Source organism: Melozone crissalis, unplaced genomic scaffold (genome assembly GCF_028551555.1).
Source record: "Melozone crissalis strain CALT ecotype California unplaced genomic scaffold, PUWL_Pcris_2 ptg000073l_1, whole genome shotgun sequence".
In the NCBI taxonomy this organism is placed as follows: domain Eukaryota; kingdom Metazoa; phylum Chordata; class Aves; order Passeriformes; family Passerellidae; genus Melozone; species Melozone crissalis.
In genome coordinates, this window is record NW_026535850.1 from 8,547,952 (window position 1) to 8,619,817 (window position 71,866).

The 71,866-nt window shown below is 48.5% G+C and overlaps 1 protein-coding gene and 1 pseudogene across 1 annotated transcript; both read right to left on the minus strand.

The window, feature by feature from the left end:
• Window positions 1-6,992: 6,992 nt before the first annotated feature.
• Window positions 6,993-8,267, minus strand: LOC128946064 (zinc finger protein 135-like; the record flags this gene model as incomplete). Its single annotated transcript, XM_054289992.1, has 2 exons — window positions 6,993-7,242; window positions 7,327-8,267. Coding segments are annotated over 2 exons (1,191 nt in total), but the record flags the coding sequence as incomplete, so codon positions are not given.
• Window positions 8,268-27,896: 19,629 nt separating this feature from the next.
• LOC128946056 (protein ecdysoneless homolog) lies at window positions 27,897-34,914 on the minus strand (annotated as a pseudogene).
• Between the last annotated feature and the right edge of the window lie 36,952 nt (window positions 34,915-71,866).

The window sequence follows — 71,866 nt, forward strand, 5'->3', positions numbered from 1 at the left end:
CTGTCAGACAATACTTGTTTCTTGACCCAGAGATGGGGCAACTGTCGCCATGAGGCCAGACGTGAAATACACACGTGATCAGGGTACGAGAAGAAAGAAGTCTTTTTTATTTGCGTGTTCTCCGGCTTATACACTCTTAACCAAGCGTGATCTTAAGTCCACCGCTGGCCTTGGCTCGCAGGTGGCCATCAAGCGAGTGTCCCAGGAGCGCATCTCGGAGTGGGCGCGGCTGGGGAGTGAGCGGGGCCAGCGGGAGGAGCTGGCGGGGCGTGCCGGGCAAGGCCCGGCAGGGCGGCAGCGAGGGCAGCAAGCGCAAGCGTGGAGTGAGCGGGGGCCGCGCAGCGCCCCGGGCCAGGTCATGGCGAGCCGCGGCGGGGCTGGGCAGGGGCTGCCCGAGGCGCAGCACAGCATTGGCCCCGCTGACGGCATCGCGGTCCCCCCGCAGCGCAAGGGCGCCCTTGTGCTCCTGGAGCCGGCGCTGCTGTGGAAGGTGTCGTGGCCTGGCTTCAGCGGCGTCGTGCGGCTCCTGGACTGGTTCGAGGTGCCCGAGGGCTTCGCGCTGCTCATGGAGCATCCGCAGCGCTGTCAGCACCTCTGGTACTTCCTGCACGAGCGGCGGTTCCTGACGGAGCCCGTGGCGCGGGGGCTGCTCCGCCAGGTGCTGGAGGCCGTGCGGTGCCGCAGCAGCCACGGTGTCCTGCTCTGCCACATCAAGGCCGAGAACGCCCTCGTCCACCTGGCCACAGGTGAGGCAAAGCTCATCGACTTTGGCTGCAGCACGATCCTCCAGGACACGTTCTACACCCAGATGTCAGGTGAGCCCAAAGCCGGGGCCCAGCAGGGCAGCAAAGTTCCCCCCTTGGCTGGCAGAGGGGGAAGAGGGAGGGAAGGAAGGAGGGAGGGAAGGAGGGGGAATCCTTCTTCAGCCAGCTGTAGCCAAGTTGCTTTTTGGCAGGGCAGTGGCTGGCTGTTGTGGAACGGGAGCTGGCTGGGGGGGAGGGAGCAGCATGGGCCTGATGAGCTGCGCCCATGTCCCATAGGAACACCGGAGTACAGCCCACCAGAGTGGATCCTCTTTGGCTGCTACCATGGCCAGCCAGCCACCATCTGGTCCCTGGGCATCCTGCTCTATGAGCTGGTCTGCAGGCACCTTCCATTCCACACCAATGAGGACATCATCAGGGTCCAGCTCTTCTTCCCACCACGGGTGTCTCAAGGTGGGGATGCACCTTCAAGGCATGAGGGGAAGAACGGGGTTGTGAGAGGCAGCTGGCACATAAGCATCCTACTCTTGCAGCTGGTGAGGAGGTGGATCTCCTGGGCTCAGCTGGAGGAGGTGGCACCTGCGCCTCTGTGCTGGTGTCCTCTGCAAGAGAGGATCAATAGGAAGCTTTTGGCTGTAGCTCTGAGCACTCCTGGTGGCCTGGGCATTGTGGAATGTGGGAGAGCATGGACAGGAGCCTTGTCCCGCTGAGCGGCGGTTTCTGGTTTCTCTCCGCAGAGTGCCAGCACCTCATCAGGTGATGTTTATGCATGGACCCCACAGACAGGCCATCACTGCAGGACCTTTTTGAGCATTCTTGGCTGCAGGAGCCCTGCCTGGCCCAGGAGACAGCAGAGATGCATCTCTGTGCACAGTAGGATCCAGGAGCCAGCATGTAGCAGCGGCACGCGTCTCGTGGCGCTGGAAGAAAACCCCAGAGCATTTCCTTGTGGCCGCAGCGCTGAGGAGAGAGCGCAGCCAAGGAGATGCTTCCGCTGGTCCCCGTGAGCTGTGGAGGGAGCGGATCCATGCTGCCCATCCCACTGGAGAAGTGGTGGCAGTGCAGTGAAGGTGCCACGGACTGGGACAGGGGAAACATCCCCCTGCAGCTCAATGGCATCGTGATGTCCCCGCAAGCCGAGGCACAGCTGGCATGTTCTTCTGGAGCACGACGTGGAGCTGGGAACACCATCCTGGAGCTGGCCGCTGGCAGGGCAGGGCTGATTGGCTTTGGCTGTGGCCCCTGCCTGGAGGACACGCTCTGCACCCCGATGGAATTAAGATGAGTCCCCAGCCAGCGCAGGGGTGGGGGGATGCTGGTGCTTCCAGGCACGGCAGGGCTCGGCCTGGCCACGTGCCGGAGGTTCCCCGCTCGGCAGCGCTGGGGAATATTAATTGTTCCGCCGGCCGCCGAGCTGCTTTTTGTGGAAGGGGAGCTGGCTCCTGGCCTTGCTGACAGCTTCTGCCAGCCAGCCTGGCACGGGCTGAGGTGGGGGCAGCCAGCCTGACAAAAGCATCCATCCATGTGGATGGGGGGCGGCAGAGGGGGACGGGTTCCAAAGCTGTGCCCCAGCTGGCCCGCTCTGCAGGCCCTTGAGGAAGGGCTGCGTTTATGGGCAGGAAAGGTGAGGATTTTCCCCACCCGTGGACAGGTTTAATTCTCCCATGGAGTGGTCAGACTCTCCACAGGCCCATGAAACAGTGGCAGGCTTTGTGCTTTTTCTTTTTTCCAGGTCTTGTTTTGAATTGGCATTCATGCAATTGTTCTTTGTTTTTCCCAGGAGGATTACACCTGGTGCCCGGACCAGACGGGGAAGCGCCTGCAGCATCCGTGGAGCGCGTCCAGTGCCAGTGCTACCCCAGGGGCCACGGTCTGCAGGGACAGCCCCTTCCAGAAGGACGAGGACCTGGTGCGGGATCGGCTCCTCTCCTGGCAGCAGCTCTCCAGAGGTGGGCATCCGGATCCACAGCTCGGCTGGCAGAAGGGCTCTGGGCAGGCGGCAGCGGGCACGCGGGCATGCCGCTCCTGCAGCTGCTGAGGAGGTTGCTGTGCTGTGATTAAGCAGAGGAGGTGGAACGTGGCCTGCCCCGCTGCCCTTCTCTAAAAACAGAGAATGGTTCGGGAGGTTTGGGCTCTGAGCACAGCCAGCAGCCTGGCCTGGGCACAGCCATGGCGGGACCGGGGGACAGGAGCCTGCTGCGACTGACCGTGGCTCTCTGGTTTCTCTCCGCAGGCTGCTAGCGCCTCATGCCATGGGAATGGCCCCACTTGGCCTGCCAGGCTGGGAGGGCTGGAGGGCGGCCGGCGTTCATTTGCTGTCAAAAATAAATTGGTTGTTTTGTCATTGTCATCATCGGAGCGTTTCATTCATCCTTTTCCAAGCTTTTGGCCTTCTGTGATAAATGAATGTCGTTCATGCTAAGAAAATTGTAATTATATCAATATTTTTGGAAAATAATTGGAAATGTAAATGTGATTAATATGAAGCAAATGGGCTTCTTTGTAGATGATACATGTGGGAAAAAGTATACAGGAGATTGGAATTGGCCTTGATGAACAAAAGTTAGGAAGACTCCCAAGTCAGAATTGGCATCAAGACAAAGTTAAGACAACTCCCAGGACAGGATCGGCTGTGACATGAATAAAGTTGGGACAATTCCAGACAGGGAGTCTAAAATAGTGCTCTTATCTATAAAATAATAAGGCTTACTTGGAACACAGTGCTTACTTACATAACACAGGACTTGGGGCACGTGCACAACCTGCCAGGTTATTCAGAGGACAGCGAGGAAGACTGCTGGCCTTCCTCCAAGAAGAGCACCAAAGAGCCATAAGCCCCCTTAGCCACAGCGGAAGCATGCACTGTGTGTGCTGTGGTGATGTAGATTTCAAGAATCGGAAATAGGAGGAGATTTACAGGAAAATATTGATGAATATGTATTAGCACACAGTATATAAGTTGCGTTGGGATCCTTTTGCCTTTTGCACGTGAGGCAGGGTGGGAAGCCCTCCCCATACCCTGATCGATGGGTTTTGCTTATGCTTTATCCAAACCACTGCCAAATTTCTTTTTGTAACTACTGGATGCTATTTGATCGTATCATTTTATCTCAATTAAAACTGCTGCTAAATTGTAAGTTTGTGGTTTATTAGACATATGGGACCACATATATAAGATCAGGAATATGACTTAATAGTTTACAAAACCAAAATGAATATTATTCAGCTAAATTAACAAGGAATAGAAAAGCATTCGAGACTTAATCACAAAGGACAAAGTAACAGAAATGATGATACTTGATTAAATGAATACGTTTTTACTTAATGAGTTAATAGCTCAGTCTCCTCTGGCTTTTGATCTCCTCCCCAGAAGGGGTGCAGTTCTTTGATCTCCTCTCCATGGGGGGCACAGTCCTTAGGGTTTGGTCTAGGCTTTGGCATGGGGTGTTGTGTTTTGGATGATGATGACTGCCAAAAACCCCCATAAAATCTCCCCTGGAACCCCCAAATTCACTCAAACTCCCTCAAACTTCCTCCCAACCACCTCAGGAAAAATTTTGGGTGGATTTTGGGGGGGGGTTGGGTACCTCATGCATGCCGAAATGGGCATAGGATTCAAAACCACTAAAAATTCTCCCCTAAAATTCCCCTAAAATCCCTCCAAATCTCCCCCAAACCCCCAGAGGATGGATTTGGAGGAAATTTTGGGTTAATTTTTGGTAATTTTGGGTCAATTCTGGGTGGATTTTGGGTGGTTTTGGTACCTCCCGGACACCAAATTTGGCGTAGGATTCAAACCCAGACAAAATCTCCCTCAAATCTCCTCAAAACCCTCCAAATTCTCCCCCAAAATGTGGAGGTTCCCAGGAGGGGGCACTGCTGATCCAGGGCATCAAGGCACTGCCTGCAATCGTCCATAACCGCCCCTAAGGAGCCTCCAGGGCTTTACCCTCCATGAGCTGCAGCAGACGTGTCAGGAAAGGTGACAAGAGCCCGTGGAATGGTCCTTGTTGCAGGCAGATTAGCCACTTGTAGCTCTTCAAAACTCCCTCCCATGAAAAACAAAAAAACTTAAACCGTTCCTAAATGTGAAAAACACGTTCACTCTCTTGTGAAAATGTAAAAAGTTTAATAAAGGACAATGGGAGACCAGGACCATGGAGCAAAGGTTATCACGGCCGGGTGCATCTTGGCACGGGGGATCCCCCTGAAATACCTTTCCCCTTACATCAGCCTGTTGCATATTCATAGACCCTCATGCACAGCAAACTTTACCCCCAAACTAGTTTACATGCTTCAAGAACGGTTTAGCACGGCTCTTCCTTGGATCTGCCTTTTTAGGGCATGCAGATTCCTTGGTTGTGGTTTTAGTCCATTCTTATCACGTCCAGTTTTTGGGCCTTGGTCCATTCTGCCTTGAGACGGGGAGTGCTGATAGTTGGCAGATCTGTACAGGTGTCCTCATCCTGTGTGCATTGGATGTTATCCCATCCAAGCAGGCAGTTTAACACAAGCAGCTATTTCACTAAGCTTAATTAATGACAGAAAACAAAACTATATCTTTACAACACAGTTACTTTAACATCACACATATAAAATCTATTTTAATATCTGTGAAAAGCCAATATTATAATACGTATCCATAAAAATAAACCTCTCGCTGAATGATGGTAGATGTCGGTCCCATGGCCCAGTCCCAGTACTGGGAATTTTGCTTCCCTTACTGGAAATTCCCCTCCTCGTAAGCTTTCTACCCCCATGTTTTTAAGGTCACTATCGTTATACACATATATTATAATATTGGCTTTTCAAAGATATTAAAATGTATTTTATATCTGTGTGTTAAAGTAACTGTTATTGTCTTGGTTTGAAAAGACAGGTGTCAGCTAAGGAAGGCAGGTTCCTCCCCTGGAATGGAAAATGTAAACTCCCTCCCTCTGAATTGCTGTAATTTTGAAATTAAGGGGCTCTCAAGCAAAGATATGGGAATAGGAATAACAGGTTTTATAAGGAAAAATTAAAAATACAAATGCTGTAGTACAAACAAACAAAACCACTGACAGAGTCAGAACACTACCTGACACCCTGTGGGTCAGGCTGTTGGCAGCAGTCCCAGTGAATGGTGGCTGCAGCCCTCCTGCAGTGCCAGGTGTGGTTCTGTTGGGGCAGGGATCCTGGAGAAGGGTGGAGTTTTCCTCTGAAGGTCCGGGCTGCTGCAGATGGGCCGGGGAATCTTCCGTCCTCTGGGAATCCAGTGGAGAAGACAGCTGCTCCTCTGGGAATGCAGTGGGAAAAGGCTGATCCTCTGGGAATCCAGTGGGAAAAGGCTGCTGTGGAATTCCAAACCTCAGATTCTATCCAGGTAGGAATGCTTGGCTCCTCCTCCTGGGCGGAGCATCACCTAATGGCAGGATGTCATTTTATCAGCCATGCAGGGACACTCAATGGCCCATTAACAGCAGATAATTAATAATTAATGGCCAGTCCATTATCAGAAGATATCTCCTGGAGGGAGGATTGGTTGTGGAAGAGATAAACTGCCCAATGAACAGAAGATAACTGCCCCACCTCTGACAGATGGCAAACAGAACACACACTTATCTTGCAATCCAGGACCTGTCCTCACTGGCTGCCCCCATTCTCCAGAGTTCATGGTATCCAGGGAGGCTGCAGCTGCTGATGTCAGGAACAAACAAGTTGGGTCTTGGTTTGAGAAAGCTCCAGAATCCATTTCTGACCCCCGACAGACAGGGCAAAGGCAGAGCCATGGGGTTTTTATAGGGTATCCCAGGGCTGGAGTTGGGGTTTGGGTCAAGGGAAGAGTTCTTAGCAACACAAGAAGGGTGAAATCAAATTCCTGCCTCTTAGACACAGAGGCACTCCACACAGAATGTGTCCCCAAGTCCTAAATTCCCCCTCAAACTCCTGATTAATGGAGGGACTTTGGACATCTTTGATCAATTTCATTCATTTAACACTGTTTGGCTGCTCTTAAGAGATGAAGATGAAGCAGAAGAAAATTCAGGACAAACGGAAAGGAGAAGCCATAGATGAGTGACCAGGGCTGTGCCCAAAGTGCCTCCTCCAGTGGGGGATGGAGCTGGAGCAGCACACGAAGCTCCTCCTCCCGCACTCGGGGCACTCGCAGGGCCTCCCTTACTGGTGGCTCCGCTGGTGCTTGTTCAAGTGAGAGCGCTGTGAGAAGCTCTTCCCACACTCCTCACACTCGTAGGGCCTCTCCCCAGTGTGAATGCGTTGGTGGGTGACGAGGGTGCAGTTGTGCTTGAATCCCTTCCCACAGTCGGGGCATTGGAAGGGCCTCTCCTCTCTGTGAATGCGATAGTGCCGGAGGAGACAGGAGCTGGTCTTAAACCTCTTCCTGCATTTATCACACTCGTAGGGCCTCTCCCCAGTGTGGATCTTTTGGTGGCGGATCAAGTAGGAATGCTGCCTGAAGCCCTTCCCACATTTCCCACACCTGTGTGACCGTTTTCCAGTGTGGATGTTCCAGTGCTGAATCAGGTTGGCGCTCTGTCTGAACCTCTTCCCACACTCCCCACACTCGTAGGGCCGTTCCCCAGTGTGGGTCCTCTGGTGCCTGATCAGGGTTGAGCTCCGACTGAAGCTCTTCCCACATTCCTCACACTCGTGGGGCCTCTCCCCAGTATGGATTTGTCGGTGCATGACAAGATGGGAGTTGTGCCTGAAGCCCTGCCCGCAGTCGGGGCAGCGGAAGGGCCTCTCCTCTGTGTGCGTGCGCTGGTGGAGATCAGAGCTGGACTTAAATCTCTTCCTGCATTGATCACACTCATAGGGCCGTTCCCCAGTGTGAGTCCTCTGATGCCGGATCAGCTCGGACCTCAAGCTAAAGCTCTTCTCACACTCCTCACACTCGTAGGGCCTTTCCCCAGTGTGGGTCCTCTGGTGCCTGATCAGGGTGGAGCGCCAGCTGAAGCTCTTCCCAGATTCCTCACACTCATAGGGCCTCTCCCCAGTGTGAACCACCTGGTGCCTCATCAGCTGGGATCTCAAGCTGAAGCGCTTCACACATTGCCCACACTCATAGGGCCTCTCCCCAGTGTGGATTACCTGGTGCCGGATCACGCTGGAGCTCCGGCTGAAGCTCTTCCCACATTCCTCACACTTATGGGGCCTCTCCCCAGTATGGATTTGTTGGTGCATGACAAGATGGGACTTGTGCCTGAATCCCTTCCCACAGTCGGGGCAGCGGAAGGGCGTCTCCTCTGTGTGCGTGCGCTGGTGCTGGAGGAGATGGGAGCTGGTCTTAAATCTTTTCCTGCATTGATCACACTTGTAGGGCCTCTCCACAGTGTGGGTCCTCTGGTGCTTCTTTAGGTCGGAGCTCCTCCAGAACCTCTTCCCACACTCCACACGTTTCTGGGGCTTCTCCCCATCATGGAGCTGCTCATGGAGCACCAGCTCCGAGCTCTGGCTCCATCTCCGGCCGCCTTCCCGGCCCAGGCTGGCTCTTTCCCCCTCAGATCCCCGCCAGCTGCGTTTGCAGCCCCTCCTTGTGCGGCATCTCCAGGGCTTTTCCTCCCTGTTGGCTTCCTGTGACGTGGAGCCGCTCAAAACGGCCTCTTCCACCAGGTTCTGCCGCGGGCATTTGTCCTCCCTGCTCTCCATGCTCAGATCCTGCTCTGGGGGAGGAAGGACAAGGACAGGATGGGATTTGCCTCCATGCCACAGGCAAGGGCAAGGAGATTCCCCCAGGGCTGTACTGCAGCCGGGGCCGTGCTGGGCTGGAGATGGAGCAGCACAGAGGGGAAAGGGGCACTGACTTCCTCCACACCTGCCTTAGTGTCCTGGGGCATCTTCCTCTTCCTCACAGCATCCCAGGGGTTGGGAATGGGAAATCCTGGTTTGGGGAAAACAAGGGATGAGCACATTGAGTTTGAAGGTCCCTCTGCACCAGTCCATCTCTACAAGTCACTGGCAATCTGGGTGGCATAAAAACCTCCCAAACACCAAGATTCAGCCCTGGAAAAGCCTCCCAGGAGTTCCCCATCCCTGGTCCCTCCTCTCTGGTGTTTGGGGGTTCCCCCTGTCCCAGCTGCTGGGGCCACGCTTGGATTGGGGGTGCCCCTTCTCCTCGGTCCCCGCCCTGCCCAGGCTGCTGGGAGACCCAGCGATCCGAAAAGCTCCCCCCTCTTGGCTCTCCCCATTTCGGGATGCCGGGGCTGTTTGGGCTCCCGGGCTCCCTTCTCCCCTCATTCTCTGCTCTGGGCTGCAGCGGCTCCAAGGAGTCCCCCCTGCCCCTCTCCAGGCTCTTGAGGCTCCCGCCAATGGCGGCGTTCCCCCCTCTCTGGGCTCCCCACTTTGGGCTCCTGGGGCACACAGGGCTCTGCTCCTCCAGGCTGCCTCTGCCGGCAGCTGCCACCGGCATCCCCCGATGTCCCCCCGAGGGGCCTTTTCCGCTCAGCCTTGGACTGCGTCATTCTCTAAACATCCCCCCAAAAAAACCCAACCCAGGGACCCCCCGGGATATCTGGGCTGAGCTCTCCCCCCCCCCCCACTCACTTGCGCGATGGTGGGGGGGGGCGATGAGCCCACAGGTGGGGGCTGCGAATTCAGGGAAGGAATGACCGCGTGGTTTTCTTCTTTCCTCGATGCTCCTTTGTCCCTCCTCTTCCTCCCTCTCCTCTTCCATCCCTCCTCCCCCCTAACCCCACCTCCTTCTCCCCCTCCATCCCTGCCCTTCCCTCCCTCCTCCTCCTCCCCCAGCAGCAGCCACACCCACGGTGCCCCGTTCCCGCAGCCCTCGCAGCCCGCGGCAGGAGCGGGGATGGAGCCGGGACAGGTCGGGATGGGCAGCGCGGGGCTCTCGGCTGCTCCCAGCCGCTGCGGACGGGGAAACCCGGCCTGGGCCAAAGGAGAGGCAAACTGGGCAAACTGGGGGCTGCACATCCAAACTGGGCCTTGCTGGGGACCCTGCCTGGCCACTGCCAGCCCTTGGGGCTCCTCTCGGCACATCCGCCGGGGGGAACGCACACAGGGCTGGGGCATCCCAGCAGTGGCAGCACTGCCAGGGACTGGACTGGACTGGGCTGCACTGGGGTAACTGGGAATGACTGTGAGCATGCTGAGGGACACTGGGATATACCAGGAGTGTCTGTTAACCATACTCAGGTGACTGGTACCACTCTGGGAACAGGTGGGACCATGCTGGGAACAACTGGGACCCCATGCTGGGCATACCTGGGAGCAAGAGGGAATGGCTGGGTGTACACTGGGGACAACTGGGCATGACTGGGACCATCTATGGAGTACCTGGGACTATACTGGGACAACTGGGATCACACTGGGAGGAACAGGGATTGACTGGAACCATGCTAGGGGCTTCTGGAATCCTACTGGGATAACAGGAGGAGGAGCTGGCCAATGCTGGGTGTGACTGGCATCATACTGGATCATACTGGCGGCCACTGGGACTGCACTGAGGGTGACTGGGAGTGGCTGTGAGCAACTGGCATCAGGCTGGAAGCAACTCAGGGCAGCTGGGAATGACTGGGAACATGCTGGGAGCAACTGGGATACACTGGGAGAGACTGAAACCACACTGGGGGTAAATGGCAGCAACTGGAGCCACACTGGATGATCATGGGAGCAGCTGTGCCCATGCTGGGATCCTACTGGGATCCTATGGAAAATGGCTGGGATCATACTGGGAGTGACTGGGAAGGTGCTGGTTCTGACTAGAACCATACTGGAAGTGACTGGGAGCAACTGGGCCCACACTGGGAGTGCCAGGGAGTCACTCTGAGCATGACTGCAATAACGCTGGGAGTATCTGGGACTGACTGGGGTCATACTGGGGGTGACTGTAACCATACTGGGAGTGACTGGGAGTGGCTGTGAGCAACTGGGATCATGCTGAAAGCAACTGGGGGGAACTGGGAGTGACTGGGAGCATGCTGGGGCTGACTGGGATATACTGGGGGAGACTGGGAGTCACTGGGATCATACTGGAGGCTCCTGGGGTAATCCTGGCATTGACAGGGAGCAACTGGGATCATAATGGGGGCCACTGGCATAATACTGGGAGTGACTGGGATCATCCAAGAAGCGAGTGGAACCATACTGGGAGTGACTACTGCTCCTGCTGGGGTCACCCTGGGAGCCACTGGAATCACACTTTGGGCAACTGCCAGAAACTGGGATCATCCTGGAGGCAACTGGGAGGAACTGGAAAAGACTGGGATCATTCTGATCTAACTAGAACTGTACTAGGCCAACTGGGATACGCTGGGACTGTCTGTGACCATACTGGGGGGACTGGAAGCACACTGGGAACAGCTGGGACCATGCTGGGGGCAACTGGGAGTGAGTTGGACCTCGGTGAGCGGGACTGGGACTATTCTAGGGACAACTGGGACCATCCTGGGAGGAACTGGGAACAAGTGGGACTGTACTGGAGGCAACTGGGATCATACTGGGATGACAGTGGTAGCAGCTGGGTCCATGCTGGGTGAGACTGGGATCACACTGAAGGTGCTTAGAATGATACTGGGATTGACTGGGGGTGGCTGTGAGCAACTGAAATCATGCTGGAAGCAACTGGGGGTAAGTGGGAGTGACTGGGAGCATGCTGGGAGGGACTGGTATATACTGGGGGAGACTGGGAACCATGAGGATCATACTGGAGGCTCCTGGAGTCATGCTGGCATTGACAGGGAGCAGCTGGGATCACACTGGAGGCCACTGGCATCAGACTGGGACTGACTGGAAGTGACTGGAGTTACACTGCAAGTGACTGGGATCATACTGGGACTGACTGGAATCATACTGGGAGTGACTACTGCTCCTGCTGGGGTCATCCTGGGAGCCACTGGGATCACACTTTGGGCAACTGCCAGAAACTGGGATCATCCTGGAGGCAACTGGGAGGAACTGGGATCATTCTGATCTAACTAGAACTGTACTAGGCCAACTGGGATATGCTGGGACTGTCTGTGACCATACTGGGGGGACTGGGAGCACACTGGGAACAGCTGGGACCATGCTGGGAGCAACTGGGAGTGAGTTGGACCTCGGTGAACGGGACTGGGACTATTCTAGGGACAACTGGAACCATGCTGGGAGGAACTGGGAACAAGTGGAAATACTCTGGCAGCAACTAGGATCATACTAGTTTGACAGTGGGAGCAGTTGGATCCATGCTGGGTGAGACTGGGATCACACTGAGGGTGACTGGAGTCATACAGGGATTGACTGGGAATGGCTGTGAGCAACTGGAATCATGCTGAAAGCAACTGAGGGGAACTGGGAGTGACTGGAAGCATGCTGGGGAGGACTGGGATATACTGGGAGAGACTGGGAATCACTGGGATTATATTGGAGGCTCCTGGGGTCATGCTGGCATTGACAGGGAGAAACTGGGATCATAATGGGGGCCACTGGCATCAGACTGGGAGTGAGTGGAGTTACACTGCAAGTGACTGGGATCATACTGGGAGTAATTGGGATCATACTGGGACTGACTGGGATCATACTGGAAGTGACTGGGATCATACTGGGAGTAGCTACAATCGGACTGGGATTGCAGGGGGTGTGATTGGTCCCTATCTGGGGGGTGCTGGGAGCTGCCAGGCGCATGCTGGGAGCCGACTGCGCAGCCACTGGGAGCAACTGGGAGCAGCTGGGAATGGCAGGATGCAGCTGCAGCAGCGGCAGCTCCCCGGTGGCCCCGTGCCGGTGCCACTCATGGTGCCGGCTCTGGCTGTGCCGAGATCCTGCTGGAAGGGGATCCCAGCCAGGGACCCCATGGACACCAACTGGGGGAACCCCGGGCCGGGCTCCGACAGCGCCACGGGCAGGGAACGCGGGGACAGGAGAACTGGGGGGACACCGAGATTTGGGGGCTGGGGGGGCACGGGGGAACCAAAGGGGGAACCAAAGGGAGAGCTGGGAGAGCAGGGAACGGGGTTTGGGGGTTCCAGGACTGAGAAAAGGGGAGGCTGCGGTGGGTAGAGGGGGCACGGGCTGGGCTAAGGGGGTTCCTGCATGCAGGAAAGGGAGCTCCAAGGAGCCCAGGTGTTCCCATTCCCAGCAAAAGGTGGGAAAACCCGGGATGGCCGGGAATAAGGGTCCCAGGTGTCCTCGGTGTGAAGGAAAGGAGGGGCTGGGGGCTGGGAAAGGCAGGAACTGGGGTCCAGGGGGTCTCTGCGGGAAGGAAAAGGGGGCTCTAGGGGCTGGGAGAGGCGAGATGGCCGGGAAGGGGGTGCGGGGTGGATCCCCTGCCCGGGAGTGGGGGTGCGGGGGTTGTTGGTGCCGGATCAGGGGGTGCAGGGTGGATCCCATGCCCGGGAATGGGGATGTGGGGGAATCCCGGTGCCCAGGAATGGGGGTTCAGGAACTCCCGGTGCTCCGGGATGGGCGATCAGAGAGTCCCGGTGCCGGGGGTCCCCCTCACCCCTCGCCGCACCTCTGGACCCCAGGAGCGCCCCCAGCCCCAGCGCTGGAGCCATCGCGCTGCTCCTCCTCACTCCCAGTGTGATCCCAGTACGGTCCCAGTAGAACTCAGTCACCCGCGAGCTGCTCCCAGGATGATCCCAGTACAGCCCAGTCACTCCCACTGCTGCCATCCCCCCCAGCCCTCGCCCCGTTCCGACCTGTCCTGGCTCCATCCCCGCTCCTCCCGCCGGCTTCGAGGGCTCCGGACCGGACGAGGAGGAGGAGAGAGGGGGGAAGAGGCGGAGCGGCAGCAGGAAGCGGCGGGAGCACAGGACGGCCGGAATCGTGCGGCTCCAGCGCTGCCTGAACTCTGGAACCCAAGAGCATCGCCCCCCATCCCGCAGGTGCCCGGGGAGGTTCCCCCCTGTCCCAGCTGCTGGAGATCACGCTTGGACTGGGGGTCCCCCGTCTACTCGGTGCCCGCCCTGCCCAGGCTGCTGGGAGACTCGGCGATCCGAAAAGCTCCCCGTTTTCCATCTCCCCATTTCGGGATGCCGGGGCTGTTCGGGCTCCCGGGCTCCCTTCTCCCCTCATTCTCTGCTCTGGGCTGCAGCGGCTCCAAGGAGTCCCCCCTGCCCCTCTCCAGGCTCTTGAGGCTCCCGCCAATGGCGGCGTTCCCCCCTCTCTGGGCTCCCCACTTTGGGCTCCTGAGGCACACAGGGCTCTGCTCCTCCAGGCTGCCTCTGCCGGCAGCCGCCACCGGCACCCCCCGATGTCCCCCCGAGGGGCCTTTTCTGCTCAGCCTTGGACTGCTTCATTCTCCAAACATCCCCGCAAAAACCCAATCCAGGCACCCCCCGGGATATCTGGGCTGAGCTCCCCCCCCCCCACTCATTTGCGCGATGGTGGGGGGGGGCGATGATCCCATAGGTGGGGGCTGCGAATTCAGGGAAGGAATGACCGCGTGGTTTTCTTCTTTCCTCGATGCTCCTTTGTCCCTCCTCTTCCTCCCTCTCCTCTTCCATCCCTCCTCCCCCCTAACCCCGCCTCCTCCTCCCCCTTCATCCCTGCCCTTCCCTCCCTCCTCCTCCTCCCCCAGCAGCAGCCACACCCTCGGTGCCCATTCCCGCAGCCCTCGCAGCCCGCGGCAGGAGCGGGGATGGAGCCGGGACAGGTCGGGATGGGCAGCGCGGGGCTCTCGGCTGCTCCCAGCCGCTGCGGACGGGGAAACCCGGCCTGGGCCAAAGGAGAGGCAAACTGGGCAAACTGGGGGCTGCACATCCAAACTGGGCCTTGCTGGGGACCCTGCCTGGCCACTGCCAGCCCTTGGGGCTCCTCTCGGCACATCCGCCGGGGGGAACGCACACAGGGCTGGGGGATTCCAGCAGTGGCAGCACTGCCAGGGACTGGACTGGACTGGGATCCTACTGGGAGTGACTGGGACTGTACTGGGTTTGTACTGACATCCTACTAGGATCGTACTGGGATTGTACTGGGTTTGTGTTGATATTATACTGGGAACATACTGGGAGTGGCTGGGATTGTACTGTGTTGGTACTGACATCGTACTTGGATCGTACTGCCATGCCAGGCCAGCATGTGATCGCACTGATGGACACTGGGATCATACTGGGATCATACTGGGAGTGAGCAGGAGCCTGCGGGGAGCAATTGAAACCATGTTAGCGGCAAATGGGATACACTTGGAGTGACTGGGATTATACTGAGGATGACTGGGAGTAGCTGTGAGCAAGTGGGGACATGATAGGAGCAACTGGGAGGAACTGGGAGTGACTGGCTGCATGCTGGGGGTGATTGGAAACTGCTGAACTTCAACTGGGATCATGCTGGAGGTGACTGGGATCATACTGGCAGTGAGTGCCACTACACTGAGGCTGACTGGGAGTGCTTGTAAACAAATGGGATCATACTGGAAGGAAGTGGAAAGATGCTGGAGGGAACTGGGGTACACTGGGAGATACTGGGAGTGACGGGAAGGAAAGTGAGGGTGAAAGAGAGCAACTGGAACCATGTGGAGCACAACTGGTTCATACTGGCAGGGACTGGGAGCACACTGGGCTCATCTTTGGATCATACTGGCAGGGACTGGACTAATACTGGGTGTGTCTGAGAATGACTGGGAACACACCCTGCACATCATCCCCCATACTGGGCCTGACTGGGAGCAACTGGGAGCATGCATGGAGCAAATGGCATCATACTGGGACTGACTGGGCTGATCTAGGAAGCAACTGGAACCATGCTGGATGCAGCTGGGACCATACTGGGAGAGACTGGAAGCAACTGGGATTATACTGGGACCACACTGGGAGAGCGGGCATGTGAATGGGATCAAACTGGAGCTTACTGGGATGATACAGGGGTTGAAAGGGAGCAACTGGGATCACACTTTGGGCTACTGGGAGCAACTGAGGGAAACTGGGATGATGCTGCAAGTAAACTGGAGGAACTGGGAAGGACTGGATGCATGCTGGAGGCAACTGGGATATTCTGGGCATGACTGGGGGATCATACTGGGAGAACTGACACCTTACTGGGACCACTGGCAGTGCCTGGAAATGACTACAGACATGCTGGGGGCAACTGGGATATACTGGGAGTGTCTGTCACCATCCTGGGGGGACTGGAACCACACTGGGAACAACTGGGACCATGCTGGGGAGAACGGGGCCCACACTGGGAGTAACTGGGAGTGAGTGGGTATAGTAGGAGTCCTAGTAAAATATATGTATTGTATAAGTGGCCGTGCCCCGATCCTAATTGTAAATGGGCCGCAGCTGTGATGTCCTTAATTGGGTGGCTGCTGTGGCTGATGAAGATAACTGGGATAAAAGGGAGTGGGTTGGCTGTGCAGGGAGAGTCTTGGAGGAGCCCTGACCAAGAAGCAGGAGCAACACTGCTGTGAAGAGCTGTGTGTGGGAAGAGCAGCCTGAAGGTATCGGACTCTAGAAATATAACAACAGCAATAGAAGATAGGACAGCTGAGAGCTGTGGCAGCCTGAGAGCTGGGACTCCAGAAATATAATAACAACAACTGGGACCATGCTGGGAGGGACTGGGATCATCTGGGGAGTAACTGGGACTAGAGCAGGGACAACTGGGTTCAACTGGGACCATACTGGGAGTGTCTGTAACCACACTGGAGTGATGGAAGCACACTGGGAACAGCTGGGCCCATGCTGGGAGCAACTGGGATCACACTGGGGGCACTGGCATCAGACTGGGAGTGACTGGGAGCAACTGAGATTAGACTGCAAGTGACTGGGATCATACTGGGATTACACTGGGTGTGAATGGAACCTAACTGGGGGGTTACTGGGAGCTACTGGGCCATGTTGGGAGGAAAATGTGACACACTGGGAGCAACTGGGATCGGCTGGAAGGTTCTGGAACCATGCTGAGAGGACTGAGACTACAATTGGGACAACTGGGATCATACTGGGAGCAACTGGGGCCACCCTTTGAGCAACAGATGGAAACTGGGATTGTGCTAGAGGAAACTGGGAGTAACTGGGAAAGACTGGGATCATTCTGAGGTATCTAAAACCTACTGGGAGTGTCTCTAACCATACTGGGGGGACTGGAACCACACTGGGAACAGCTGGGATCACACTGGGAGCAACTGGGACGATGCTGGGGGAAACTGAATCTACCCTGGAGGCAACTGGGCACAACTGGGACTCTGCTGGGAGGGACTGGGACTGTTATTGGGGCAACTGGGATCATAATGGGAGGAACTGGAAATATCTGGAATTATGCTGAGGGCAACTGGGATCACAGTGAGAGCAGCTGAGTCCATACTGGGTTACACTGGGACCGCATTGAGAGCGACTGGAATCGTACTGGGAGTGACTGAGAGTGGCTGGTTTTGTGGATTTTGGGGGGTTTGGATTTTGGGGGATTTTATTGGCATTTTAAGGGGGAGTTTTTCTGGGGGTGTTTGAGGGTTTATTGAAAATTTTTGTGGCTTTTTTTTAATTTTGGGGGTTTTACTGAGATTTTGCTGGGACTTTTTGGGATTCTCAATGATTCTGGGGGTTTTATTGGGATTTTTAGGAGATTTTGGGGTATTTTATTGGCATTGTGGAGCCATTTAGTGGGGTTCATTGGGGTTTTGGGGTTTTTCGGGATTTTTGGTGGGATTTGAGGGGTTTTGTGGGGTTTTTTGTGTGTTGCCAAGATTTCTTTGGATCTTGGGGGAGATTTTGTGGGACTTTTTATGGTTTTGGGGACATTTTTGGGGGATTTGAGGAGTTTAATCAGGATTTTTTTGATTATTGGGATTTCAAAGGATTTTGTGGGCTTTTATTGGAATTCTAGGGTGTTCTAATGAGATTCTGAGAGATTTAATTGGGATTTAGTGGGTTTTATTTGGACTTTCGGGGGCTTTAAGGAGATTTTGGTGCCTCTCAGGTCTTCCCCACACCAAGGGAATGCCCCAAAAGCCCCCCAAAATTCCATGAAAATCCCCAATAATTACAAGAAAACCCTCAAAAACCCCAGAGAATCTCTGAAAATCCCAGTGGAACTCACCAAGATTAAAAAATACTCCAAATAATTTCAATAAATCCTTTCTCAAGAAACCCCTCACAACCCCAATAAAATCCCCCAAAATACAAAAGCCCAAAAATCACGTAATTCTCGCCCAGTAATTGCATCCCAAAACCTCCAATAATTCCTTTGAAACTGACAATAAAATCCCCCAGAAGCCCAAAAAAGTCACCCCGAAATCCCCAAAACCCTCGCAAAATCCCCACAAATCCCCCCAGACCCAGTGGGCCTGTCCTGGATCAGGGGTGTGAGATGCAAAGCTGTGTTTCGTGTCAGGTACAAACAGGCAACGTGTGTACTTGCGAATGCGAAATGTGTGGACATCGACAATGGGATAGTTGTGAATTCTAATAATAACTGAGGAAAATAAAGCATGGAAAAAGGCCTTTGAGCCTACCTTTTGTTTGCAATTAACCCTGGTTGATTTAGGAGCATTGGAATTAAGGTGTTAAGGATGTTCCCTTTTGCTTGCATTTAATCCATAAAAAGCTCTGCAATAATAACCTTCTGAAGTATAATTTTAGAATATTACTTGTATCCTTGAAACTGTAGCTTTGGAATACATATAAAGGAAATATGCCTATCTCATGCCTTATTGAAGCAGAGAAAAACAGCTTGAGAAAGAAAGATGAACATCATCTCAAGGGTTTATGGTTTCGACCAAAGGGAAGCTGGACATCACTGTTATGAGATTTAGAGTCTCTGCAATTAAAAGGTGGACACACATCTGGGGAGCTGGACCCCACCAGATGGGATTAGTCTTTCTTTTTTCGGAAACTAGACCGTCACCATCTGGGGATACTCCTTTGAGATACATCCTGAGAAACTAAGATCACAATAATGTATAGAATCGTGATGTAATAATTTGGAATAAAAATTGCTGATGAGTAAAAAAATTGGAAATAGAAACTGCTGAAAAAGCTGATGAGTACCCCTATAAATACCTGTAACCATCAATTATCGCTGTGCAGTTGGAGGGAAAACTTCCCCCACTGTACCCGGCACTGTATTGCTCATACTTCACCATATTAAATAATAAATTGATTGCTGCTTTAATATTGGCCTAGTCAAGCTTCATATTCTTAACAGGGAGAAGGTGCAGTTTTAGGATTTGGTGTACTTCTCATTCCCTTCCTCCAATTTATTTGATAATAAATTCAAGTAAAATTAATGTCCCCATTCCAGGCTTGTTACACTTAAATGGGTGAGAGATCTCTGGCTGCCTTTCTTGAGAGCCCTGAGCCTTTCCTGCTGTGTTCTGTTGCTTGCCCAGGGGCAGGAGCAGAGGCTCCGAGCGCTTTTCCTGGCCCCGGGCACCTGGCCTGGCCCAGCACGGCCCAAGAATCCCTGCGAGAATTCACTGTTGAGAGCCCCAGAAGCGGCTTCCCCGGGGCTGCGCTTCTTCCCCAGCTCCAACAGAGTGGAGCCCTTTTTCTTAGCACCCTTTTTCGAGACAGGAACGTCGGTGTCCCGGCGGCGCGCTACTCGCTTTGCCGCCCCGCTCGCTGCTCCCCTACTGCTCGGCATCGCTGCCGCACGCTGAGGAGCCAAAACCCTCCCACAGCAAGAGCCCCGAGCTGCGGCGGCAGCAGCCCGAGTGCCCGCGGGGTGTGAGCGCAGAGCGGCACCAGCCCGAGTGCCCGCGGAGTGTGAGCGCAGAGCGGCAGCAGCCCGAGTGCCCGCGGAGTGTGAGCGCAGAGCGGCAGCAGCCCGAGTGCCCGCGGAGTCTGGCCGGGACGGGAGGGGCGGCGGGCGGAGCGCTCCGTTTCATTCCGCAGCGGTGGCGGCGCCCGGAGCCCGGCGAGGCGGCGGCGGCGGAGCCCGGAGGCGGCTCCAGACCAGGTGGGACTCGCGATCGGTGCTGCCCCAGCTCGGGGCTCGCGGTGGGGGGGTCCGCGGAGACGACCGCGGTGAGGGCCGGGGGGGACATGGGGGAAGCCGGCACAAGGAACTCGTGGGAATTGCTGGTACCGGCACCGGGCCAGGCTCACTCCAAAAATCCCTGCCGTAATTCACTCTTGAGAGCCCCAGAAGGGGCTTCCAAGGGGCTAAGGTTCTCGACCAGCTTCAACAGAGTGGGGCCCTTTTTCTTAGCAAGGCTTTTGCACCAGCCCGAGTGCCCGCGGGGTCTGAGCGCACAGCGGCACCAGCCCGAGTGCCCGCGGAGTGTGAGCGCAGAGCGGCACCAGCCCGAGTGCCCGCGGAGTGTGAGCGCACAGCGGCACCAGCCCGAGTGCCCGCGGAGTGTGAGCGCAGAGCGGCAGCAGCCCGAGTGCCCGCGGAGTCTGGCCGGGATGGGAGGGGCGGCGGGCGGAGCGCTCGTTTCCTTCAGCAGCGGTGGCGGCACCCGGAGCCCGGCGACGCGGCGGCGGAGCTCGGAGGCGGCTCCAGACCAGCTGCGACCCGCGGTGGTGCTGCCCCAGCTCCCGGAGGCTGCGCTTGTCTCCGCACCTGCTGCCGCACCTCTGGGCAGCGCCGACAGCGCAGCCACAGCTGCCACCGCCCTCCTGAACCCCCGCACGGCCGGCACCAGCAGCAACCTCTCATCGTGTTCCTTTCAGGGTACCATCAGCGCAGCTGGAAAGCTGTTCCCGAGGCCGAGCTCCCAAAGGATCTGCCAGCAGCACTCCTGATGTCTCCCAAGCAAGGTGCTGTTTGTTCTGGGCAGAGAGATGCTGCCTGTGCGCTGGAGAAGAGTGAATTCTGCTCCATTTGTGGAGTTGTGAATGGGCCCCAGCATCCCCAGGAGGGACCAGCAGCCGCGGTTCCACACTTGCCTGAGGCCCAAGAAGCCTCTTGGCATAAGGAGGAGGATGCCACTTGTGAGCATGCAGTGAGTGCAGATGTGGAGAATGGATTCTGCACCAAAAATGGGAGTGTGAGGGAGCCCCTGGCTCCCCAGGGAACACCAGCAACCAACAATGAACACAAAAGGAACCTCAGAAGATTCCTGGGTGAGTGCAGGGCCACCCCTGTGGCCTAAAGGCTGGGGACAGTGTCCCCTCCCAAGGCCAGGGCTGGCAGGTGTGTGGCTGTTTCCCGATGTCTGGAAGAGGCCTCGTGTTCTGCTGGGCCCCATCCGTGGCTGGAAGCAAGAGCCCCAGCTGCCCCCAAGGCTGTGCAGTTCTCCTGCTGCAGCCTGTCCCCACAGCTGTGTCCCTGCCTGTCCCCACAGCTGTGTGCCTGTCTGTGCCCACAGCTGTGTGCCTGCCTGTCCCCACAGCTGTGTCCCTGCCTGTGGCCAGGCTCTGGGCTCTCTGGCTGCCAGCTGAGGGAGGGCCACACTGGCTCAGGGCTCCCTGCTCTGCTCCCTGGCCATGGGCTGAGCAGATTGCAGGGCCGGCTCTGCTTCTGGCAGCCAGCAGCTCTTTCCTGCTCCAGGTGAATGGTTCAGGTGCCATCCCGTGGGCACAGTGGCGCTGATTCTGCTGCTCCTGGTGCTGGTGCTGGCTTTGGGGGCGGCCTTGGCTGTGCTGGCAGGTAAGGGAGGGGCAGCAGCCTGGGCCCAGCCCCGCGGGGCAGAGCGGGCTCCCTGCTCCCTGCACAGGGGAATCCTCAGACCTTCTCCTCTTCCCCCTGCAGCAGCACCACAGCTTCCAGTCACACCTGTGACTCTGCCGTCTCTTCTGGGCTGTCCCCATGGCTGGGTTGGGTACAAGGGGGTCTGCTACTACTTCTCACGGGATTTCAGCACGTGGGAGCAGGGTCAGGAACGGTGCTCCGAGCTCGGGGCCTCCCTGGCCATTGCCAAGGATGAGGAGGCCATGGTGAGTGAGGGGCTGCGGGCGCTGTGGGGTGGCTGAGGGCAGCCTGGGGGCGCTCCTGGGCCGGGCTCGGTGCTCGCAGGGCCGGGGCTGCAGCCCTGGGCCGGGGCCTTGCAGGGAAGGAGCCCCGGCGTGCGGGGGGAGCCCCGGGCACGTGTCCCCCCGAGGGGCCGGGGCAGCTCCCACTCCTCTCTCCTGGGCAGGATCTGCTCTCCCGCCTCTGTGGGAATTTCGGTTACTGGCTCGGGCTGCGCAGACGGGGCGAGCGCCTGCACTGGGGGGACGGCAGCAGCTACAGCTCCCGGTGAGTGCCGGGGAGCCGGGCAGGGCCTGGGGGCACAGGGGCACATGGGCTTCCCCTGGCAGCCAGCGCTGCCTCTGCTCCTCCCTGCAGGCTTCCTGTCCTCGGCAGTTCCCAGTGCGTGTACCTGGCTGACAAGAGATTGAGGAGTGACAACTGCTCCAATGAGCGGCCGTATCTCTGCAGCAAGGCCCAAGCTTCCCTTTAACAGGGGCTGCAGAAAGTGTCTTCTGCACACTGGGCAGTGCCAGCTTCACCTCTGAGCCCAGCACAGCGCTGTCCTTCCTCAGCTGCGCCCTGTGCCTTGCACTTCCTCTCAGGGTCACCTCAGTGCCTCTTCATCCCCAGTGCCAGCACTGGGCTGGGGCTGCAAAGGAAAAGTCTCTGCAATCCATCCTGCCACCGACGCTGCCTGCAGTGAGTGCATTGCCCTCATGACACAATAAGCTCCAATGGGAAATCCAAATCTTCCTGGCCTCTTGGAAATCATCACCAACTGGTCTGAATGTGGCACTTGTGAACTGTCTTTGGAAGAGGAGGAAGAACCGCTGACACATGCTGAGGAGGAATCCCACTATTGGCATCAGGCACCTGACTGTGGGGAATGGTCTGTCTGTCTGTCCAAGTTGACTATATGATGCTTTTAGCCCAAATCGTCTTCTTCTGTTTATGCTGAATAATAAGTTTTGCCTCTTTAAGACGTCTTCCAGAGAGTGAAGAGGGGAGAGAAGAAGCACGCATTTTGTTTTCAGACACTGCTCTCACTCCTCCACATTCCTGCTCCTGGACTGTGTTGTCTGCAGATGGACAGACAACAGGATCGAGCTCTCCTTGGCTTTTAGTTAGTTGAGCTAGCTGAGGCAAAGAAGTTCCCTGGACTCTGTTTTTTTTTCCTTTTCCCCTTTTTTCGGACCTGTTTGAACCTGCTCTGGACTGAACACCCAGAAGAGCACCAGCAGCTCACACCTGTGGCCTGCCGGGCTGGGCCTGGGGCACAACATTTCCAGCACCAGAGGGACTGATGGGAGACTCAGTGAGCTGAACTGCAACCTGGAGGAGGACTTTCTCAGTTTGTCATCTCTTTTGGAGCAGCAAGGGGTTTTATTGTTTAATAAATAGTTTTTTTCCACTTTTCTCCAAGGAGGTATTTTCTCCCAGATTGGTTGCAGGGAGGAGCCAAATGAATCTGCTTTCCTAGAGGAGCCCAAATTTGCCCTGAACCAGGACACTGTCACAAAGGATCTGACTGTCCTCCTGTGGGAGGAATCCCAGGCTGGAGCAGTGTAGGGGGATAGAATATAAGAAAATAAAGATGGTCCAGAAAGTAATCTTACCCCTAAGGAGTTGCAGATGGGGCAATTAGCAAATATTAGGAATAGGCCTGATTTTAACAGGCCACAGCTGTAACCAATGAGAAGAAGAGTGCTATGAAAGAGTGGGCTGGCAGGTTGGGAAGGGAACTGGAGTCAGTTGGCCACTTTGTGAAGAATGAAGAGTCAGTGCTCTGAGGAGCTACCCAGGAGAAAACACCAAGAAAGTGTGAAACATCTGCGATAAGGAGACAACAGTATGGAACCCCCGTGATGACAACAGAGCAAGACAGATTTGTCTCCCTGAGGGGGATGCAGTGACATGATGTGACTGTAACCCCCATCCCTCTGTGTCACTGTGTGGGGAGGAGAGAGGGAGGGAATTGTGGATAAAGTGAAGCCCAGGAAGGAGAGAACAGTGTGGAGAAGGTGCATTTTTAGGATTTGGCAGCCTACTCACTCTCTTGTTGTGATTTCTTTCATAATACATTCAATGGAAATTAATGGCCCCACGCCAGGCTTCCAATGCCCATGATGGGTGAGAGATCTCTGGCTGCCTCTCTTGAGAGCCCCGAGCCTTTCCTGCTGTGTTCTGTTGCCTGCCCAGGGGCAGCAGCAGAGGCTCAGAGTGCTTTTGCTGGCCCCGGGCACCTGGCCTGGCCCAGCCCAGCCCAAGAATCCCTGCCAGCATTCCCTGCACCATTACCCGGCCCCATGGCGGCTGCGGCTCCGCGGGCAGGCGGCTCCAGGAGTTCAGAGTGGGCAAAATGGGAGCGAGGGACAGGAGGCAGCTGGTGCCAGTGGGGGAAATGGCTTTCCTGGAGCTGGCAGAGAGAGGAGGAGCAGGGAGGAAGTGGCATCAAGTAAAGGGAAGAGAAAGAGGGACAAGGTGGTGGGCATGGCCATGGGGCAGGCAGGCATTTTGCTTTCCAGCTCTGTAGGAAGAAAGGAAGAGCTGTCAAATCTAGGAAAAGAAGGGAGCAGTAGCAGGTGGTGGAAATCTCTGACAACTGAGATTCATTTGATCTGCCTGAACTCCAAAAGCCAACAGTCTCCAAGCACCACCAGCGCTGTGATGTGCTTTGCCCTGCCCCTGCCCTGGCTGCAGCAGCCGCCTGTTGGGACGGGCCCTGTTCTCTCAAAGAGCTGCACCCAGGCACCATTGGGGCAGTGCTGGGTAAGAAGTGAGGAATGGCAAAGGGTGGGAAGTGTCAAAGGAATAAAATAGAATGGTATAAGAAAAAATGATAACAGAACTGCACCAGGAATGGCCACCCACCGCTGTCACCAAAAGAGCTGCACTGAGGGACGGCCACACATTTCCGTTCCCACACAGAAATGGTGGGACTTGCCTTCTCCTTAATAACCATCAGTGGCATTTCCAAGGCCAGCAGGTACACTCAGACATGTCCAGAATCATCATTACACTGGGAAAATGGGGTTGGCATCAGCTGTGACACACATCAGGAAGAGCACAGCAGCAGAAATAGGGATTTCCCAGCTCCCTCCCAGGGAGAACAGTATCAGCACAGGGACAGAAAATGCTGATAGAACATCCTTTCCCACTGCTCCCTGTGCTCAGCTGGAGGTAGCATCCTTTAGCTTGTGCTCTTCAGTGGGTTTACCCATGGAAATACTGCAGAGGTACGCAGAAGATTTACTAGCACATAAAAAGAAGCTGAAAACCCAGGAAGGATGACATTTGGGATAGGGACACAAGCAAATTCACACATCATATGACAGTTAAATATGGCTGCTGTGAGTATGCAGCATGGAGGACAGCTAGATGAAACTAGAAGAGATTCCAAAACTGTTTGGCCTTGCAACAGCAGCTAAGGTTAATAACCCTCTCCAATTGAAAAAATAAAGGAAATCTGCTCAGAACTCATTTGGATCACCATCCCTGCAGCCACTGGGTATCACGACTCCTTTTCCCCACCAAACTACAAAGGCTTTCCTGGAAATCTCTCATTTTCTGTTTCCTACCTGTAACAGTGCTCAAGGGACCTGTGTGATCTCTCTGAATGAACTGAGCTTTCCCTTCACAGCAGCTCTGCTCTTCACTGCCCAGCCTCGTGCCCTTGGCAATTTCCATCTGGCAGCATTGGCCTGCTGAAGGAGAGGCTCTGTTCCAAACATGCCCACTTTGCAGCAGTACCCCATGAGGGGATGTTCTCCTGCCTGGACTAATCCCTTTGCTTCTCAGCTCCAGCTGCAGCCCACAGACCTGGCACTTGTTCAGGAGCCTTTGCCATGGCACGGCCCCACCCAGCTGATTCCCAGCCTGGCAGCACAGTGGGCACACATTCCCAGCCCTGGCCGTTGTTTCCATCCCGCTGCAAGGAGCCCAGTTGTTCCCGAGTGTTCCTGCAGGAATCCAGGCCCAGGTGTCTGTGGGGTTTGCAGGGGCTCTCTTGGGGGTACCTGAGGGTGTCTGTGGGATTGGGGAGGGGGGCCTGAGCTCTGGGGGTGTCTCTGGGGCTCCTGCTCTTTTCCCCTCATATTTCCCATCCTTTTTCCTCTCATGTTTCGCACCCTTTTCTCCTCACCTTTCTAGAGCTTTCCTGCTTCCTAAATGCCACCTTTTCACCATTATGCCATCTCCATTTATTGACTCGTCCCACCTTTTCCTGCTGCCCTTTTTTTCCCCCCATTATTTGTGCTAATTCTTCCTACTTTTTCAGTCCTTTCTCCCCCCTTTTTTTGATGCCTTTTTTCCCCACTTTTTTGCCAATTTTTTCCCTCTCATTTTTTATACTGCCCTTTTTTGCCACCTTTTTCCGACCTTCATTTCCCACTATTTTCTGCAAAATTTTTTTCCACTATTTTTTGCTTGCTCTTCAGTGCCACCTTTTTTTTCCAGCCTTTTTTTTTGCCCTGCAATATCAATCCATCAAATTATGCAATCAGTGGGGATTTCTACCAACTTAAACTCTAAAAAATAAGGGATAATAAAGATTCCTTGTCATTTTAAACTTAGAGGATGAAAATTGAAAATTGTTTGCTCTCATTTCAAACCCATAAATCCCATCATAAAGGGTGTTCCCTGATCTATTTCAGCAAGAAAATGGGGATTCCCCATCCATTGATAGCCCTGAAATAACGGCCAAGGCAGGGTTCCTTTCCATTGATTCCCTCAACATTGCAGGTGAATGGGGATTCCCCCAGTTGAAGCACAGACTATAAGGGAAAATTAACCAGTTAAACAACTCCAGAATACACTTGGACAGAAATCCATTGAAAGGGAACCACACACCTCTTGTCTTCCCTAATTAATTCCATCAGGCTTCCTTCACTAAAAACACTCTCAGAATTAAAAGTGGAGATGCCTGGTGTGTTACCTCAAAGCAGTGGAAGAGGCAGCATGGAAATGCTTCTTCTTCCATGGCAAACTCTCCTGGGAGCACTCCCAGAGCCTTGCAGGGCTCCCCTGGGAAGCTGCTGAACAAATGGAAAGAGTTGGGATGAGCAGAGCCCCAGAGAAATCCCAGCCCCACTGATGGAAAAGTCAGATTATCCAAGCAGCAACAGCAGCTGGAGTGTTTGCAAAAGAGCAGCTTTGTTCTGAACCTCAGCTTAAAAGTTCTGCTCATGCACTAAGGGAGTCCTTCCATCTATTTGGACCTTTTCTATAGCACTGGCCACACAGCAGTTCAATGTGATCATGTTCTTCAACTCAATTATGTTTTTAAAGTATCTAAACTTGATCTAACTACTCGTCAGTAGAGAATTTTATGAATTTTCAGTGTAAATTACCTTCCCTGGTCAAACACCAACACTTCGCAAGGTTCAAGTACCTCTGTTTTCCACCACTAACTGCTTATTAGCCTTGTCTCAATTAAAAACCCTCTGTTAACCCCATTTTTCCACCACAGATTTGTCTGAGTCTCTCACCTCTCAGCAGTCCAAATTGCTTGAAATGTAGCAGAACCTTCTTCACACTTCCCAGCTCTTGCTGTCCATCTCTAATCCCTGTCCAACCTGCCAGTGCTCTCCCTGAACTGCTGACAAAGGAAATTACACAACAACAGTGGAGGACAACTCATTAATTGCTGAATGAAAATGAAATAAAGAGAAATTAAGAAGCTGATTTGGACCCTGCAGGACTGCACTGTTGCTGTCTGTGTATCAAGAATTTCTATGTATTTTATATCAAATTTAACTTGTTGAAAACCTAAGTTCTCATATTTAAAATAGATTTTTCATTCCACATGAAAGCAACATGCTGCATGCCTTCCAGCCACATTTTCACTGAAAAAACCCCAAACTGCTCAGCCTGGGCTCACATCATGCCAGCAGTAGCTGTATATCAACATTCAGCAATAATGGAATTCATTCAGAAAATGAACAATTACAAAAATACTTTCACTCCAAGAACTGATACTGCACTGAGGAAGTTATGCATACCTTCAAAAAATTCAGTAGTCAAGATGTATTTCTGTTTTGATTGAAATAAATTTAAAAAATACTGCTGGCCAATATTTACACATTTGGTCCAATTACTCTTCCTGCAATGTGGTATTTCCCCACCTGCCCCTGAAGGCAGCAGCATTTTCAGAACAAGAACTGCTCCCCAGATATTGACCCCACTCAGCAATGGATAAAAGGACGTTTTAGAAATGTGGCAAATTGGATCACTGAATGAAAAATGGGAGAGAGGTGTTGTAATAAAACAAAACCTCAATTGAGTCATGCATTCAACATCATTTCCCAGATTTCTGAAAATGTGCTAACATTAGGAAAATCTCATTTCCACCCAAGACAGTGTGCAAACAGAAGCTTCTGCAGGTAAATTCACTCTGCTGAAGTGACACAAAAATGAACAGAATGCTCCAAATTCAAACCTTTGGCCTCTTCTCCCACATCCTGCTCGTGTGTCTGTGCTCCATCTCCCCAGCAGCCATGTCTTGTGCCAAGGCTCTCCCTGCCTTGCTCAGCTGCCAGTGAGCTCTGTGCTCTCAGGTAAATTCACCCCCAGGCTCTGTAAATGTTCCAGCTGGGTCCTGCCAGGCCAGCCTGGGCACTGCGGGACTCGAGCAGCTTTGCCACCAGGTTCATATCCACAGCCAGGGCTGCCAGCTCAGCAGCCTCAGCTCCACAATCAGGGCCAGCACTCTCACATGGGGCTGCTCCAACAGAACTTGCCTGCAGACAGTACAAAGAGAAAGCTTTATCAAATTGCACGAGCAGATTTAAGGGGGGAAAAAAAAGGGCAAACCACAGGAGAAAAGAAACAGCAATTCTGCAGCCAAAAGAGTCCAGTACACTCCTGAGTCCTGACAGACAGGAATTCAGACACCAAATGCTCATGCCAGCTGAAAATCACCACTGTCCATTACCCAGATTAGGTTTCAAGAGAGGGACACAAAGTGTTGCTGAGCCCTGGCTCAGCTTCCTATGGGAGAAAACTACTACAGGACCTTACAAGTGAAGCTGCAGCTTCTTGCCCTACTACTAAAAACAGGGAAAAGATGGGGAAACAAAAACTAAGCCTTGGAAAAGATGGGCAAATTCCAAGCTTAGCTAAGTTTCAGTTTATAAAAAATGTATGATGGTGCAGGTCCAGCACATTTTGCTTGCACGTGGGAAGGTTCCAATCCCATTACTCAGAATGGCCACTTGCAGCACATTTCCTGCTTGGAAATTACTGCTGCAAATCAGAGCTCAAGGCACACTCACCCCTCTCTTGTGGCTGCTGAAACTTTTCCCAACGTTGCTCTGTGCCAGCTCACGCTCCATCTCCTTCATGTACGCCTTGACACTGCCCACGAGCTCCTCAGGAGACACCTTCTGCTCCTGCCTTCCATTCCCAGCATCCAGCTCTTCATCATCCTCAGCTGAGAAACCAAACTCCTCCTCTTCATCTAGATCATCACAATCCAGCTCCTCCGAGTCTGCCCCTGCACATGATGTTGTGTCAAAGTACAACAGCAAAGAAATCAGTGCTGGCATTTGTTTCAAAGAAAGAAGCAATCTCACCTAAAATTCTGTCCAGGGCTTTTGTAAAAGAATCCACATCAAAGGTAACATGGGATTCATCAGGTGACCTGAAATCTAAAATTATTTTTAAAGAAATGAAGCTTCTATGCTTGCCTAAGCCTGACACAGGCACAAGCCATATTGATTTCTCGCAAGCCAGGACTGAAGTTGGGACATTTGAATTTAAAAGGCCTCAGAAGTTTGAAGCCTGTGTGCATTAGACATCCAACAGTGAGTGGACGAATACTTGGCATAAAAAGAGAAAAATTGTGAAGACCACAAAATCCAACTGAAGGACAGAGAGCAGCTCAGCTTGCAGCACTTGAACCTGCACCAGTGCCAGAGTGGCACCAAGCTGATTTAAAGCAAGCACAGGTTCACTGCTCTGGCTTTGCTTCAGGCCCTGCTCAGCACAGCACCTTCAAACTCTGATTCTCTGCATCACAGAACCAAGCACAGGGCTGCAGCACAGTGCAACATTCCACACCAGAGCCAAACTTCAGGGGCTACTACCATGGCATTTCTGCTCCTTCCTGCATGGAGACTTTGGACACAAAAGCCTTCATGCTCTCAGCAACTGTTTCCAAGTCATAGTTTTGCTCCTCCTCATTTGGGGAAGGAAGGGACTCATTTCTTGTCCCCTTCAGCATCTGATCCAGAGCACCTGGTGTAATATCAGCCAGCTGTCATCTGAAAGAACACAGCACACATCCGTTACTCTGCACAAGCCTGCTGGCCCACAAGCCCAAACCAGCTGACTGACAGGGCTGCAACCATCCTGCAGCTCAGTTCTGCAGTTCAGCTCTTGTGCTGGTCCTGGGTCACACACAGCAAAGCCAGAGAGAGGCTGAGAAGAACTGAGTGCAGATTTCTCGTCACTACTTAAAAACTCTGCTTTGCAGAGCTCAAACTAAAGAGAGACCATTCTAGTCACTGAGAAGCCTTTGGCCACTCAGTGGAGGAAGAAAGCCTTACTCTAAACTGGGAGAGCCAACCCAGTGTTTAGTCTTAAGGAAGGCTGGATTTGCTCTCCCTTCACAGCTGTCAGCATTGCCCCTCTCCCCCCACAAATAATCATCTGTAATAGGAATAATTCCCCCATCCAGCTCACCATCCCCTGCAGGAAGACAAGCTTATTTCTCAAATTCCTTCACATCAATGGGGGTTATCTGTAGTAGTGTCAGGATTTCATCACCTGGGCTCACTTCATCACAGCTAGAAGTAATCAATTTACTGAAATGGATTCAATGGGATCACATGCTCTGCATTCAGGTTTTCACTTGAATTCTTCCATTTTCCTTCTGTGCAAGCACATCAAAAAGGGAAATGAATCTGGGGAAGTACCAGAGCACTACACAGAGCACTGGCCAAAACAGGACACAGTCAGTCCCTGCAATTCCCAGCTGATGGCTCCAAAGCCCATTGGTCATGGCTCCTTTCCTTCACATTCAATTTGCCTTGGTAAATATTAAGATTACCTGATCCCAAGCAGCACAGACTGGAAACTGAAGAAAATAACAGTCAAGATATTATGGACTGGCAAAGCCTCAGATATTTCTGCAGTGATTTATTTTTTGGATTTGATCATCCAGAGAAATCCACAGCCAGCTCCTTGAGAAAAGGAGACAGATTACCCTGTATTCATTATTCACTGGGACTGCTTTTCAATGAAACTTTTCTACACTTTCTACAGTCAACCATGCAAAAATTGCTTTGCAGTCACCACTTGGAATCCACTTGGAAGAGCTCAGCATTTCACAAAACCAAGATAAAAGAGTTACTCAAGCCAGAACTTCTCCCAGTGGAGCATTCCAGAGGAATTTGTACTTGTATGTCCTGGCCACAGCTCCCATGTTCAATGTGCAGTGGAGAAAAGGGTTCAGGTGTTTGTAACAAGCATTTCAAAGGTCACTTACAGGATTTGTAGGGTATATGACACTCATGAATTTCAAGTAGCTCTCACCTTTCTGGCACTGCAACAGATTGCTGGAAGTGATCTTCTGCCATGTGCAACAGTTCCAGGTACTTGGCTGATCCTTCCATTTCTCCCTATTGAATGCAAGTCACAGGCATGAACCCAAACAATTCTCCCTCCCCTTCCTCCTCACAGTCAGGCTTCCTAAGGGTAACTGTTGGTCACACAGAAATGCTGAGAGACCCAAAACCACTAAAACCTCTTGGCCATCTACACTTGGAACTCAATATAGCCAAGGGGCATTCCTCTATTTAAAGTATATTAAAGGATATTAACCTAAGAATCTCAATAAAGATGTCCAATTTTATAACCTTTAAACAAGTAGTCAATTTATGTCCCATTTATTAACATCAAAAAAGTAGTCAAAGGCATCTTAAAAAAAGAAACAAAAAAACCCACAGAACCTCACCAAAACCCCCAGAAGTGACAAAAACCACACACACATAAAAATTACACTTGCATGGGCCCAGATAGGTCGATGGTGTTATGTATGGATCTTGAAGAATATTGAATTCCAGAGGGGTGGAAATGAAATGTAAACCAGTGAAATCAGTTACACCTCACACAATCACATATGGGGGTTTTCTTCACTCAAGTGTATTTCTCCCCTTGCTTTAGATGAATTAATCAATCCCCACATCTTGCTTTTTCCTTTTTAATTTCCAAAATAAATTACTTTCAAAGGGGAACAACCTGCACGTGTCCCCTTTAAACACATTACTTCATTTCACACAGAGATAAGGGTTCAAGCTCCTCACACAAGTTCAAGGGTTAAAATGTATTTTCCCTGGAATGTTTAAAAGCCACAGACTCTGAAATACTCACAGACCTTGAAATAATCCTTCTCCTTCAAGCTCCTGAGGAATCTCTCCCACAGAGGACCGCTTAACACATTTCTCTTGGCATCAGGAGCCACTTTACTGCTCTTGGAGCACAACATTTCAAAGCCATGAGCCTGCAGATAAAAGATGCAACAACAAGAGGTTCTCAAGGTGTGACAGACTTTGCTCACATTTCTCTGGACAAGCAGGCAACCTCCAGACAAGGACCCATTCCCTGGGCATGCATGAACCAAGGCCAAAATGCCCCAGCAATCATTACCAGCTTCATGCCCAGCTCGCAGGCTCCGTACTGAGGATGAGCTGGGGCGGGCAGGGTGTATCCACTGCGTCTGTCTGGAACAAACTGCTGCTGCACCAGCTGTGCATATAAACACCGAGTGCAAGTCACCTGCAACAGCCAGAGCAGAAACAAACACTCCCTGCAGCGGGACTGGGCTGGGGACAGCCAGCAAACTCCCTCCAGGTCACCAGAGTGGGTTTGGAGGCACCCATATTACAGGCAGTGCCTGAGACTGCATTCAAAATATATCTTAGAAAGATTTTTCTGATAAATTGCTTTTCAGGCCTTACAAAGTTTGTTCCAAATTGAAATCCCCAAGCAAATATAAACTTTTGTCATTCTAAATACATTAGGAAAAATCCTTGATATTCTGGAAAATCCCTATTTGAACTGGCACAAGTTTCATCAAATACATCTTGTTTCCTTAACAACAATAATTGTTACATGTTTCTCTTCAACTGGAAAAGTGCTTCAGGAGAACCAGCATAGCCCAACTGCTTCAGAGCATCCCAGGCATTAAAAAGCAGCATTTCAGGTGCTACCTGCGACCTCTGCTGGTTCCTGATCCTAAGTAAAGCCCTGAATGCAACGTTCTCAACTCCCTCACTCAGTCTGTTCCCTCAAACAAAAGGAAAGTATGAGCCTGACACTCTAGGTACACACTTGCAATCTATTTTGGTCTTGTGTTCCAGCCCTTGTAAGACTCCTGGAGTAGGGGAAAAATAATTGAACAATTTTTTCCTAATGACCAAATTAATGATCTTCATTTTAATCCACTGCCATTAGCAGCCATCCATATCCAGGTGAAGGTGTCTGCTCATTATTTCACCTGAACAAGACAAAGCCTGTGTCCTTACAGAGACAGCAACACTCCAGCCCTGAGTATTCCCTACTCTGAGGGCAGCAAATCCTCTGGCCTAAACACTCCACAACACAGTAGAAATAAAATAATGCAAGTAGTACTAGCAGAGCTAGAAAGTTCAGGTGGATACAGGAGTGCTTATGAAGGGAGCAACAGTCAGGGACAGACAGCACTCTGGATTTTCAGAGGCAGTCAGACCACTTGCCTAGAAGTGCAAGAGAAAACTCCAGCTGCTACAGAAAAGGCCATTGGGTCCCCCTTGCCAACTGCACACAAGTTTTTCTTACCCTGTTTTTACTGTTCTCAGGATTCAGCCACTTTGGGAGAAAATCAGCTGCTTCTATCAAGAGAAACTCTCCATCGTTGTCATCAATTCTGGCCAAGGAGAAATTGGTTTCTTAGCAGGAAAAGCCTTGCAGAGCACAACAACACACTTCTCAATTCATGTCTGCTGGGGTTTTTTTAATATTCATAAACCCATAGAAAGGCTTAGGTTAGAAGGGATCTTAAAGATCAACACCTCCTTCCAACACCCTTGCCACAGCCAGGCACACCTTCCACTAGCCCAGGCTGCTCCAAGCCCCATCCAACCTGCCCTTGGACACTTCCAACGTGTCTGGGATGGGGAAACACCTCCAAGGATGGGCAATGCTAAGACAGGACCTTCAGAGCACAGGCACTGCCCCTTGGCACCCCTCCTACTAAAGCAGCTCAGCAGCACCCGCCTTACCTGGCTGCCAGCCCCGCGAACTCCCTGCTCATCTCCCGCAGCAGCTACACAATGAACCACTCATCCTCCACCTTATCCCCGAACACCGCGGTGCCGCCCAAGTGCGCCGGGATCTCGCCTGCACGGGGCACAGACAGGAGAGGCGGCTCAGCAACGCCGTGCCCAGCAACAGATTGTCCACACGGGCTGCGGAGTCTCCCTCACTGCGGATATCCCAGACCCTGCTGACACAATCTTGCGTCCTGTGCTCGGGGATGGCCCCGCTGCAGCAGGGAGGTGGCACCAGATGCCTCACTGGGTTAACCCGTGCTGTGACACCGAGTGTCGGGGAAGCCGCCGGGTCCCCCTCACACGCTCCCGGTTCGAGCCCGCCGGGTCCCCGTCACACGCCGTCGGTTACCGGCCGCCGGGTTGCCCTCATACGCCACAGTTCCCCCCTCAGACGCTCCTGGTTCCCGGCCGCCGAGTTCCCCTCACACCCCCGCCCCCGGGTGCTCCTCACACGGCCGAGTCGTCCCTCACACACTGCCGGTTCCCGGACGCCGGAGTCTCCTCAAAAGATCCCGGTTCTCGGCCGCCGGGTGCCCCTGACACTCTCTCAGTCCCCACTCACACTCTCCCGGTTCCCGGACTTCGGATCCCCCTCAGACGCTCCCGGTTTCCGGCCGCCGGATTACCCTCAAAAGATTCCGATTCCCGGCTGCCAGGTGTCCCTAACACTCTCCCGGTTCACCCTCACAAGCTCACGGTTCCCGGCCGCCGGATCCCCTTCAAACGATTTCCGCCCAGTTCTCCCTCAGAGACTCCTCGAGTCCGGCCGCCGGGTTCCCCCTCACACACCCTCGGTCTCCCCTCATGCTCTCCCGGTTCCCGGCCGCCGGGTCCCCCTCCCAGTCCCTCCGCACCTCTCGGCCCGCTCCCGGCTCACCGCGGCCCGGCACGTAGCGCAGGCGGAACGGCTGCCGCTGCCACACGCAGGCGGCCAGGAGCGGGGCCAAGCGCACCAGGGCCAGCTCAGCGCAGCGCCGCAGCAGCGCCTCGCCGCCCGGGCCCGCCGCCGTCGCCAACAGGCGGGAGCGCACCGCGTCCTCGGGCAGCGCCGGCCGCAGCAGCGCCTCCATCGCGCCGGGGCCCAGAGCGCTCCGCCCCCGGGGAGGAGCGGCGCGATGGCGACGGCGGGGCGGCGGCGCTGAGGGTGATATCGCGATACGCGCGGAAACCGCTGCAGCCGTGAGTGGCCGCCGCTGCCCCGGTGCCCGGCGCGGCCCCGAGCCCCAGCGCGGTCCCGGTCGCGATCCCCCCGATCCCGCTCCCGGGCCTGCCGCCCGCGCTGCCCCCAGCACCGAGCAGGGCCCCGTGACGGCCCGGTCACCCCCTGTCCCCGACGGGAGATGGTTCCCGGCATTCCCGGCATTCCTGAGCACCGGTCCCGGCCCGACACCGGTGGGACCGAACGCGATTAAATCCCTGCAACCGGCTCTTATCCCCTGACTCGAGAGTTGGGTCAGTTCTGACTTACTCGGCTCGTTTACTCTTGTTGTATTTAATTTTATTCAATGTAATTAATCTACAGGGATAACGGCGTCATCTCTGCTTTTAGGGAGGTGTACATCAATTCGCAGCATCTTAGGTTTAACTGATTTTGATCTAGCTGTCCTGTTGGTATAGAGTCAAATTGCCAAGGCCAAGAGACTTGAATATAGTATTGAGGCAGAAAACATCTGGGTTTGTTGCCAATTTTCCAACCATGTAGAGCCAGGGCCTGGCCAGAGCCCAGACCCTCATTGGGAGGGTCTCCCCCACATACCTTAAAAACAAATCTCTCAAGAATAGCAGCTATGAGATGCCCCAAACAAAGCAAACTGCTGGAGTGCTCCTGTGAGAATAATTGGGGCTGTGTGTGATTGCAACAGAGCAGGAGCAGCCTTGCCCTCAGCAGGTCACAGCCCTGTCCCATGAGGATGTGGCACAAAAGGGTCGGGAAAGACCACAGGACCTCAGCTCAGATGAGGCTTTTGACAGAGCCCAGAGATCTCATCCTGGAACTCTGGAAACACAGGAAAATCATGAGACAGCCCTGGGTCAAGGCACAGCAACCCTGCTGGAACAAGAGAAGGGACTAAAGGCTGAGTAGGCAGTGCAGGGAACAGCTGCAGACAGCCTGTTCAAAGAGATGCATCTGCAGCTGCAGAACAAAACAGAGAGATCCCAAAGTGACACCATGTCAAAGATACGTCAAAGTTCATGAAAAGCCAGCTATAAATAAGGTAATGATGTGTCGTAGGAAGGAGACCAGGACACCAGATGGTTCATCACAGGTCCAGTTTATTAAAGAAAGCATCAAACACTTATACAGCAAATAATAAGCTCATGAATATTCTATAAGCCAAGCAATCTATTGGTTAAACTATGCCATTAACTCATCCACATTCCTTTGGGCCTACGTTCTCTACTTCTCACACCTCGCTGTCCATTTCTTTATCATCCTCTGCTAGGCCCAAGGACACGTTATCTTTGCAGGTGCAAGATTTGGAATTAACCACTGTCTTGTACTTTTCCATTCTTTAGCCTGCTACTTTCTCAACAGACACCCTGCCTGCAAAAAGGCCTCTGCCCTACTTAGGACATCTCTACCAAATCAATTCGGCTGTGTCCTCTCTCCTCAAGCCACTCTTTGACAAAACTCTCCACAATGATGTCTTATGAATAATGCCTGTTATAAAAATGAGGGAATTCACATGATGGAACAAATATATCAGCAGTGACTGTCTCAGGAATTGGAGACAATATTCTTCCAGCATTCCTGTATCCATAGCAATGAAACACTGAACAGCTTACAATGGATAACAGCCACAATGTGGAACAACCACCCACTCTCCTGTGTTATCTGTGGGAGATAAACCAGAAGAGATCACAAACAATGGTCCTGCCAGGCAGTGCAGCACTGACACCTGTGCAATCTGTGAGAGGATCAAGGGTCCAACAAACTGTATCTTCTTCTATCCAAAGGCAGGTGTTTATCAGTGTTTCATCACAGCTGTTTCAGTGGGATCTGTCTTATCTCTAGAAGGAAATAACCACATCTTGCAATGTAAACAAACATATTTATCGAAATTAAGTTAGGACTTGTAATCACTTGCAGTGGAATTCAATGTCATCTCAGTAGACTTAGAGGTACACTTAAGACAACTTAAAGTTAACATCTTTAATACTCAATAAAAAATGATTTTAATAAAACTGGAATAGAACATGAAATGGCTTAAAGTGAAGAAGGTTGAAACTTGACCTCGTCTAAACTCAGCAACACTCAACCCTGACAGAAATCCACCTCGACATAAATGACTCTTAACAAAATTAACTCAACAGAGTAATAAAACATAACATCACTCAGATCTAACTTTGCTTAATCTTAGCAACACTAAAATCATATTCAGATAGAACAGAACTGAAGGAACAATCAATATCCTTCAAAGTTCGAGGTACTACAAAATGTAACTTATTCTGATGGTATTAATACCAAAAGACAATGAAAATGTGGACCAAGCATGTTTGAAATAACACCCTGATGGATTTACTGGAGGGATTAGAAAAGTCAAATACCTTGACCCTATGTAATTTAACATTGAGAAAAACTCATGGTAACTGCAATTTTTAAGGAACCAAAAATTTACTAAAAGCATTTAAAGTGCAATTCTACCAAAAGAAACAACAATGTAAAATTTGGCTACGTGTGGAACAAACTGGGAGCTTCTCGAGATTGTATTCAGTGTAATAGCATATGCTAAAAGTTATCAGCATTTGTGTTAAAGAAATTAGATTGTGTTATGCTGCACGTGATAATAATAACGAGGGACTGGATTTACCCCTTTGAATCTCTCCAGTAACAATTCTCAGAGAAATCAGAGTTCACGAAAAACACAAGATTAACTTCAAATAAGCATTTCAGCACATGTTTACGGCATTCTAGGACACGGAGCGTGAGGCTTCAGTAGCCAGGGGCACTCAGAGCCCTTCGGCAAATGCCGGGGGTTCGCCCCGCCGCAGGGTTGGGGAGCCACGGGGGGGCAGTGAGTTCGGCCGGGGCCAAGCGGAGGCGCCGGGCAAAGCCGAGCCCCGGGAGCGGGGAAAGCGCCGGCGGCAGCGAGGGAAAAGCCGAGCGGGGAAAGCCGAGCTTGGACCCGCCCGGGGCTCGGGGTGAGGCGGGGCAGCCCCGCGCCTGCCGCCACCGCAGGGGGTTTGCACTGCGCTCAGCCGGGCCAAAGGGACTCGGGTTCTGATCCCGAATCCGGGCTGGCAGCGACGGGAGGCGCCGGAACGGTGACGGAGCCGATCCCGGAGAAGGCAGCGGGGAGCGCCGGGGCGCGGCGGGGGAGCCGCCGATCCGCGATTGGCTGCGCTCCCGCCGCCGATTGCTCAGATCGGCCAAAATCCCTCCCACACTGACGCTGCCCGTGTAGCAGTGAGGGGGTACGAATCGCGCCCATTAGACTGGAGGCGCAGCGGCTGTCGCGCCCAGAGCCCGGCAAGGCTATAATAAAGCTGGGAGGCGGCTTCAGCACAGGTGCGACTCGCGGTCAGTTTTGCCTCAGCTCGGGTTTCTGGCGAGTTCCATGTGCCGGATTTCTCCGTGTGCCCAGGCAGGGAGCCGCAGCGGCCGTGCCGGCGCTCGGTGTGGCCGGGCTCCGAGGCGCCGGGGCAGGGAATCATGCGGGGCACAATGGTGAGCAGCCCGGGGCTGCTGCTTCTCGCCCCTCGGCAGGCGGACTCCGAGCCGCAGCTGCCCCGGGCCAGCAGCAGCCGGCAGCTCCCTGTCCAGGGGCGAGGCCGCCACGAGCCGGGCCGGCAGTGTCGCTCTCAGGAGCGCGGGCAGCGGCAGGAGCGGCTTGGAGTGCGGCCGTCCGGGGGCAGGGGCGGCGGGGAGGAGGCTGCGGACAACGGCATTGCGGGGAGCGGGGCCACGCCGAAAGGTGCCGAGGGACCTGCGGTGTCGGCCGGCGGGGGCTCGGGGGGCGGAGCTGGCGGCCCGGCCTCCCATTGTGCCCGCTCTGAACAGAGATTTTTGTTCTTGGAGGCACATAATTTTATTACTCTTCTCTCCGTTTCAACTTCTTAGAGGATTAGAGTGACTTTAATATTTGTTTGCTTTGCTGTGGAGTCTTTTGTTTGATATTAATTACAACTATATCTCTCCATACCTTTAAGTCTTAGAGAAAAAAGTCTTGTTTCCATAGTTTTACCAGAGGGTTTTAGCTTTAAGATTAAGGCATTTCTTTATTTCTCTTGTTTGGGATTTAATTTCTTCTTTACTGTCTCAGAAGCTGTACAGCTTTTAGTAGCTAAAACTTTTGCATCGCTTTTTTAAATACCTGCCGTGCAAAACCAAAACTGGTGGATGTCGTCGAGAATTGGAATACAGTTTATCTGCCTGAGCTGCAAAGGCGCGGTGGGAGGGGACGGCCGCTGTGAATGCTGTGCGAAAACCGCGCGCTAAGGAAAAGGGACCTGTGAAAAACGCCAATCACTTGTTTTTAAAAATTTTAAACGTTTAATAGTAATAAAATATTTAGGACAATATGAGACAATAAAAACAAAGAGTTACGGACGTCCGGGTACCTTTCTCTGGGCATCACGAGCCCAAAAAAGGACACCCGTTAACAAAGGATTAACCCTTAAGAACAGTAGCCCGTTGCATATTCATACACTTTATCCATTATGCATAAATTCCATTCAAACACAGGATTCTGTCTGGTCAGTGTCAGCTTCTTCCTTCTAATCCTAACAGCACCTCCGAGGCAGGAAGAAGCTCGTTTCTTCTGATAATAAGGCAATAAATTCTCTTTCTCTGAAAGATCTTGGTGTCCTGTGGCTGCTATCTCGCTGCAAGCCCTTCTTGTTAAACAAAGCACCTTACATGGCATAGTTTCTATTTTAACAGTTTTTATAGCCTAAAACTATATTGAACACAGTACTTAAGAGAATTAATACAGCATTACTTTCTAACACAACACAGATAATATTCATTTTAATATTTGCAAAAAGCCAATCATAAAATACATGCATTTTTCACAATTCTCACTCTTATTCTTTGTAAAACATTTGGCTTGAGAAGTATTTTTATCTACTTGCATCTTCTGGGCTATGCTGGCAAAATAAAACGGGATTACGCGAGTAAGAAATATAAAAACAGTTGTAACAAAAAATGAAAGATCCTAATTTCTTCTAATACATTACCCCACCAGCTAGATTTTAACATGGTTTTCTAATTTTTGGACTGGAATCTGGGTTATTATATGCTTATATATTTTTCTTCTTTGATTTCTTTTGCTTTTTCTAGAATGACTTTTTTGTGGTCATCAATTTTCAACAATCTGATATATTGAACTTTCCACAAACACCCCCTTCTTTGGCCAATAAATAGTCTAAAGCCAACCTATTCTGATACACCACAGTTTTTGTTTGGCTTTGCTGGCTTAATATTAACTCTAATGCTTGAGCAGCCTTATTTGCTATCATTTCTATAACTGCTTGGAGTCTTGTAATACGATTCAACAGATAATTTGGAGTCAATACAGAGTTAGATTGCTGTGCTGGTTTTACCTTTTCGTTTATTGTTTGTTTTTTTACCAAATCTTGAACCGTATCTTCAAGATTAAATGTAAAACAAATCCATCTCTCTCTTTTTGGACATTCAATTCTAAATCTATTACCACTTTTTCCTAAGTTTCTTGTAATCTAATAATTTACTCTGTTTTGCCTACAAGTTCTTAATTTGGATGGGTTATAACAGTGGCTGTTGACATAGGTGTGTGTAATAAAGGAGGAACTTTGGTTTCTTTCTATGTGATGCTTTCTGTAGCATTTTTGACACGATCTTTCTGGTATCCCGAAAGGGAAAAGACAACAAATGAGTGCCAGAGACAGGAATAACAGAGGTCCAGAACGGCTTATACTCCCACCTCCCATGCCTGTGAGGTTCCAACCCACAGCAGCTGTATTTGATCTTCTCGGTGGTGAAATACAGAGGCCAATCTGGTCTTGCCCTGTATTTTCTTGTCACTTTCTCTTAACTAATTTCCAGGCAAATTGTTTTTAACACTCTTTAACTGTGGTCTCCTACTGTTCTTCAGGTATCTCTCATTCAACAGGCACTAATAATTCCCATCCACAAAACTAAGTTATTACTATAACACTTTTTGCAATAAGAGCATAAATTTTGTGAACTACAATACTAATTACTCTCACAATTTAAGCATTTACCTATAACCCAGCTAGCATGTCCAGTATTGGAATGAATCAAATAAAGTTTACTAATGGAAATGGCAATTCCCCTTCTCCCCTGTACAATTCTCAGGCTAAGGTCAGAATACAAAAACAGTCTTGATCCTTCTATCTGAGGTATTCCTTCCCAAGGAGATGTTTTATTCAGGCAGTGCTCAAAACTAGTGATATAAGGATTATCTTATTTCTTAATTCAGTGTTATTCTTTGTATATTTCTTGGATAATTTGGGTTTTCCCAGACTATTACCACTCAGATCCCATTGGAAAGTCAGTTCATTATCACACGGTTTAAATGTGATAGTCCATTTTTCAGGTTTCTTCACAAGTCCTTTGATTCTGCTGGCATGAAATTCACCTTCTTTCTGTGATTCTGGTTGTTGCTTCAGTAGTACCTGGAAAGGACTTCTTAATAGCATAGTAATAAAAGAAAGATAATACTGCATTAACTTTTACCATTCGTGGGTTTTTTTCCCAAACTTTCTGGGTTTAGCTATAAGCTTTCTCCACAGCAGCCTCTTCTTCTATGCAGCTGTGCTAATAGCTGCAGAGCAAATTCTTCTTTCTGTGAGTTACAGTTAGTTAAATAGAAAAGCTAGACCAATTTTAACACGAGATGTATTACATCTATTGCTTTTTACTTTTGGGGGAGCATTTAATTGTTTAGCTTTACAAACCTATTCTTCAGGAAAAAAACCCAACTCTTTAACAGCAAGCAAAAAACAAAAAAGGAAAAAAAACCCCAAAAAACATCTTACTTAAGAAAAACAAACCGCTTTGTGAGGTTTGGAGAGTCATCAATCTCTGCTTTGAGTTTATCTTTTATTGCTGGCCCCCCTGCCCTTCTTTCCACAGCCTTGCTGTCAATGCTGTTCTTCGCCCTTGCCCCAGTGCTGCCCCTTGGCTGCAGGGCCGGAGCAGGGGAGAGGAACCACGGGCATGGGGGCCCTGGGGCTGCCCTGGGTCTGTCTTGCCCCCTGTCTCTCTCTCTCTCTTCTTGTCTCTCTTCCTCTTTCCTTCTCTCTCTCTCTCTCTCTCTCTCTCTCCTTTTCTCTCCCCTTCTCTCTCTCTGCCCACTTACCGGGCTGACATTGCCATCCTGGACTCGGCACCCCGACAGTCTGGGAGCCCCCCGGCAGTTCCACCCCTGAGCCAGCCCGCTCCTGGCCGGCAAACCTGTGTCCTCTGCTGCCAGCACCGCCCGGGTCACCTCCATGGATCGGTCCCTGCCGCAGCCCCCGAGACACCTCCCAGCCTTGACAACCCCAAACTCGGCGTCCCCAGGTGCTCCTGACATTCTTTTTCTTTCTGTTTCTTTCTTATCCTCTTCTCTCTTCAAGCAGGGCCTGTTCTGCTAAATCCTTTCTGGACCCCAGTTCGGCACTGAATAACCTCCTAACAACCATGTGTTAACACACTTCCCTGCCTTTCATGCAAAAAACTCCATTCGCACTTCTGCTCTCTTCTAGCACCAAGATGTCATCACTTCACATTCCAACATCTTAGAGTTTCCTAACTACCTCTCTACTTCAACTGCTCTCTTTCTTCTCTCTCAATTGTAACCCTTATGGGGTTGATATTTAATCTTCCCCTATTTCTTTCTCCAGCCCAAACTTCTTTGTTGAATTTTTTTTTTTCATCTTCTTGGCCTAATTTCAAAACTCTAGCTGTCATTTTCCCATTTTCTGATATAACTACCATTCTTAATTGCACTGGTAAGACTCCTCCTGATAAATTGCTACCTGCCTCTGGGACAAATAACACATCTCCCATCTAAATTTTAGTTTCTTCTCTCAATTACCACATCTTTAATGACTAGAAATGTAAAACTTTCTCTTTTTGCCCCATTTGCTTTCACTATAAGTTTGCTCACACTATAACTTTTTGGAACATTTAACAGGAAAGTTCTCTCTGCCCCTGTGTCTATTACAAATTCCAATTCTTCTTCTTGGGGACCCATTTTTAAAGTTATCACAGACTCTAAATGGTGTTTGTCCCCCCCAAAAAATTAGAGCCTATGACTTTTTTAATTTTTTATGTGCTCATTTCTTTAAAGATTTTCAGATCTTCTGCTTACTTAGGACCATTTTCCTTTTTAGTCTCAAGTTTTTTCATCTATTTAGTTGGAGTTTCTTCTTTCCCCTCTAAACGCTGTCCCTTAAGAACCTTTTGTTTTTGCATTTCGCCTTTGATATGCTGTCTCATTTATTCCCTTGATTATGTAATTACAATAATTATTCATGTGTTTACTCGCCTCCTCATTATTTTAACCCCACTCAGGAGGTGCAGTTGGCGTTTTGTCTTCTCTGGGGGTCCCTGCGGATTATCTTTTTCTTAAGCTTTTATTTCAGTTGCTCTGATTAATTGCTTTTCTTCTTAAGAAAAATATTATTTTCATTACCGACCACATCTCTTCTCAAGTATAAATGTTTGGACTTAAAAGTTGGTCTAATTGTTCAGCTATGCCTATGGGATTCTCCAAATATCCCTTGTATTTATTTCTTAAAATTCAGACCTCAGACAAAGTCAAAGGAGCATTTACAAACTCTGATCCGTCCACTCCTATGAGAACCTTTCGTAATGGAAATAGACCAATCTCTTTATCCCGTTCTTTTTGGATTTTTATATTCTATAGCCTTTCTCCCCTATTTTTAGGAAGAATCAGGAGAGGGCTTTCTTCTAACTGAACTTTTAGTGTTTCGATAAAGCGATTCCTTTAGAGAGTTTCCCTGAGCAGCCGGAGCTGTGGTTACCGAGGGAACGGAGCTCAGGGCAGGACGGGAGAGCTCGGAACAGCTCAGGGTCTGGGTGCTCCAAAGGCCGGGTCTGCAGGGGGAATCGCCCGAGGGGATCGGCACAGCTCAGGGTCTGGGGGCTCCAAAGGCGGGGTCTGCAGCCGGGATGGCCCGAGGGGATCGGCACAGCTCAGGGTCTGGGTGCTCCAAAGGCGGGATCTGTGGTTGAGATCGCCCGAGGGGATCGGCACAGCTCAGGGTCTGGGTGCTCCCAAGGCGGGGTCTGTGGTTGAGATCGCCCGAGGGGATCGGCCCAGCTCAGGGTCTGGGTGCTCCCAAGGCGGGGTCTGCAGCCGGGATGGCCCGCGGGGATCGGCACAGCTCAGGGTCTGGGTGCTCCAAAGGCGGGATCTGCAGGGGGAATCGCCCGAGGGGATCGGCACAGCTCAGGGTCTGGGGGCTCCAAAGGCGGGATCTGTGGTTGGGATCGCCCGAGGGGATCGGCACAGCTCAGGGTCTGGGTGCTCCAAAGGCGGGATCTGCAGGGGGAATCGCCCGCGGGGATCGGCACAGCTCAGGGTCTGGGGGCTCCAAAGGCGGGGTCTGCAGGGGGAATCGCCCGAGGGGATCGGCCCAGCTCAGGGTCTGGGGGCTCCAAAGGCGGGGTCTGCAGGGGGAATCGCCCGAGGGGATCGGCCCAGCTCAGGGTCTGGGGGCTCCAAAGGCGGGGTCTGCAGCCGGGATCGCCCGCGGGGATCGGCACAGCTCAGGGTCTGGGTGCTCCCAAGGCGGGATCTGTGGTTGGGATCGCCCGAGGGGATCGGCCCAGCTCAGGGTCTGGGTGCTCCAAAGGCGGGGTCTGTGGTTGGGATGGCCCGAGGGGATCGGCCCAGCTCAGGGTCTGGGCGCTCCAAAGGCGGGATCTGCAGGGGGAATCGCCCGAGGGGATCGGCACAGCTCAGGGTCTGGGTGCTCCAAAGGCGGGGTCTGCAGGGGGAATCGCCCGAGGGGATCGGCCCAGCTCAGGGTCTGGGGGCTCCAAAGGCGGGATCTGCAGCCGGGATGGCCCGCGGGGCCGTTCCGGTGCAGGCCGAGCTGGAGCGGGGATCGCCCCCACGCGGCTCACGGTGGCTGATCCGGCACAGACAAAGCCGGGACTGACCCCGGCTGCAGCGGCGGGAGCCGACAGAGCCAGGGAAGCCGGGGATGGGACAGACGGGACAGACGGGACAGACGGGACACCCCTCGGTGCGGTGACCACGGTGCACAGGGCAGGACAGACCCCCAGCCCCGGCACGAACTGCGGAGCGACCACGGGCCAGGCGGCCGGACCGGGACAGACGGACCGGGACAGACGGACTGTGCCAGAGCTGGCACAGGGGCTGGGAGGGGTGGTGCAGCTGCCAACGAGTGGGGGAACGAACGGGAATGGGTGAGGTAATTTGTTCTCAGCTTTATACTTGCCCCGTTTTGCTTTTATTGCCTTTCAAAAATGTTATTTTCTTACAGCCTCCCCCCTCCCCAGCATGTGGTATTCTCTTTTTCTTCTGGATTAAACGGTTTTTACAAATAAATCCAGAGCTTAACAAATCTAAACTTCTGCTTGCATGCTTTGAAATGGTTGATAAGCTAACTCATGACCTACTCATATTGTTTTTCTCATCACCCTTTAATTTATCTTTTGGCAAATTATACATGTTTCAGGTACTTGTTTTTCTACTCTTAAAGTCTCAGTGCACCCATAATTCTTTTAAAAAAAATGATCACCCAAAGCCTGAATATCCCACCGGGCTTTTTGAAACATGTCCTCTGCTATTCCCTAGTAAGGCTTCTATTATGTAATTGTCTTCCATCAAGATGTTTCTATTTCCCCGATTTCTCTTGTTCACCACCTATCTTGTTTTAATTCCCCCCCTTTTTTTTTTCTTCTCTAAACTTGGGAATTTACAATTTTTCTTCATTTGGAGTTAATATTAACTCTTTCAGCTCTATTTTCTGCTGCATCTTTAGCTTCTTGATCTGCTAATTATTTTTTCTTATTTCTGGGTTTTTACCTTTTGATGTCCTTCAATATGTATTATTACAATCTCTCTTAGATAATTTAAATGCCTCTAAAACCTCGAAAATAAGTTTCTCATGTACTAATCTTTTTCTTCTTTAATTAAGTAATCTCCCTTTTTAAATTTTTCTTAAGGTATGTCCTACTCCAAAGGCATACCTTCAATCAATATATAACTCCTTCCTTTTGTGTTCAATTTTCTAATGCTCTTTCTAAGTATATAATTCACAAGTTTGCATGTTTTTTCTCATTAACTTCTGCATACCCTGTATTTTGCAAGGAGTTGTATTTCTGTTTGTTAACATAACTCCCAAAGTGTTATCTTGGGGTATTTCTGTTGGTAATTTTTTTCCTGTTTTTCTTTTCCTGTATTCACATTACTGGATTTCTGTCTCATTTTTCAATATTCTATCTATTCGTCCCCTGCTTCCATTTTTCACTTTTTACTAACAATTTAAATACCAGTTTTCTTCCAACTACTTACACCCAAAAATCTTTTTTTCTCACACTGCTTTTCAGTACAATCCACCTCCCTCCAAGGAGATATGGTAAGGCTCAAAATGCACAATCGACATGACCTATACTTTCATTCGTCTACATTCACTCACTTTTATTTCTCATTCACTTTCACACATTCCTTCACACTCCCAAGACACAAAGTGGATCCTTATTGCTAGGAAATCACAGCTCCTTGTGGTCCCCTCTTTCGCTTTGGGGTTTACCTCCAGGTCTCAGTGTCACCAGGCCCCCTAGAAGGGCCCTGACTCTGGCTGCCTCCGGTGTCCGTTCACCTGTGAGGCTGTCTGCGTGTCTTTCACACTCTTCAGCTACAGCCCCTCACACACCCAGGGAACGCTACCTTGGTGCGTAAGTCACTCACTCCTCTTTCCACTGCCTCCCCCTTCCCACCTGCCCAGGAAACTGAGGCTGACTTTGTGTGGGTCCCACTCTCACACACCACAAAACAACAATAAGGTACCTTTCACTTTCACATCACCTATTACAAGTTTAGGTGTTACTGGCCAGTCCCGGTGCTATTGGATATCCCTCAACCAAGCTGTGTTATCCAACCCCAAATGCTCTTGGGCAATGTTTCCCTCAATCCTGCCGTGTTGTCCAGCTCCAGATGCTCTCGAGTAATTTTCCTTCAGTCCTGCCGTGTTGTCCAACCCCAGATGCTCTTGGGTATTTTTCCCTCAATCCAGCCGTGTTGTTCAACCCCAGATGATCTTGGGCATTTTCTGTCCCTCAACCCAGCGGTGTGGTACAACTACAGATGCTCATCGACATTTAATTTGTTTTACTGTGTTGTCCAACCCTGGATGTTCTTGGGCATTTGTTTATCCCTCAATCCGGCTGTGTTGTTCAACCCTGGATCTTGTTGGGCAAAATTTTTATCCCTCAATGTAGCTGTGTTGTCCAACCCCAGAGACTGTTAGGCAAAATTTTCATCCCCCAATCTAGCTGTGTTGTCCAACCCTGGATACTGTTAGGCAAAATTTTCATCCCCCAATCTAGCTGTGTTGTCCCACCCTGAGTGTTCTTGGGCATATCCTCACTCCGACAGAATTCTGCTCAACCCTGCTCTTGGATGCTCTTGGAATAGAAATCCCTCAACCCAGCAGGTTTTAGGGGCCCCTCCTGTCCCATTTCCTAGTGGATTGGGCTAGGAAACCTTGCTCCCTACCTCCGAGGGGTCCAACCCCTCCCTGAGACCCAGTCCCAGTTACCCTGGGGGATTCTTTCACTCTCTTATGAATCGCTTCGTCTCTTTACTGGCTGCTTTTCTCGCGAAAAGACGAAAACGCAGCATGGGAGACTCCTCACTCACTTGGCAGGTCTGGGACAACCAGCCCACCTCTCATTCACACACATTCATCCCCCCGCACCTGCCCCCCCCGAGAAATACTTACCAGTCCTTTTTCCTTCCCGGGTTCTTCGTGCTCACTACTAGTCTTAGGGGGCTAATTACCGCGGTTGTAGGGAGCCTTTTTCCCTTTTATTTGTTTTATTGCCTTCTTTTGTCCACAGATCGTAACCTGCGTCTGTCGGTCACCCCAAGGGAAATAGAGCGAGGCTGCCAAAGAGGGCAGGGCGCGCCTTCCCCACTCTGACTCTCCTAAAGCACCGGCAGCGAGGTGTTAGTAACCATCCTCTGCTACCAAATTGTGAAAAACGCCAATCACTTGTTTTTAAAATTTTTAAAGTTTAATAGTAATAAGATGTCGGAGAATGACTTAAAGAAAAAGGCCATGAGACATACAATTGAGAGAAAAGTATAAGGGAAAAGTAAAGCAGTTTCTAACAGTTCTCAGCCTTCTGATTTGTATAAACAATTAGACTCTCTCAGGCATCATTCTATAAACAATGGAGTTCTCGGGCTGTCTTCCCATAACAAGCAGAACACCGTCTCTGGGAAGGCCTGCCATCCTGAGAACAGATGTAGAAGTTTTGGGAACACTGGTTTCTGTTTTAGTTTCTGGTTTCTGTTTTGGTTTCTGTTTTTAATAAACAATTGTAGGTATTCTAAAACAAAGGGAGTGGTTAGAAATTTCTCTGTTAGCCTATCATGAAATTGGATTACAGAATATGCATGAAGTTCGTTAACTTTGTTATTTAAGGTGATTGATTGATCAATAAAATCGGAGTTCGATGCATTACCAGGATGGTCGTCTCCCCTTCACTTCAATAAAAAGATGGTTATATAGTAACACAATTAGAGTAATAACAATTTGGACAAATTGAATTAGGACAATATGAGACAATAAAAACAAAGAGTTACAGACGTCCGGGTACCTTTTTCTGGGCATCATGGGCCCGAAAAAGGACCCCTGGTAACAAAGGATTAACCCTTAAGAACATTAGCCCGTTGCATATTCATACACTTCATACATGATGCATAAATTCCATTCAAACACAGGATTATGTCTGGTCAGTGTCAACTTCTTCCCTCTAATCCTAATAGCGCCTCCAAGGTGGGAAGAAGTTTGTTTCTTCCAATAAGAAGGCCATAAATTCTTTTTGTCCGAAAGATCTTGGTGTCCTGTGGCTGTTATCTCGCTGCAAGTCCTTTCTTTTAAACAAAGCATCTTACATAGCATTGTTTCTATTTTAACAATTTTTATAACCTAAAACTATATTTAACACAGTACTGAAGAAAATTAATACAGCATTATTTTCTAACACAACACATATAATATTCATTTTAATATTTGCAAAAAGCCAATCATAAAATACATGCATTTTTCACACCCCATTTCTGGACATGAGGACCCCCTGCTCCCCTATTCCTGGCCATCCCATGGCTCCCAGCCTCCAGACTGGCCATTGGCTTGACCCTGGGATGCCCTGGAATGCCTTGGACCCCCATTCCTGCCTTTCCCAGCCCCCAGCCCCACCTTTCTGCAAAACCAGAGACCCCCTGAACTGCCCCTTCCTGAACATCCCGAGTGTCCCCACCCTGGTTCCCCCTTTTTGGGAAACCCTGGACTCCCATTTCCTGGGCTCAAGGACCCCCTGGAATTCCCTTCTACCTCTCCACGTCCCTGCCCCTGTCTCCTGTCCCTCAGCTGTCCCCTGTCCCTCGGCTCTGTGAGGCCAGGGACAGCAGCAGGACGCAGGGCAGCCCAGGGGGAGAACAACCCTGAGCCCCAGCTGGGCCAGTTCCCCCAGTTCCCCCCAGGTCACTCCCAGCATGGGCCCTGTGGCTCCCAGTCACCCCCAGGATGGTCCCAGTCACTTCCAGTTACACTCAGTCTGATCCCAGTATCATCCCAGTCACTCCCAGCATGATCCCAGTATGATCCCAGGTGTTTCCATTCACCCCTATTATAGTTCCAGGCGCTCCCAGTATGGTTCAAGTCCTTCCCAGTATGATTCCAGGATGAACCCAGTCACTCTCAGTACGGTGCCATTTGCCCCCAGTATGGTCCCAGTCACTCCAAGTCACCCAGTATGATTCCAGTCACTCCCAGTAGGATTCCAGTCACTCCCAGATACTCCCAGTATTATTCCAGTAACTTCCTTTATGGTTCTTTTGTGATTCCAGTCATTCCTGGTCTCTTCCAGTACATCCCAGTTGTCCCTAATGTGTTTCCACTCACTCCCAGTTGCTCCCAGTAGCTTCCAGTATGATTCCATTTGCTCACAGCCACTCCCAGTCACCTTCAGCATGATTCCAGTCACTTCCTGTATATCCCAGTTGCTCCACCATGGTCCCAGTTGCCCTCAGCCTACCCCTAGTCACTTCCAATATGATTCCAGAAGGATCCCAGTCACCCTCCGTGTGGTGCCAGTTGCTCCCAGTATGATCCTATTTATCCCAGCATAGTTCCATTTCCTCCCAGTATGATCCCAGTTGGCTCTAGCAGAGACCCAGTCCCTCCCAGTATGATCCTACTCTGACGCCATGATGATCCCAGTTGCTCCCAGCTTGGTCCTAGCTGCTCCCAGTTGCTCCCAGCTTCATCCTAGTTGTTCCCATTTCCTCCCAGTCTGATCCCAGTTGCTCCCAGTGACCCCTGTGTTATGTTTTGGAATGGGAGGAAATTTAGGGAAGTGATGCAAAGTTTTTTGTGTATCTGACAGTCTGTTGAGCTGCTGAAAAGCTAAGGCATGCTTTTGCGAAACACATATGGTAAAGACCAAAAAATTCAGAAACTTTTTTTTCTTTGTTGGTCGGCAGGGAGCTGCTGGGTTTTGGCTTCTGCTCTGTGTCTGGGCTGGGCTGGGCTGGGCTGGGCAGTCTTGCTGCAGGCTGGGCTTCTTTTCTATTTTCTGGGCTGCTTGCTAGCTTCTCTCTCCATGGGCTCTGGTTTGGCCGCGCTGGGCCTCAGCAGCTGCTGGGCAAGGAGACAGGGGAGGCTGCGGAGCTTTAGCCAGAGCAGGGCTGGCTGTGGCTGTGAAGATCTCGCTGTCAGGCTGCTTCTTCTTCTTCTTAGCGTGGCTGAGACCAGAGACTTCTGTGGCTGGTGTAGAAAACTAAACACTAACTATAAAGCTGATCTGAACACAACTGAGCCACAGCTTTCTGTTACAAGTTATTGGTGGGTAGGCTTCAGGCGTGATGTTAACTTTTTCAGTGCTTCAATCTTCTTTTGAGTGAGAGAAAAGAACAACATGCAAGTATATTAAAAACAAGATGAAGACACTAAAGGTAATAAAGAAGAAGGTAAGTAAGTCCCAGATGGGAGGGGTGAGAAGATGCTTTGTTTTTAGAGCTGAAATCCTCTTGTAAGCTATAAAGAAATTACTCTTTTCCCTTATAAGACATAAAACTATAAGGAAATGAAAGTGTTTGAATTGATATTAGGTAAAGGCTTCTATGTTAAAGTAAGCAGATGTTGAAATAGCTGTAATCTCATGAGAAGTTTGCACAAAGAAAGAGCGCAGTCTTGTGCTTCTAAAAATGAAGATCTCTGCTCCCAGAGACGAAGATGATTTTAGAGATAGATAATGAGAACTTTTGCCTTTGAACAGCTCATCTTTAAAACAATACCCCATCAATCAACATAGCCCATCTCCAAGCCGTGGGAAGGTAGAAATAAGGTAGAAATAAGAAAGATTTTACGATAGCAAGGTTCCCCTGGCGGTTGTTGTTCATGACAAAATTGAGAACCATGAGAACACTGTTTTTTCCTTTTGTAGAAAAGTCTCCATAACTTTATCAAGAGGGACTTCTCTCCCTAAGTGAACTAAAAAAAGACTCTTTGAGAGGTAGTAAACTGACTAGAAATCTTAAGTTTAGTTTCTTTACATCGTCAGTGAGAAAGAAAAAGTTGTAGGGAGGAGTATTCTAAAAAGTTTGCTTTAATTCTTACTACCTTTTTTTTTCTTTTTACTTACTATTATTAAAATTTTTCTTTCTACCCTTTTAAAGTTTTGAGCCTGCTTTACCTTTCTCCTAATCCTATCTCACAACCAAAAATAAGTGTATTAGTAATTAACCAACACCAAACCCACCACATTCTTTAGTGCATTAGCCAAAAAAAATCTCAAAATTAAAGAGATCTTAAATGAGCAAACCAGAACCACGACACCCTAGCACAGACCCAGTCGCTCCCAGTATGACCCCAGCTGGAATCCACTGTGATCCCAGTCTTCCCCAGCATAGTCCCAGTCAATCCCAGTTGCCCCCAGTGTAGACTCAGTTACTCCAGTCGCTCTCAGTGTGTTCCCAGTCACCCCCAGTATGGTTACAGTCACTCCCAGTATATCCCAGTTGGTCCCACTGTGATCCCTGTTGCCCCAGTTCTGGCCCTGCTGAGTCCCAGTGTGCCCTGATCCTGCTCCCAGTGGGTCCCAGTGCTGGGCACGGTGAATCCCAGAGTGTCCTGGTGTATCCTGGAGTATCCTGGTGTGTCTTGGTATGTCCCGGTGTATCCCAGTATATCCTGGTGTGTCCCGGTGTATCCCAGTATATCCCAGTGTGTCCCGGTGTATCCCAGTGTATCCCAGTTTATCCTGGTGTATCCCGGTGTCCCAGTCCATCCCAGCCTGTCCCAGTCCATCCCGGTCCCTTCCCTTCACTGGGAGTGACTGGGATCATACTGGTGGAAAGTGGAACCTTACTGGGCCAAGTGGATGTGACTGGGAATGACTGTGAGTGTGCTGAGGGCAACTGGGATATACTGGGAGTGTCTGTAACCATACTGGGGGTAACTGGGAACACACTGAGAGTCCCAGTGAGTCCAAGGACACTACAGTGACACTGTGGGGACCTCATGGAACCAAGGAGATCATTGTGGCACCACCGGAGCCCATGGAACCAAGGGGCCTTGGTGACACAGCGGGGCTTCATGGACCCAGAGGCCATTATGGCTCTGTGGGGCCTGATGGAACCATGGAGACCACTGGGACCCTTCAGGGCCTCGTGTCACCAAGGGGGCATTATGGCACCTCAGGGACACATGGAAGCAAGGGACCATTGGCTCCCATGGAACTGAGGGAACATGGAACAGGCCTGGCTGGATTGGCCTCCCAGGGGCCACTGGACAGCTCTGGCTGATGTTGGAATGTCAAGAGCTGCCTCTCATCAGCAGCTCTGTGCTTTCCTTGCTAGGAAAAGAACTGTCAATCTCTTCTAAATACCCATGGCCAGAACTGGGATTTCAACTCCAAATTTTTCCCATAGGAATATTGCCAGGACAAGTGTGGCAGGCGGTGGTTTCAGGAGAGTCACCTCCCGTCTGTCCCCAAAACACTGGGGAAGGCTCTGTGCTTTCCTCCCTATGAGAAAGAACTGTCCTCCTTCTCCAGGCACGCATGTCTGAGATTGGGTTCCACCTCCAGAATTCCCTATATCCAAAGACTGCTCCCAGACAAAAATCTGCCATTTCTGAAAAGTCTGGCTGGCCTTGCCTAGTGAGACTCTCACCTGCCTTCCAAACACTGAGGCTCTGTGCTTTCCTTCCTATGGAAAAGAACTGTCCTTCTCAGCCAGGTGCCCATGGCCACAATTGGGATTTCACTTCCAGCATTCCCTGTAGTGACAGACTGGAGGAGATTGTTGGCTAGAAACATTTGCACTGCCCTGCCCTGGAACCCCAATCCCCCCAGAGCCTCTATCCCAGCCCAGCAGTGTCTGCCAGTCCCTGGCACAGCACAGGCAATGCTCCACAGCCACCTCTGCAGCCCCAGCCCAGCTCCTGAGGGACCAAAAGACCCCAAGTCCCACCTGGCGGAAGGGCCCAGGGAGACCAAGGGGTATTGAAGGCTGACCACAAGGCAAGCACACATCTTGACCCTACCTCCTCTAGGAATTTCTATCTGAACACTGCTGGAATCCAGGAGCTGGTAGCTCTGTGTGTGCTCCTCTATATCTTTTCAGCCAACAAAGCCAAGGGGAGGCCCAGCTCCATCAAATGCAAAAGTCATTCCTCTGTGGGATAATAAATCCACTTTCCACAGCAGACAGTCTCAGAGCAATGGAAAACACCTTCTGTGCCCAGCACAGATCCCAAGGTCCCCCCAAACCCTCCCTGCCCCGATTCTGCCCAGATTTGCTCTTTGCACACACAAGTCACATGCTGAAGTCAGGAGCTCCCTCCATGCCCAGAGGGAGGAAAAGACAGAAAGGGGATGAAGAGCTCTCCTGTGCAGAGCCAAGGTCCACGTGCTCTGGGATGTCCCAGAACCATCTGACATGTCCACCATCCCCCAGAGATTTCCGTACAGCAACAGTTTCAGACAAAGACAAAAGAAAAGGTAATTCTGTGAGGTATAAACACAATTAAGATGTTGACTAAAATGATATTTATTTGAGCTTCAGAAAGATTGGGCAATTCCCTGAAGCTCAAAGCATGAAACCAGTCAGCTGAAGGGCACTTGAATGACCAGAAAGCATTGGGAGGAGTGTTGAGGGTTTTTTGCAGGACAATGGACATATGCAACATATGCACAATGCAGCCTTCATAGAACCTGAGTAAGGTCACCATGCCCTTGAAGGACACAAAAGAAGGAGAACACGCTCACCAGCAGACGGTTCAGGATGCAAAGGCAGACAAGAAAACCACAGCGAGATGCATGAAGAAGAAAGACTAACTAAAATTAACTGAAATGTCAAAATGCGTGAGTAAAAAGGACTTAACCAATCATGTATTAGCTTGAGGTGTGAACAATAGAGAACAGTATAAAGATGGCTTGCTTTTTGTAATAAATTGGTTTCACTTATCATATTAATCATGGTGTGATGTCCCGTTAATGATCCTCTGCACTTAGGGACCAGAAATGCATGCAAGCCTCCACCCCAAGAGACATTATGAATCCAAAAAACATGGCCATTAACTGCTTGATACCAACACAGAGTAATGGCAACCAAAATGCAGTCAGCCAAGGGTTTTTTCCACTCTCTCTCAAGCCCCATGCATTGGGCACCAAATTTTGTCCTGGTTTAGGGCAAATTTGGGAGAAAACCTCCAAAGGGGCTCCTCCAGGAAGCAAACACACATTGCCCCTCTCCACAACTGGGTCAGGAAGGATTCCCTGGAGAGAAGTGGAAAGAACCTGTTTATTTAACAGGCAAAGCACCCCCAGCACACAGAATGAACAATACCACGTGACAACACTCTTTCACCACTCTGAAAAAGATGACAAATTCACAAAGTCTCTCTTGGGAGTGGTCGCTCTGTTATCAGTCCCTCTGGTGCTGGGGCAGCTGCTACAGCCACAAGGTGCAAACTCTCGGTGTTTCCCAGGTCCCAGTCTGGAGCAGGTTTGAGTGGTTCCAAAAAAGGGAAAGGAAAAACAGTCCAGGGAAAAATTCAGACTGCTTAGCTAAAGTAACTAATGAGCAGAAACAAAAGCAAGAGCAAAGCAAAAAGCCAAGCAAAAAGCAAAAGCAGCACCATGTACTGCCCTGCCTCTGTGTCCTGCCAGCCATGGGGGAGCGGCTGATAACAAAACCAAAACAAAACTTCACTCTTCAGAGCGAGTCTTGAAGGCAAAGAACATAATATCCAGCATAAACAGAACAAATAGATGGGGATACAAGCGTCCTAATGTCACCCTAGGACAGCACAGTTATTCCAAACTGCCCCCCAGCAGCTCCCTCCTCACCGATGCCATCTGCTGGGGCTGTGCCAGCTTCAGGAGATGCCTCCAGGGCCTGCATTACCTGTGTGAAAAATGCATATTGTATGACTGGCTTTTCACAAATATTAAAATGAATATTATATGTGTTGTGTTAGAAAGTTATGTTGTACTAATTTCCTTAAGTAGTGTGTTACATCTAGTTTTAGGTTATACCATAATGTTGAAATAGAAACTATGCTATGTAAGATACTTTTATAATTAGAGTATTAATAATTTGGACAATTTGAATTATGACAATATGAGATAATAGAAACAAAGAATTACAGACATCTGGGTAACTTCTTCTGGGCAGCATAAGCCTGAAAAAGGACACACATTAACAGAGGGTTAACCCTTAAAAACAATAGCCTGTTGCATATTCATACCCCTCATACATGACGCATAAATTCTATTCAAACACAGGATTCTGTTTTCTTCCGCTGAATCCTGACAGCGTCTTCATAGCTGAGCAGGCAGGAAGAAGTTCGTTTCTTCTGATAAGAGAGCAATAAATTCTCTTTCTCTGAAAGATTTAGGTGTCCTGTGGCCGCTATCTCGTTGCGAGTCCTTTCTTTAAAAAAAGTATTTTATATAGCATAGTTTTTATTTTAACATTATGTTATACCCTAAAACTAGATTTAACACACTACTTAAGAAAATTAATACAGCATAACTTTCTGGCACAACACATATAATATTCATTTTAATATTTGCGAAAAGGCAATCATAAATCACGCATTTTTCCCACGGGAGGACTGGTCCCCCCCAGTTATTCCCTGTACCGGCGGGACCCCCCCTTCCCCTCAGAGCTCTCCCGCGCTGAGGGGCCGCTGCTGCTTCCCGCCCTTCGCGCCCGCCCTCAGCGGCCGCTGGGAACTGGGGCCGCCCCGCCCGCCCTTTTATCGGAGCCATGGAGAAGGAAAACCGCTTTAAATTGTTCATGCCGCCGCGCCTGAGCGATGGGCAGGTGTCTGCGGGCAGATCCCAGGTGAGCGCGAGGCCGCGGAGCCGCTGAGGGCGGCCCATACCACACCCGCCCCCGACCCCGGCCGCCTCCTCGGGCTGTGCTGCTCTGGAGGCCGCGGCTGAGGAGGGGACGGGGGGAAAGCACAGGGGCCCTTCCCGGGGACACGGGGACAGTGCTGGGCCCGGGGAGTGCCCCGGCAGAGCCCCGAGCTGGAGCACACACACACCTGCCCCTTGCCCCGGGCTGGAGCACACACCCACCTGCCCCTGCATAGGCCGGGACGGCTCCTGCACTCGACTCATTTCTGTGCGTATGCCTCGAGTGGCACATGCACAGACATCTTCAGTTTGAATTTCAAAGACTTTTGTTGTTGTGTTCTCTCAAAACTGAAGGGAATCATCTTCTGGAGCATCCACTCTGTGTTGTAAGTCCGTGTTTGATGTGGGTAATTCAGCCCAGAGAGCGAGCAGGGCTCTATCGCCGGCTGGGCTCTGTGTACAAATCACCAACGGGACAGGACTGCTGAGGAACTGCCTTGAGCTGTTTTATTTTCCAGCATCAGTCTCATTACGTGGTTATAACAATGGGAAGATGCCAGCAGCTCACATCCCAGGCAGCAGACAAAGAACTTCATGTGACAACTTACTTTAAAAGTTTTTTGACCAATCACACAAAGCAAAAGCATATTGACAGCAGTTCTATCGAACCACTATAAGCACATGTTCCATTGGTTAAAACAATGCTTGCCTTTTTTGAATACAATACCTGCTTGTAAGCCTTGAAACACAATGCACAGAGCTCCATTATTAAGCTTAGAACTTTCTAATATCTTGCTAGATAAACTTTTCTGTAACTTAGGGAGTTATTCTAGCCAAGCATTAATACACAGACCATTGTTCTATTTGTCATTACTTTTCTACTTTTTGCATAATTTTTCTGCTGACCTATGTCATGGCTACTGCTTGGCACTAATCACAGTTCTGCTGTCTCTGAGGCCTGCCTTTTGCAGCTTTCTGAAACCCCTCTGATTTTATGGATTCCCACAGGCCCCACTCAGATGCTCGCACTGGCATTGGCGTCTTGGTCTCACCAGATCAGGTGTGCAGTGAAAATGTTCTGTCCCCACGCTGAGTTATGAGAATTCAACAAGTTATTTTTTCATGTCAAAGCTCCTTATGAAATATGTTGAGATTCAAACAGGATATTCTGACAGCAGATGAGTTTGCTGTTTACAGGATGAACTTCTGTGACTTAAAAAACTTGTAAAAGGGTATTTTCATACTGAAGCATAATCAGATATCGTTTAGAAGTGCCCTTGGAAGTAAAGCAAAAAAGAAATATCAACTACTGAAAAGTCTTCAGAAAAGTAATTTGTCTCCTTGAGTCCTTTGCCATGCACCAGTGCCCAGACAGGCAGGCGCTGCTGAGTTCCCTGCATTGAAAGCTCCCCTTTGGCCACAGTCTATAAATCAAACTGCAGAACACCAACAGTTTGATCAACCACTGGGAAGTAAGAAGTGAGTTCCAAAGCCATTACCAATCCTTTGGGCTTTGAAAATTGTAGGCAGCTGTTTAATTAATGACACATTCTATTTTCACATCATCTGTAGGGATTTTTTCTGGCTTTTATAATTCTTCTTTGCAAATCTACTCTTAAGGAACTAATTTTTAAATTTGTGCAGGGTATTCACAGACGCTCAGATGATGACTTTAAGCTGCCATTCGATGTGTTGAGCCATGGAGAAATCACTGATTCAGGTACGATTGGAATATTTGCCATGCACCTTCTTTAGATTTTTATATATTGTCAAGTTTTAATTTTCATGAGTAATCTCACAGTTTCATGTCTGTAACTGTTAAATACAGTTTCACTGTTACTTTTTTTAGAAATACATTGATCAAAATCTCTTCATGTTTCAGATGCAATTTCACAGCAAGTGAAACTTTGCTCTGGAGTAGATGAAGAGGTCAGCTAAGTATCAACTCTGCACATCTCATTCCTTGGGGTCTTTTGAATTTGTTCCCAAACAGTGCCTAAAGCATTATTCAGTAGATATTTCAGGCCTAAAGGAAGTAGTCAAAAGGGAATAATGTTTTCTGTCTCCTGTTTAAAGCTGAATCACTTAGAGGAGATACTTGTGATTTAGTGAACACACCTGGAAATTAATCTTTTAAAATTAAGGTGATTGCAATATTGTTGTTGTTTTTTTCTTTGTTTGAAGTGTCTGCAAAGTCTATGAGCTTTAATTAGAGTAAGATTTAAACACTTAAGTATCCTTGTCGAACTGCTGCGGAATATTCTGTTGAGGGGCAGAAGGGTTGAAGTCAGAGTATTCTTTGGAAAACTGAAGTAGATTATCCCAATTGCCCTTTCTGGCTTTATTTTATCTGTAAAACAATGAATTCAGTGGTTTCCTCAAGCACTGGATTCTTTTCACAATGTCTTTACCAGCAGATCTCTGCTTTAGCACAACTCAGTACAGCTCATTTTTTTGCAATAGCTTCTGTACTTTGCAGCTACAAAACACTGTTTGCTACCACAAAATAAAACACATTTCTTGTGCTCTCTCTGCTGTTTTTCATATCCCTGACAACTTTTTAGACTTTTTTAATCCTAAGCTATTAAAGTACCATCAGGACTGTAACAAAACTGTGATGCAGCCAAAACAAGGATGGTGTTTGGGGCTGTTGTAAGTGAACCAAAGTGCCCTTGGGACTCGTGTGTTGCTCTCCCTGCCTCAACCACTGGCCGAGCACTGCTTGTAGGGCACTTTCAAGATGCTGTAAGGGCACAAGGGTGGTGGTTTTCCTTCTTGCTCCATGTGTGAGCAGAGAACTGCTGGGACACTTGGATATTTATAAATCCCTGGTTCCAGATGGGATCCATGCGAGGGTGATGAGGGAGCTGGCAGATGAGCTTGCCAAGCCTCTCTCCATCATTTATCAGGAGTTGTGGCTCACTGTGAGGTTCCAGGTGATTGGACACTGGCCAGTGTGACACCCATGTACAAAAAAAGTAGGAAGGAGGATCCTGGTAATTCCAGGCCAGTCAGCCTGGCCCCAGTGGCAGGTGAGATAATGGAGCAGTTCACACTGAGTGCTATCACACAGCACTCACAGCATGACCAGGCTATCAGACCCAGCCAGCAGGGCTTTACCAAGGATGGGTCATGTCTGACCAATCTGGGCTCCTTCTGTGAGCAGGTGACTGCCTGGTGCATGCAGGAAAAGGCTGTGGGTGTTATGTGTCTGGGCTCCAGCAAGGCTGGGACAGGAGCACTCTGTGCTGGGCTCAGAACTGGCTGGATGGGCCCAGAGAGTGGTGGTGAATGGTGCTGCATCCAGCTGGCAGCCAGGCACCAGTGCCGTCCCTCAGGGCTCTGTACTGGGACCAGTCCTGTTTCATATTTTTATAGACAACATGGGTGAGGGCATCGAGTCCTTCATCAGTAAATTTGCAGAGGACACTAAGCTGGGAGCTTGTGTTGATCTGTTGGGAGGAAGGAGGGCTCTGCAGAGAGACTTAGATCAGTTGGATGGATGGGCAGAGTCCAGCAGCATGAAGTTTAATCAGTCCAAGTGCTGAGTTCCACATTTTGGCCACAAAAATCTCCTACAGCATTCCAAGCTGGGGACAGTGTGGCTGGACAGTGCTCAGGCAGAAAGGGCCCTGGGGGTGCTGGTGACAGCCGGTTGAACATGAGCCAGCAGTGTGCCCTGGTGGCCAAGAAGGCCAATGGCTCCTGGCCTGGGTCAGGAATGGTGTGGCCAGCGGGAGCAGGGAGCTCATTCTGCCCCTGTTCTGGGCACTGCTGAGGCTGCACCTTGAGTGCTGTGTCCAGTTCTGGGCCCTCAGTTTAGGAAGGACGTTGAGATGCTGGAGCACATCCAGAGGAGGGCAGCAAGGCTGGTGAGGGGTTTGGAACACAAGCCCTGTGAGGAACGTTTGAAGGAGCTGGGGCTGTTTAGCCGGGAGAAGAGGAGGCTCAGGAGTGACCTTATTGCTCTCTACAGCTTCCTGCAGGGAGGTTGGAGCCAGGTGGGGTTGGTCTCTTCCACCGGGCAGCACTGACAGAACCAGAGGACACAGTCTCCAGCTACAGCAGGGAAGGGATAGGTTGGATATTAGGGAAAAAAATTTCACTAAAAGAATAATGAAGCACTGGAATGCTCTTCCCAGGGAGGTGATAGAATCACCATCTCTGTATGTGTTTAAGAAAAGCCTGGACATGGCACTTGGTGCTGCAGTTGAGGTGTCAGGGCATAGGTTGGTCTCGATGATCTGAGAGGTCTCTTCCAGCCTCATTATTCTGTGATTCTGTGATTCTGTGTCCATGGCAATATCACAGGTACTCCTGGGCAAAGTCTCTGAAGCTGCTTTTACTTAACTCAGCAGTGTCTGTCAGAAGGAGAGGACAGAAATGGGGTGAAGAACCTGCTAGAAGGAAATTTGGCTTCACTGATAATTCTGGCAAAATTTTTGTTGATTTTGGTGGATTGCAGTTATCCGTGTCTTTAAGCCCATCTATTTGGTGATGTCTGAAGGGGGTTTGGGATATTTCATTGTATTTGTATCTCCTATGTGCCCTGTAATGCCTTTTGATACATACACAGAGGATGCACAAAGATTTAAACTTGGGCTCCTGATCATATATAAGCTTATATCACCATCTGTGGAAAAAATATTACTCTTGTGATGTTTCTAAGAGATAAATACATTATCTACAACAGTATTAATTAGATATTATATACTATTAATTAGATAGTATTTGAGATTAACTTGTGGAACCTGTTCTAATAGAATCCAGAAACAACGAATGAATTGTTCTCAAAACTCTACAAAGAGGCTGAGAAGATCAAGCAGTGGAAACTGACTGTAGAAACTGAACTAAACCAGAAAGAAAGAAAACTCCAAGAGAATAGAAAGATTATTGAAGCACAGAATAAAGCCATTCAAGAACTGCAGGCCAGTATTGTATAGTGTACATTGAACAGATGAAGTTCAGTGCTTCCTGATTCAGTATGACACTATTATTGATACAATTAAATATTAAAGACTGTTGCAGTTTGGTTTGTGCCTTGAGAAAATGATTATTTTGAGAAGTTGCAGGCACCTGTCCTGTGTGAGGGTGGGTATGAAGAATATACCTGTAAGTGTCTCATTTGCTGGTAAATTATTGTTCATTAATTATTGTATCTTTCATGCAAAAGATGACTCAGCATGTAATACCAGATAAAACAGACTTCTGTCTACTGATGCCCCAAGTGACTTTTTCATGAGGGATTTGAGAAGTTCAAGTGCATTTCTAATATATTTTTCAATAACAGTGTCTTTTTGCATCTGTTCCCCATGAAATCAGTTTGAAAATGAGAAACTCCATTTGAAACTGGAAGATGAGATATGTGAAAATAAAGATCTCTTGAAAGAGTAAGTAATAGAACCAAGGATATATTTTTGTGGTGGAAATAATCAGTTTCCATGTGGGCAGTTTTATGTAGCTGTTAAATTTTGAAGGTCATTTCCATTGTCACTCCTTAGGTGCACAAAGCACTGTGCACTCCTGTGCAAACATGATATTTTTCCCTCCCTTAGAGCTGCTGCTTCGAGGCATCTGTGTAATCTGCTCAAGGAAACCTGCACTCGCTTCACAGAGAAGACCAGCAAATGTAAATGCTTTTTTAGTTTTTATTTATCAGATAAATGTACTTCTAGCTTGTTCTGAATTCACAAACAGAAGCAAGAAGAAGAAATTTCTCGTGCTGTTCAGAAAAGTTCTACAGTTGAGATCGACTGGATGTGGCTCTCAGAATGAGAAGTGAATTTTAAGTGGCTCACAAAATTGGAAGTGAAGCCCCAGGTCTAACAGATTTGTGGTTTGTAATGCTGAATGCAGAGGGCTTTTGAAGGCAGTGAGATTGTTTGCTGCAAGTTGCCAGCCTGGGAGCTCCTTGGGTGCCCAAACAGTGCTCCAGGTTTGAGGCAGTGCCCACAGCCCCGACTGGCACTGGAGCCACTGCAGGGCAGGGCAGGGCTCCTCAAGGCTGCTCAGCCCATTGAAGCTTTGCAGTCCCATCCACACTCTGGGAATGTATTCAGACATGAGAAGTGACACTTCATGCCTGGTTTTAGGCAGTAGAATCTACTCTGAATTCCCAGCACTCTGTAACAAATTTCCAGAGCTGACCTTTCCTGTTTTCAGCCATCACACATTTGTGGGGAAAAAAGGTCTGAACCCCAAGGTATAATGAGTAACTGGAATTCTTCTCATGAAACTGAACAAGCCAAGACAGTTGGATAACTTAATGAAGTTTAAATTCTTGAGGTTTTAAAATATGTTATTGATTGGGAATTTTACTTTATATGCAATTTAGAATTGTTATTATAATCATTATAATTTACTAACTTGATCCTGGATACTTAAGAAGTGTCTATTTCTTTTTAGCCTTAATTCTAGAAATCCTTGTATATAGATGTACTGTTCTTTTTTGATAGCTGTTTCTTTTACTGTTCTCTTTTTTATTGTTTTCTTAGGAAAAAATAGTATCAATTACAAAAGTGAAAGGAAAGAAGGAAAATATGGACATGGAGTGTTGCAATTTTATAATGACAGTTCAGATGCTCTATCAGCATCTGCTGATAGGAAGAAATTAAGTGCTAAACCCTAGATTACAGTTTATAAATACTAACAGTTTTGATACGTTATTATTCAACAGCATTAATACTATAATAATGAATATGGTCACATAAACTGATCCAGAATTACACTTTTCACAGAAAAAAATATCTTAGGAAGGAAATTTAAAAGCTGAGCTTGCTTAATGTTTCAATGAAATACACATTTTCCCTAGATTCTGTAACTTTTGGCACCATGTTTCATAATGACTTATTTAGTAAGAATGGAGCTGATAATTCCTTTGTTAATTCATTATGCTGATTAAAAATTATGACTTGGGCAGCTGGCATTCTTGTTCAAAAGAAAAACTTTCTTATATGTTCTTGCTTTGATAGATGAACAGGAAAAGGAAGCAACAATACAATTGTATGAGGAACTTCACAGCAACGTAGAAGTAAGTGAGTAAGCTTAATGAAAGGAATGTGAGTTATGTGAGCTGAGCCGAGTTCCATGTTTATGGTGGGATACTGTTTGTGTCCATCATGTGTGGGTATCATGTCATGTGTGATACATGAAGTTGGGTTTTCAATCCCTTTTCAAGAGTGATTTTTGCGTTATATAAAGCACATTCAATGGAGAAGGTGCAGCAGTGTGTGGGATGTAGATCCCTGTGATCTGGGTGATGTGTGCTTAGTGCTGGGTCACTGGCACAGCTTCTGGCTTCTTTCTGGGCTCTGTTTCACCTCCCTGCTGGTTCCTCAGAATGGCTGAGGTGGGCAGCAGCCCCTGGAGAAGTTCCAGGGTTTCCAGTATTGAACTTCAAATATTAAATTTTGTTTTTAGAGAATGACGGTGGCATTTGAAGAGCTTCGTGTGCAAGCAGAGAACGACAGATTGGAAATGAGTTTTAAATGTAAGAATTCTGTTTATTGAGTTTATGCAGTTGGCTCAGTTTTGTACTTCATAGCTTGTGTTACACATGCAGTGTCAGGGCAGCAGGATGTGAAGTGCTGGAATGGTGAGCAGCTCACACTGAGACACTGGGACCCTTCTTTTATTCATGCTGCCTTTGGTCACTGCCTGGCCCCTTCTGTTGCTGTTCCACTGGGCCAAAGCTGGAACTTTATTTCTCAAACAGTCACTCAAAATTGAAGTTTTGTCTGTGAAGTACAGTCTAGAGATCAATACTTACTTCCCATAGTTTGTTTATTTAAATGATAATGCACGAGTGTATAGCTACAGAAACTTTAGCTAAATGCTCTCTCTCTGTATGTATAGCCTGCTATGTTCCTGTTTCATTCTCACATGCTCTTTTCTGTTTGTATTTTCATTATAAAATCAAACATTGCCTCAACAATTACTCTTGGGAAACAAATGGTACAGCTGTACAATTCCAGGCAACCTTAAACTGGAAGTTGTATTGAGCTTGGAGTTTATTTCAGCTAGAATGTTAACTATGGATGTTACTGTATCTCCAAAGTAAAAGAAGAAGCAGAAAAAGTGGACAAGTTTGAAAAAGAATGCAGACTGGAAGTCAGTCAAAAGGAAAAGCAGGTTTGCTCATTTTACCATCTAAGATGTAGAGCTTTATTTGGAACTAATGGGGCAATGCAAGAGCCAAGAAGTGTTTCTGGGTATTAGTAAAAAAGACAAAATAACATCTGAAGCTGCATTTAAGTCAAATTCTTCTAAGTTTAGTGGTGTTTCAGTCTCTTTAGTCTACTGGAATTTATGGTTTGATTTTGAATTGGAGAACTTTTTTGTTTAGAGTAATGTGACTTGATCAATATTTGGCTAAGATTATATCTAGACAAATATTATCTATCTGTCTGTCTATCTATCTATCAATCTATCTATCTTGAATGACAGCAAAATGTCTGCTTATCATACCTGGGTACAAATGAAAATTAATATCTGTCCCTTTTCCAGACTTCATGATGATATTTCTTGCATTTTTCTAGATTTCAGCTCTTACCATACAGAGAGATGAAAAAGATGATGTCATAAAAGACATCAAGGCTCAGCTGCAGACATCACAAAATAAGATTGCTGACTTAATGGAAGCAAAATGTAAGAGTTCTGCCTGCTGTGTTTAAATGTAATTGTTTATAGAATTGAAATGTAATTGTTTATGAATCTTTATTTATTATATGTAATTGTTTATAGAAGCATAGGAAACAGGGCCATGATAGTCTTATTCTGTTGCTGGTTGGCAGCAGAATTTTGGGGCCTTGAAGGCCTTATTTTTGTTTGGAACAGGAGCTGCTCATGTGGGAGCAGGACTGGCAGGGCAGTTTTTAGGGTGAGTCAAGCATTGAGAGCTCTTGAAAATTGCAAGGGGAAAATATGTTGCTTCAGTTTTGCAAATGTACCGTCAGGCACATGTCACTGAGGAAACTTACTTTTCAGAACTTGATTTTCAATATTTTTAAGCCATCTATATTTTAATTTCATCTATTATTTTATAGTATATGATGTCAGTACCATTGGTCTTTGTTCCATTCTTTAAATGTATGTAATTTTCCATTTTTAGCAGCATTTTTTAGTAAATATCCTATTTTTAAAAATATAAACATCTTTTTTTGTTTAGTACATAATGAAGAAATGTTAAAGGAATCCCAGGGCAGTAAAGAACATTTGAGGGCAGAGCTGGAAGAGGCTAAAATTTCATTGCAAAAGGCAGAGGTATCCCTTGCTTATAGTTTTACAGTAGAAATAGACTAGATGAGTATTTGCATAAGTAATTATGGATACTTTAGACATGAAACAGCTGTAGCTCTTTGTTGCAAAACATGTTTAGAAATGATATCATGTCTTGAAGGTTACTCAAAAGAACTTGGAAACTGAATTCCAGACTACAGTGAAAACATTAATTCAGGTCACTGGAGAAAAGGAAGAGCAGGAGGAAGAATGTAAAAAAATGAAGGCTTTGCTTGCAGCCCTGACAGAGGAGTTTGAGACTTCTGTTGCCAATTTGAAAAGCTTGCTGCAAGAAGAACAAAATAGGTAAATTAATGAGTTTAAATTCCAAGAGTGATCTTACAGGTTGCAGTCTATGACGAAATCAATAACAATTGGAAATGAAGCTGAAATTTTTTTCACACAGTGGTCTAAATGCAGATAATTTAATGTATTTTTTTTTGTTTGTGATAGTTGATACTGTATAAAAAGTAATCTTTTGCCCCCTCCAACTTTCATAATTCTGTCTTTAAGAAATACAGATTTCTGTAGGTATATATTTGTTTACTTTTATGTCTACTGTTCTGAGGTTTTAAAAGTGAAATTTGATGTGTGTTGCAGGCAGATCTATCACCTGCCTGTTGAAAGATAAATGTTCTTAAAGTGCTTGTGGTAAGACTTTGTCTTATTGTCCTGTAAGTTTCAAATGCAGTGCTTTGTACCCTACATTTGGGATTTTTCATTTACCATTTCCTTAGATTAAAGAAATCTGAAGATGATTCAAAGCTGCTTATCTTGGAGCTCCAGAATAAATCTGCTGAACTGGGTAAGGCTTGTAGAAAGGCAGAAAATGAGCTGGGCAGTAATAAAAATGTTTTCTTCTCTTTTCTGGAAATGGACTGTCTCTAGTAGCTGGAGAAATTATTTTACAGTACCTGCACCTGTCAGGAATGCCTGGATTTATTTTTACTCAGCTGATCCCTTTTCTTTGGGGGTCATTGGTGCTGGCAGCAGCCAAAGGGCAGTGCTGTGCACAGCTCCAATAGTCAGACCATTCATGCATGAATTCTTCTGGAGGTAATTTTGGTTTGCAGCTCAGAGCAGCAGCACTGCAGGTGCCAGTAGTGACTTGTGCAGCAGAGACAAAACCTCCCATGGAGGTTTCTGTGACCCTCCCCATGCTGGAAGTGCAATGATGCTGGCAGGGGTTGTCTTTAAATATCATCAATTTGACATCCTGTGGTTTCTAGGATGTGCTCCTTAGTCCCCAGAGTAAGAGCTCTGCCTTGCTGTTGAGAACTTGCAAAAAATCCCAGAATTGTGAATGTGCACATAGAAACCATTTAGAAGTTAGTAACAACTGGTTTCCTTTCCCAGCATATCTATGTGATACCTTCAGCAGTTCATATTTTTTTTCTGGAACAATGCAGGTGCATCAATACTTGGAGAATACTCTAGTCTTACAGTCCATGGTTTACTTGAAGCTATATTTGTGGAAAACATAATAGGCTCTAAATTTTATTTAAGATAAATATTCAGTTTCTCTTCAGATATAGATTTGCTAATGTCTGAATCATCTTCTCAAGTCTACATTTAGATTAAGTCATAAATTAGCTTTTCAGTTTCTTAACTTAATCCAACAAGTTTTGAGAACTGGGTATTGCAAAAGGGGAAATGTTTTATACTGCCTGCTAAATATGAAAAATCATTTATGTTCCATTCATTTTACATTCCATGTGCTGTAGAAGAGATGACTAAAGTGAAATGTGATAAAGAAGTGCAACTTGAAGAGCTGTCAGAAACTCTGGTAAATGTTCATTTTATTAATCTCATGGCATTTGCTCTTCATATTAAATTCCTCTTGCTTTGTAAGTATCTTAAATGCCATAAATAAACTCCATCTAGTCTGCCTTAACATTTCTACTAAACTTTCTCACACACAATTTCAGTGTTTTCTTTGAAGAACTTCTTTATTGCCTCCGTTTTTCTTGTCTCCTGTGCTTTTGGTTTTTCTTGTCTCCCATGTTTTTGGTTTTCCTTCTCAAGGTTTTTGGTTATTTCCTTCTTTGTTCATGCCCATTCAAATGCCACTCCCTCTGGATATAAAGTTTTCCCATTTTTTCTTCCTTCCAGGAAGGTAATTAGCTCTGGCCTCTGTGAACCCTGCTGTGCTGTGACACAGGCCCATTTTCTGTCACAGAAGTCTAAGCGATATGAAATACACTCTTAACAGAGGTTTATTTTCATTATGATTTTATATTTACAAGCCTAACAAGAATCCATATCAACTAAAGTTAAGATAGTCTGAAATCAGGTGTGCATTTTACTGTGTCTGCTTGTTGTTATAATCTGTGCATTGAGTGTTCAGAACTGAGTTTCACTCATTTTCTAAAATGGGTAAATTGGAGCACTTTTACTGAAGAAGAATCTTGAGGCTAGTACAGAAAATTTGCAGAGAGAAACATTTGGAGAGAGAAATGAAAATGCTCTCCAAATGAGAGAGGTCTGAAGAAAGGCAACAGTTACATGTTTTTAGAAATAGTGAAGTTACACATCATGACTTGGATACAAGTTTATACATAAGAAACAGCACCCAGAGCAGGGTCCCACCCTAATTTTGCAGCCCAGGTAATGAAACTCACAGCAGAGGACAGACATGAACAGCACTGGTGTCACAGTTCACTATCTCACACCACTTCCAGATCCCAGCAGAGATTGGAAAGATCCAATCTGGATAATCCATGGCATGGATGTTGTTGGGTTCTTCTGAAAGCCTTGTGCTCTTAGTTCATGTCTGATGACCTCCAGCAGTTGGAATTTGCACATGGGAACTCAAAACTCTTCCTTTTCATTTTGCAGAAAGAATACCATGGTTTGAAAGCACAGCTGACAAGAACAGCTAAGAAGGAACAAGATTATTTAAAGCAGCTTGTGACTCTGAAAACAGATCTTGAACAAGAGGCGTATGACCATTTTGAAAATGGGATATTTCATTAGTTTTGGTGTAATATAGAAGTTGCTTTAATCCACAGTGAAATGAACTATGATTGTTTTCTAATGAAAGTTTTGAACCACATATATGCCATTAATTATATGCTTACATTTCTAAATTCCACTTTCTCTATTTATGTGTATTCTATGGCATATATTGTTCTTTCACTTATTTAACAAGAAGAGAAAGTTTCTGAATTCATTGTTAATCTTGCTTTAAAATACATAATCTTCACTAACCATTATATATATATAAAAGTTGGCTCTGATTTTCTTTCCTTCTTCTGGCACCTTCGTACATCTCTCTGACTCTGCTGCAAAGCTTATATTTGTAGATAAAGGCCTGGACTTCTTTCAGCATGGAATAACACTTGATAATGGGTATTTTTAATTTAAAAGGAGATTTCAAAATGCATCTTCTTATTCCTCTTGGCCATTTGTTTTAAATTAGGTTAAAGAATGAACAGCTAACAGTGTATCTCAGTAAGCTTTCACTAGAGAAAGAACAAACAGCACAAGAGAAAAATGCTGTGGCTGCAGAACTCCAGAAGCTGCAAGAACAACAAGAGGCAAGTTGTAAACTTCCAGCTTTCTTGAAAGGACAATACTCAATTTGGCAAATGACTCCGTTTTACAAATTAGATGATGAGCTGCAACATGACTTGGATCTGTAAAGTACCTGAGCAAATTTTTTTGTGTTTGAATTGGAAAGGAAGTGTATTTACACTTGTGAACAAGGCAGGTCTGTGTGCTTTGGATGGCTTTGAATTTTTTAAGAAGTCACTTTGAATTTTATTTCTTTGCTGACACATGGGTCTTTATTTAGGATAGTAAGAAAAAAGAAGACAATACAAAGCAGTTAGTTGAAAATCTAGAAGAGGCAAATAGCCAGCTAAGGCAAGTAAAACCAAATATTAATAACTGATATTGCTAAAGGAAGTAGACTCAAATAGTTAGTTGTGTTCAAATGTTGCTTTCTGGGATTGTTTGATTAATGTTTTTTTAGATTACATAGCTAAACAGAAACTATTCAGAATTGCTGTTGGCCAAGTAGAAATTTGCTCAGATAGAAATACCAATTGCTGCAGGAACAATGTTTGCCATCATTTTGTATTCCATAGTAGGAGCTGTCTTGTTTTGCATTAGACATCTCAGGTGTGAAGGAAATTCAAATGGAAGCTGAAGGTTATGGATGAAATGTGACAAGGCAAAACTGGATCAGAGTTACTCTCTGTAGCCCCAGTTCAACAGACAGGCAGCTCCCATGTTTCACAGCTGCATTGCAATAGTCCAGGTCAGGATGTATTTTCCTTGGGCTCCTGGAACATCTTTTCCTACTTACAAGAAGTATGGACAGTTCACATATGGACTTACTGGGCCTGTTGCTGCATTTTAAGAACATTTTCATTGAGCAGCTTATGTGAAGTTCCCATCAACATTAGAAGCTCTTTTCAGAAAATAAAATATGGGTTTATTAGAAGTACTGAAAATAAGTTAAAGGCAATAAGGACATATTTACTAATGCTTGTTAATTTGGCACTTAGAAATGAACTGGAGTCTTTGAAGGAGAAAATGGCAAAGACAGGTGAAGAGATGAAAAGTACACTGGATGAAAGAGAAGAAAATGTATGTCCTGTGTCATGAAAATATCTTACAGAACCTGCAGGGCAGCATTCAATGTAAAATCTTTGTTGGGATTTTTTCTGCAGAGCTCTGCCTGGGGGATGTGATCTCTGCCAGAGGTTTCTTCTTTCCCAGCTGCTGCCAGCTGTGCCCTTGTGTGTCCCCATGTGAGCCCTGGTATTTCAAAAGACAAGCACAGTCACTGGGATGTTCACTCTGTGCTGGAAGTTTAATATTAAAGATTTATTTGTTTTCAGGCAAACAGAGAACCTGCTTTTCTGTTTTTTCATATACCCACTCAGTGATGGATGGGCTCTGGATTAGCTTTTTATATATAGTGTGAGTTTGAGCTGAAATAGATTCAAACATTTTTACTTTTCTTTCTATTGGTTCAAAGCAACCTGGGGTTTTTAGCAAATTTCAAAATTTCATTGTAAAAGTCAAAGATTTACAATTTAATTTCAGGTTAAGAGAACTGAAAATGAAATTTCAAGAAAGGAAAAGCCATTGAAGATTCTAGAAAATAATTGGGAAAATTCATTTTTTCATGGATGTAGGGAACTTCATACAAGTGCATTTTTTAAATTGTGAAGATCTTGGGGTTTTTTTCTTCTTCTTTCTTAACTCCATAACCACTAAGGAACTGGTTCACTGCTATTAATTAACATCTTGTGGTACTTTATGGCTAAAACTCTGATTATTCTGACATGTCAGCTGGTGTTTCAGTCCCATTGGAACAAACCAGACTGGTGCAAGTGCAGGTTTGAGAAATCTACAGGAATTGCTCACATAGGGAGTCATTTGTAGAACTCACTAACTCATGTCTGAAATATCTCTTTCAGATGAATAATTTAAAGAAACAGATGGAAAATAAAACCAAATGCATTGAAGAGTTGCAGCAGGAGGTGTGTAGAGATTTTAAATGTCACAAATACATACACACATTATACTTTGGGTTGCCTTTCCAGCAGGTTTTTGTCTGCTGTGATGTCTTTAGATACACCTATGTAACTTAAACATTTTCCTTTCTTATCCTAACCCTGAGCAAATTAGAGAGTCATCTTAGGGATCACTTGATTTGTTAAATGAGCCTTAATTTGAAAAGAGCAATTACAAAAATAATATCTTTAATAAACTTCTACTCTTTTTCATTTAGTGCATAGTGTTATTTATGTACGTGTATGAGTATCTCAGTTACCACTAGTAGAAAAGAATTCTGCACTGGCACAAACTGTAGTAACTTCACTGTAAAAATAAATAACTTGTATTTTTGGTCATGACATCTTGACACCTTCTGTCAGCAGCATCTTAGTTTTAATTCCCATTCTGCACCTCAATTGTTATTCCCTGCTGCTGCTCAGGAGGAGCCTTTCTTAAGGTCGTGAAGAAACAGTAATTATCACAGAAATTAGCTGAACATTCATTTGTTTGAAGAATTGTTCTGGAACCTGAGCTGCACAACAAAGAGTTATTTGCCTGATGAAAGCTGGAATATCTTGATGCAGTTAAACCATGACATAATTCTATTAACTTATTAAGGTACAGTGCTTGTTTTGTTT